The 70101-nt window shown below is 51.4% G+C and overlaps 5 protein-coding genes and 1 pseudogene across 6 annotated transcripts; 4 read left to right on the forward strand and 2 right to left on the reverse strand.

The window, feature by feature from the left end:
- Positions 1 to 12968: 12968 nt before the first annotated feature.
- LOC310890549 (olfactory receptor 14C36-like) lies at positions 12969 to 15046 on the reverse strand (the record flags this gene model as incomplete). The annotated part of the gene is made up of 1 exon (XM_083852876.1): positions 12969 to 15046. Exon 1 carries the CDS (start codon positions 13902 to 13904, stop codon positions 12969 to 12971), a length of 936 nt encoding a protein of 311 aa, XP_083709002.1. The 5' UTR covers positions 13905 to 15046.
- Positions 15047 to 22330: 7284 nt separating this feature from the next.
- On the forward strand, positions 22331 to 23360 carry LOC310890550 (olfactory receptor 14C36-like; the record flags this gene model as incomplete). The annotated part of the gene is made up of 1 exon (XM_083852877.1): positions 22331 to 23360. Exon 1 carries the CDS (start codon positions 22431 to 22433, stop codon positions 23358 to 23360), a length of 930 nt encoding a protein of 309 aa, XP_083709003.1. The 5' UTR covers positions 22331 to 22430.
- Positions 23361 to 29764: 6404 nt separating this feature from the next.
- Positions 29765 to 31391, reverse strand: LOC310890667 (olfactory receptor 14J1-like). Its single transcript, XM_083852978.1, has one exon. The coding sequence runs from the start codon at positions 31015 to 31017 to the stop codon at positions 30103 to 30105; it is 915 nt and encodes a 304-aa protein (XP_083709104.1). The 5' UTR covers positions 31018 to 31391; the 3' UTR covers positions 29765 to 30102.
- A 13480-nt stretch (positions 31392 to 44871) lies between these two features.
- LOC310890551 (olfactory receptor 14C36-like) lies at positions 44872 to 46259 on the forward strand (annotated as a pseudogene). The gene has a single exon. The product of its transcript is annotated as an olfactory receptor 14C36-like (transcript).
- A 5018-nt stretch (positions 46260 to 51277) lies between these two features.
- LOC310890552 (olfactory receptor 14C36-like) lies at positions 51278 to 52252 on the forward strand (the record flags this gene model as incomplete). Its single annotated transcript, XM_083852878.1, has 1 exon — positions 51278 to 52252. The coding sequence occupies exon 1, from the start codon at positions 51290 to 51292 to the stop codon at positions 52250 to 52252; it is 963 nt and encodes a 320-aa protein (XP_083709004.1). The 5' UTR covers positions 51278 to 51289.
- A 13338-nt stretch (positions 52253 to 65590) lies between these two features.
- On the forward strand, positions 65591 to 66435 carry LOC310890553 (olfactory receptor 14C36-like; the record flags this gene model as incomplete). Its single annotated transcript, XM_083852879.1, has 1 exon — positions 65591 to 66435. A coding segment is annotated over one exon (705 nt), but the record flags the coding sequence as incomplete, so codon positions are not given.
- Positions 66436 to 70101: the final 3666 nt, after the last annotated feature.

Consider the following 70101-nt stretch of genomic DNA (forward strand, 5'->3'; position numbering starts at 1 on the left):
GCTGAAGCAGATAAATATTTGAGGATGGGTCATGGGCCACCAGGATGTAACCATAAAGGCAAACTACGGCACTACACCGCCCTCTATGGCGGAGGTCTACAGTACTACAGGTCAGATTGCAAATTCATATACATCAATGTAACCCAACCGGGGGATCAAAGATGGACCCTGGGACAACGTTGGGGAATCAGGTTTTATGAATCTGGAGCTGATAGGGGAGGGATAATGTATATAAAGAAGGAAGAGGCTAAGAATGCCCAACGGGTGGGACCAAACCAAGAACTGTCAGGGAGTATTTTAAGGATTCAACCTACACAAGCCTTTAAAATACGAACTTCTAATAGCCCGAAACCACTGAAGGTTATTAATAAATCAGTGGGTCAAAAATACGAGATTAAAAGTGAAAGGATGACTGAGAATAACATGTGGAGAATCATGAATGCTAGTTATTACTTATTGAATCACACAAATCCAAACGTACCTAGACCTTGCTGGTTATGTCTTGATATAAGGCCTCCATATTACGACACCACTGGGGATCTGGGAGAGGCCACCCATTCACGTAACCCCAACCCTCCACAATGCACTTGGGGAAAGGATGTAGGAATAATGTTGACGGAAGTAACCGGGAATGGCAGGTGTGTAGGTACGATCCCTAGTGTGAAGCTCCATCTATGCGGTATTATGGAGAAGATTACACTGGGAGGTGACGAAAAATGGTTAATACCCGACTTTCTTCGTACTGCCGGAGTTGTGTAGCCACTTCATCCACTGTGGGTTCCTCATTCTCTTTCCAGGCTATTATTGCCAATGAGCTGGCATATGATGACGGTGCACTCCGTACAAACTTCCGCCACATGGGTCGTGTACACTGGACTTCATCTGGATCTGTGGATGTTTGTGCGTCGTCTAGGTCTTTATAAATTACTTCCCGTATGGCTAATTCCCTCAGGTACTGAATTCCCTTCTCCATGGTGGTCCACTTGCCTGGTAGACATACAAGTTTTTCCTTGAAGGGATACCTTTCCTGCACAGCTGACAGGAGACGCCTCCAGAGGCTGCGAGATCGTGCTCCATCTCCAATTGCTTTGTCAATGCCTGCATCTCTAGCAAGGGATCCCAGCCGCCTGGCTTCCTTGCCCTCTAATTCCACACAAATGGCTCCGGTGTCCCAGCACCGGAGCAGCCAGGTGACAAGCTGCTCGCCTATACAGCGACCAAAATCTTTTCGCACATCTCGTAGCTCACGCTGGTATAGGGTTTGGGTAGTTACTGTTGATTTTTCGACATCCTCATCCTCATCTTCATCCTCCTGCACATTTGATGGCCCAGCCTCGTCTTCTCTATGCCCAGACCCAGCAGAAGACTGTCTGCGTTCCAAAAGACCCAAGTCTCTATACTGTTTTTTCACCTTGTTTACAGGGGCAACTTGCACTGCTACAGCTTGTTTCTCTGACCCAGACACAGGGTCTGCCACAGGGGTTGGAATACCCTCTGCGGGGTCAACTTGCACTGCTACAGCTCGTTTCTCTGACCCAGACACAGGAGTGGGAGCAGCTGCAGGAGCTGGAGCTGGAGCTATAGTAGCATCAATTGCAGCTCGATAGGCACAAGCCAGACCCCAGCACGCTACAGTGATTTGTGTCACTTTGGAACTGCCAGAGTCATGACACCTTTTTTTCAAGAATTCTGCCAGCTTTTTAGGATTTTGCAGTTGTTCAGGGGTGAATGTCCAAAACACTGGAGGTGACCACTGCTCTAGAAACCTGCCCATATCCTCCCACACTCCCTGCCACTCGCAACTATCCCGCCTCAAGACAGATCTCCGGATGAGATTCCTAAGTAGTTGTTTAACCCTCAACAAAACCTGAAGGGTACTCAGGAGACATAACAACAAGAACATGCTGGTCTGAGTATCTCAAGGATATTCAACATCTTGGAGAACTACTGTAACTAGCTCGGGGGATAAGAGGGTGGTGAAGGAGAAAGGGAGAGTGAACAGGTAGGAAAAATTATCTTCCTCTGTCCCCTCCACAGATTGGCTCCCTGATGGAAAAAGGCAATAAGTGTAATTGCTAATAGTTTCCGAGATATGGTTTCCAAAGTATAGAGTCGACGTCAGTGCTGAGTACGAATACCAGGTTAGAGTCATGACCAGAAATCTCATCATTTCATAAGCCATTGTTACACCGCACAGTACCGTAACAATCTTAAACCAGGGCCCGGAAAGGATAAACAGTGCAACAGGGAGCACATACAGAAAGTAACGCGCTATAAAACTCAATCTGGAAAACAGGCACAGCAGACTGGAGATTAAGGCAATCAACATTGTGACTAGCAACTATTAAGCAGGTCCAATACTTATACCAATTTTAGTTTAACACACTCTGGTTAAATCTGTCGTTATCTCAACCCTTCGGGCCCCATGTTGGGTGCCAAAAGGACTGTTGTGGTTTAACCCGGCTGGCAGCTAAACACCACACAGCCGTTCGCTCACCCTCCCCCCTCCCTCTCTGGGATGGGGGAGAGAAATGGAAAAATGAAGCCTGTGAGTTAAGATAAAGACAGTTTATTAAGACAGGAATATAATAATAACAATAATAACAATAATAATAACGATAATAGAACTACTAATAATAATGTGTACGAAACAAGTGATGCACAATGCAATTGCTCACCACCCGCTGACCGATGCCCAGCCTATCCCCGAGCAGCTGGCTCCCCCCAGCCTGGCCAGCCACCCCTATATATTGTTTAGCATGACGCCAGATGGTATGGAATACCCCTTTGGCCAGTTTGGGTCAGCTGTCCTGGGTCTGTCCCCTCCCAGCTCCTGCTGCACCCCCAGCCTGCTCGCTGGCAGGACAGAGCAAGAAGCTGAAAAGTCCTTGGCCTGGTGTAAACACTGCTCTGCAACAATTAAAACATCAGCATGTTATCAGCGCTCTTCTCATCCTAATCCAAAACATAGCACCCTACCAGCTACTAGGAGGAAAATTAACTCTGTCCTAACTGAAACCAGGACAACTCACCAAAAAAACACGGTGTGAGACACAGCCTTGCAGTGCCAGGTACCAGGTCCAAAAATGCTGGCCCCAAACTGTGAGAAACAAATTAAAAATGTTACGTACAGAAGGAGAGAAGATGGATCCTAATGATACAGGGCTGCAGGCACCTGTGGGCAGTACGGACACTGACCTGTAGTCTCAAGGCTCCCTGGGTGGGGAATAGGAGAAAGAGGCCAGTGCCTGTCCTGTGCCACCTCCCCGCCAGCCGTGCCCTCCCACAGGTGGAGTATTTCTCCCTTACTGGTGCACCAGCAGCACTTTGACTCCTCCTCCTCCACAGGGAGATGAGCCACAGGTCTGGTGTGTGTGAGGGAGCAGCAGACCTGAGCAGAAAAAAAGCCAATTTCATGGCACTGGGGCATCTGAAGGGTCCAGCCCCTGTGGTTGTTTCTGTTCTCTGCAGCAAAGGGCTGTCACCAAGCCCCAGCTCTGTGGTTGCTCCTGCAGCTCTGAGGACCACTCCAAGGGCATCACAGTAACAATGCTCAGGACCTAGGAGGGTCAGCCCGCCCATGGATAGCAGCAGGAGGTTGGTAGGATTCCATAGTACACAAGGACACGGACCCCTCGTTGCTCTGTCTTCATGAACGTCTTTATTACAAATTGCTACAGATCCCTACCTGTAAAGCAACTACATGTTGCAAGAAACTTCTAAGTTACCACTAGGAAAGAAAATATGGGCTTGTGATGCTTTCCCTAAATCGGCACCAATAAATACTATTTGAGGTGCTACAGGTACCACACTCATGAATCCGCTTGGTGGAGGGCACAAGGCAGGGCACCTTCCCCTTCTTTCTTTGGGGCCAGTCATGATAGCTCGTGAGTACCGTGAACATCATTGGGTAACCCTAACGACATGCCTCCAGACTGTGTTTCTGGCTTGTTCCAAGGGTAAACAACTAAGCAAAAGGGCACCAGAAGGCTGTTGGCATAACTGCCTTGAATAGAGAGAACGTCAAATAGTTGTCTACCTTGCCTGGTCTCGCACAGGACCCTTCTGTTGTGGCGTTGCTGAGAGCCGAAGCAGAGCAGGTGCCGATGGCTGCCACAACGGTGCACCGGGAGCAATAGCGCACTGACCTCCAAGTCCTCCAAGCTCAAGAGCTGTGTATTCCTGTGAGCAAAAAGTCAGGCAAAGGGGGCAGGAGACCTGCTTGGATGATCAAGGAGATCCTGGGGTGACTGAAATGGAAGAAGGAAGCATACATAATGTGGAAAAGGGGACAAGCCACTTGGGAAGAATATAGGGACATTGTCCGAGGATGCAGGGAAGCGACAGGGAAGTCCAAGGCCCATTTGGAGTTAAATCTTGCAAGGGGTGTCAAGGACAACAAAAAGGGCTGTTTCAAACTCATCAGTTGCAGAAGGAAGACGAAGGAAAATGTGGGCCCACTGCTTAATGAGGTGGGTGCCCTGGTGACAAAGGACAAAGGGAAGGCAGAATTACTGAATGCCTCCTTTGCTTCAGCCTTCACTGCTAAGACCAGCCCTCTGGAATCTCTAACCTTAGAGACAAGGGAGGAACTCTGGAGAAACGAGGACTTTCCCTTGGTTGAAGAGGATCAGCTCAGAGATCTCTTAGGCAAACTTGACACCCACAAGTCCTTGGACCCTGATGGGATACATCCATGAGTGCTGAGGGAGCTGGCGGATGTTACTGCTGGCCCACTCTCCATCATCTTTGAAAGGTCATGGAGAACAGGAGAGGTGCCTGAAGACTGGAAGAAAGCTCATGTCATGCTGGTCTTCAAAAAGGGCAAGAAGGAGGCCCCAGGCAACTACAGGCCGGTCAGCCTCACCTCCATCCCTGGAAAGGCGATGGAACAGCTCATCCTGGAGGTCATCTCCAGCATGTGGAGGAGAAGAAGGTGATTGGGAGCAGTCAGCATGGGTTCACCAAGGGAAACCGTGCTTCACCAACTTGATAACCTTCTGTGATGGAATGACTAGGTGAGTGGGTGAGGGAGAGCAGTGGATGTTTTGTACCTTGACTTCAGCAAAGCTTTCAACACTGTCTCCCACAACATCCTCACAGGCCAGCTCAGGAAGTGTGGGATGGATGAGTGGTCAGCGAGGTGGATTGTGAGCTGGCTGGATGGCAGAGTTCAGAGGGTTGTGCTTAGTGGAGCAGAGTCTAGTTGGAGGCCTGTAGCCAGCAGTGTCCCCCAGGGATCTACACTGAGTCCAGTCCTGGTCAACTTATTTGTCAATGACCTGGATGATGGAGCAGAGTGTACCCTCAGCAAGTGTAAAGATGTGCTGTGTTTCAGGTCAAAGTGCTGTGCTTCGAGTCAAAGGTCTCCTCAGGCTCTCCTCAAAGCTCAACTCAAGCTCTCCTGCCCAGATGCCTACCTCAGAGAAGTTGGGTTACTTGTGTTCAGTGTCTGTTTAGCATTTGGTTGCTTTGTTTTCATTGTGCTGTCCTACGTGCAGGTCTTCAGGGCTGTGCTGAGGATGCCCTCTGAGTAGGGATGGCACAAAGCCTTTTCCACGTGCCTCCCTCACCGGGCCGTGGTCTCCCTGCACAACATCACCGCCATGGTTGCCTGCCTGAAGCCTCCCTCCATCACCTCCCCATCGCTGGACCTGTTGGTTTCAGTTCTGTACTCAGTGTTGCCTCCAGCAGTGAAACCCTCATCTACAGCACGAGGAACAAGGAGCTACAGGAGGCACTGAGGATGTTATTCTAATATACAGCATTTCCCCATCAATGAGGTACCTGCACATCTTCCTCACATATACCCGGGCAAAGGCAGAAACACCTTTGTTCATGTATTTCAAAATTGCCTTTCAATCTTTGCAATATTATTCCAATTAAAGTATTTTTTCATCTCACTTCTATCTCACTTCTTCTACCTTTTATTTATTTATTTATTTATTTATTTTTAACCCAGAGACCTCATGTACAGGTGCTGATAAGCTCTTGGTAATTAAGGAAATAAAGGAACCAGCAGGTAGTCATTTTCAGTGACTCTTCCTTCTCATGATTTCTCTTCAGGTACAGCAGAGGTTGTGGGATTGAAGAGCCCAGCTGCAATGTGGAGGAAAAGCAGAGATTTGGCTGAGGGACTCCAAGTATTTTCTGTATTAGTCTGTACCAAAAAGTTCTCCTAGGCCTCTGAATTCAGTAAAAGAGATCAAGCATGAGAAGAGCACGTACTGAGAGGAGGGCCATGAAAAGCCACCAGGACAAGGGCCAGTTTCTGCCCCTGCAGGGGACTGAGCCTGGGCAAGGCCCAGCTTGGGAAGCAGCCCTGTCGGACGTTCTTGGTGGGCAGTGAGCTGGGCAGAAGACAGCCGTGTGCCCTGGCAGCACAGGAGGGAAGGCTGAGGGGCACCTCACCGCAGCCTGCCAGGAGCTGCAGGGACGTCAGGAAGAGCCCAGGGCCAGGCTCTGCCCCGTGGTGCACAGGGAGCCCTCCTCCTACCACGCAGTGTACGGTGGCTACAGCAGAGAGGACCCCCAGCCAGCCCCTGCATGGGGCTCTGCCACCCGCCTCGCCCCAGCCCTCTCCAGCGCCCTCCTTGCCGCTCTCTGATGCACGCCAGCACCTCCCCGTGCGTGCCGGCCAGCACATCTGCTGAGGGCCAGTGCGGCTGCTGCAGGGGCAGGGAGCTCAGCATGGTCCTTGCAGCCCCCTGCCCTGGGCCTGCCCCTCCCCTTGCCCTCGGCCCCGGCCTTGTCTCTGCTGGCAGGAGCGCTCTTGGCATGCGCTTCCTGGCCTCCCCTCGCCTGCGCACAGCTGCTGCCCACTCAGGCTGCTGGCACAAACGTGTCCTCACAAGCAGCACCACCCCTTGGGCTGCTTCTCCTGGCCTCCCCCAGCTCCTGCCTTGGCTCCTTGTCTCTGCTGGGCCCCACCTTCCACACCCAAATGCGTCCCTTGGCTGTCAGCTCCCTCTCCCATGCCCTGTGGGGTGACAGAGCCAGAGTGGGGTTTGTTACCTTTATTTGATATAGTTTTGTGTAATTTGCATTGAAGATGGCACAAAAAGACAGCTCCTTCACCAGTGATGTACATCTTTCTTCATGTTAGGGCACAACTCAACGTCCTTCACTCTGCTTTATCTCACAGATGAACTGGATTAGGTCTCCTTGATTACTCTGAGGCACAATGCAGTGCTTTTTGCCTTCTGACACTCCAGCACAGTATGTGTGACTTTCCCTTACTCTGCGCATTGACCTGACGGGTCCTTTCACATTTTTCACTTTCAAAACCTCAGTTGGACGGGAACTATTTCGAAAGTGGGGAAAGCTGATGGGTTCTGCCTCAGCCATTTGAAGCGTGCTATACTCCAGATTTTCAGCCTGAATTTCCTAAAGATGAATCAGGAAGGTAAATGGATGTTCAAGTGTCTCGTAGGAATAGGTGGTGTCATGGGTTAAGTAGGAATAAGAATATCATGAGTTTCCAAAGGCCATTTCAAATCTAGGTTAGTCCCAGGAACTCACAGAAGAAGGGGTTTGTCTTTGAAGGGGTTTCCTGTGCTGGGCTGGGCTGCAGTTAGAGGGACAAAGACCACTGCTGGCAGTGGAGGTGCCCTGGGAACTCCACCTGGGTCCACCTCATTTTCCCAAAGGGCTCCGGTCTCCTGCAGGTCTTTTCTGACATCTACCGGTCCAGGGAAGTGCCTCAAACACAACGGGGCCACAGGAGGTTTTCCCTGGTAATCCTTATGGTCAGACAGCAAAGCTCTGCCTCAATACCCCGTAATTTTTTTAGTACTTATCTAATAAAGCAACTACTCATCAGTCCAAATGATTCAATCCCTTCCGTTAAATGCCTCACGTGATGTATAATTTCTATCATGAAGAAATATGCATTTTTAGGATATATGTTCATTTCAGGAGAAGAAATACTGGTGTTCACCTGTACTTGCTTTGTCATCGCTTTGTCTATCATGGTGTGCTCCCTCATCTTCCAGGCACAAAACCCATCTTGATTACACAGACCCTGCTGAATGTCCCCTTTCCAGCTGCCTGTCTGGACCTATGCACTTCCCATGGTTCTCCTGCTTTGCCCTCCCTTTACTCTTTGATCATTCAGACCGCTCACACCAACCCAGTTGCTGCTTTGAGTTTCAGTAAGTTCCAGCTCGCCCATTTCTCAGCAGTCTGTCTAATGGTTTCCTTAGCAAGAAACTCATCGTTTCTCATTGAATTAGTATGACTTGGATTAATATTAACACAATTATTTTAAATTTCCTATTAATCAGTGTAAAATACATCATCTACAGTCATCCCTTTGGGAAGGTAAACTTCACTGGAGGGAAAAAAATGAGGAACTTGAACTTTGGTTTTTTTCATTTGTTTGTTTGTTTTGTTTTCTTTTGAAAATTGCAGCATGATTTCCTGGTTTTTTTTTTTTTTTTTTTTTTTTTTTACATAGGAAAAACCCTACTCTTCCAACCTAAGCAGGGCTTTAAAGGAGTAACCGTAGACCAATATCTATAAGAAAATGATGCTCTAAGCTGAAATGCAAAAATATTCAGCCTTTAAAATGAGGAAAGATTTCTATTAGATGCTCTTTGAAATCTTCCTCCTTAACTACACCATGGAAGCTCTCCTATTAGCTCTGCAAGTCTTGAAGACGTGAAGGAAACTGTGGGAGATGTATGGCTGCCTAGGACTTTCTCTGTTTTAATGAGTTCCATGGTGTATTTTGGTGCTGAGTCAATGAAGATCAGGTACTGAGAGGAGAATGATGCAACTGCTTGAGAAAGTAAAGTCAGGAGGAAAAGTTGAAGTGACTTGGAGTATTAATGGGCCCCACTGAGGGCTCGTACTAACAAAGCCTCCCCAGGGACTTGTTAGGGCAGATCATTGGAGGCCATGATTGCAGACAGGCAAAGTGCTGTGCTGAGAAAAGTCTTGGTTGGTTTTGGTGAAGCAGAAGGGCCAAGGCCTGACCCCAGCCACTGGGAGGGGAGATCCTGCACCCCCACATCTGGCTCAGGGCTCTTCTTGGGGTCTGTATGATGTGGTGGGCAGTGTGATGCCACGAGAAGAACTTCATTAGGACACCTCCCCACCCCTGCACAGGGTATCAAGGAAGCAGTGAGGCCCCATTGCAATGACTCTATCTCGTCTCCTCAGAAGCTCTACCCAAAGGGACAAAAAGGTCAGGGCTGTTGGGGCCCTCCATTCCTGCCAGCAGCCTCTGCCTTCTCCTCTGCAGGCTTTCCTATGCTGTCCCACACTTTGCCCTATTTCCTGGATGGCACTGTGAGGTGAGGCAGTCTGGCAGAAGCCCCTTGGAGTGTCATAACCCAGCTGGCCCTGGTCAGCCAAGAAACTGCAGGGGATGCAGACTGGATATTGGGACACCCCAGCTTGCAAATATCCAGCTCTGTCTGTGCTGCATCCTCCTGGTCTGCAGGCTGCTCGCCAGCAGGATGCAGCTCTCTCGTGGCATCCTTGTGTTATCCAGGTGCCCTAAGGAGGAGACACCTCCATGCTAAGGCCGTGTCCATGCTGCTGGATGGCTGTCTGTGGGCAGCTGGAGTGAGGCCTCTGCACCCCGGGTTAGGAGGGAGGAGCTGAGATCTTGCTCAAAACCCACAGACAAGGTGAGGATTCTGCCCAGCTGCACTTGGACTGGGGCTTCTCTGCTCTCAGCTGTCTCTAGTTTCTTCTCAGGCTGTTTCCTGTCTGCAGACACCCATCTCTGTCCACAACCTTGCTCTCATCCAGGACTTTCCATCATCTCACCCATGTCTCGTCAACCCTCATCAGCTGTTCCTTGAAACAGAAAGCCATGGTCTGATCATAGACTCTCTTTCAGTGACCTCTGTCACCACAGCATGACCCTCTGAGGGACATTTCTTCCTCCTTGTGGCCAGTGCCACCCTTCCAAGGTGCACTTTGTGGCAGTTTTTCTCTCCTGCTCTTTCCTACTACCAAAGAAAGCTCCATCAGGGTGGAAACCTCTCCTGAAGCAGGCATCCCAACCCATCAGGCTCCTTGCGGCCTGTCAGCCAAGCAGCCAGAAGTCACCTCACCAGCATCTCCCAAGGCCTGGGCCTGCTGCTGGTCTTGCAGCTTCTTGGCTAGACACAGCCAAGCCTTGTGCCTCCTGCTGTCCAGTCCTGGACTCAAGCAGAAGGGACAGGACAACCCCTGTGCGGGCCTTCTTTGTGTCTGGGTCGTCCTGGGGATGGAGGCAGAGGGGATCCCACAGGCAGCATGCCAAGCAAGGGCCTTCTGCTGGCCTAGCAGGGCCACTGGCAGATGTCAGCCCCAAAGTGCACATCCCAGGGAGAAGCCAAGGGTGACCTGCCACCTCCAGACACAAGGGACCTCACAGTCCCTTTGCGTGACACGTTCCTGCTGCTGCCCTATCAGCTGCAGAGACAGAAGTGACCTCCCAGTCCCTGCCCCAGTCCCATTCCTCCTGCTGGGGCAGGAGATCCTGAGGCAGAGCTGAGCTCGTCAGAGCATTCCCACCCATCTCCTCCTTGTGGCCCACAAGCTGATCAGATCCATGGCCCCTCACATCCATCTCTGAATGCCATGGGACTGCAGAGAAGTCTCACAGTTCCTGCCTTGCCCCAAGGGGCCAAGCACCTTAAGTTAAGGGTTAGGAGAGGGGCTGAAGGTGAGGAGGTTAATGCACAGGAACAGGGGCTTTATGTGTTAGATTTTCATGAATGGGATTAGGGGCTAGCTCTCATATTTCTGGGTTAGAGATTAAAAAAGATTTAGTGGGAGGGTTTGGTGTTCTTCTTGGGGTGTCATGCCTGTGGTTAGGGTATGGACTAGCCTTGTGATTTAGGATTTTGTTTAGTTCTTCCAAGAATCTAGGCTTAAATAGAGCATTTAAATCTAGTGTTAAGGGTAGGGATCAAGGTAAGCAAGAGAGTAAGGGTAAGGGAAAGAGGCTATGGGCTGAGTTTTGGCTTCAGTGCATACTTTGAGCTCAGGCATAAGAGTAGTGGATTCCTGTCAGGGTGTGGAGTAGCATTTAAATTTAGGAATTAAGTTTACTGGTTGAAGCCGGTGTAGGGCCTCATGTGACTATTTTAAGTCACAGTTACAACAGCATCAGCAAAAACCTGAACCTTCTGACCTCTACAAAATCCTTAATTTCTGCTGGTCAAGCCCATATTCCCTCCTCGAAATCTCACATCTCTCCTGTCCTAGGTTTCTCCTGACCTTCCCATATCAGTCATCTTCTTAGGGCCATGTTGATGATGGCTTTCATGATCTCAGCGTATCCATCACGCCTCTGTTGGCTACTCTATTTCTGAGAAAAGTGGCACTGAAGACACGATGGAAAAGGACACAAAAGTCCATCAGGGCACCCTGCACAATGTGCCCAGCAGCTCTGCACCTCCAGAAATGTGCTGTTCCTGCCTACAAGTTTTCTTTCCAGAATGGCTCCTATGGATCCAGGGTAACTTTTCCCAGGCCCTCACTTCCCCAGGCCACACCACTCTTCCCAAAGGCCCCACGTGTCTCTCCAACCCTCCCCTCTTCCCCTGCAGTAGTGGCACCTCGCCGCAGCAGGTTGGGGCATCTCCAGGCTCAGGGGTGTTTCCTGAGGGCCTGCCCCGTGTGGGGAGTGGCGCGGAGGAAGAGAGCAAGGTCAGCTCCTGGGGCATGGCTGAGCACAGCCCAGCCATCCCGCACCGCGGGCAGGCCCCTTCTCCCAGGCTGAGGCACACACGCAAGGTGGACACTTCTCCATCAGCCCAGCTTCGCGCAGGGCCCTTCAGCCCTGCCCCTGTCCTGGGACTCGCCTCCTCCTCCTCCACCCACAGACATACATTGCTTTCCATTTGGGGACCCAGGCAGGACTTTAAGGATCTGCTAAAGCCCTGAATTTCCATGTTTTTCATAGTCTTCACACAAGTCTTCCTCCTGCCATCCCCACTGCCTAGCCCTGCCTTCCAGGTGGAACTCAATAACGTGGTGCTCAGCAATAAATAAAGGGGTCATCTTTCCAAGAGAGGGGGGCAATTTCTCGGGGGGCAGGCAATTTCTCGGGGGCAGGCTGCAGAGATGAAGAAGTATTGCGTCTTCTTCAGGGCTTTAAATAAGGTCTCCTCAATTACTCTGCAGTCTTATGGGCCTTCACCTGCTGGCTCTTCACGGCCTCCCCTGGTGTTGCAGAGCCCTCCTTAGCCCCTGGACACCTCAGATTCGCTTTTCCCCCTAAAAGATTCTTCCTTGGATGGTCACTCATTTTAAGAGGTCCTAATCACTACCCACTGAGCACATTGTCCCTGCAGATCCCCTGACATCTACTGCCAGCTCCAGATTCCTCTCCAGGCTGGAATCTGCCATCAGCCCCACTGCAGGGGGCACAGTCCCATGCAGATGAGTCCAAGACTGGGTTTGCCCTGAGCAGCCCCTCTTGTTACCGTGCTGCTAGCAGGGAGGCCGGCTGTGACCCAGGGCTGCACAGTGCCTGCTGCTGCCTGCAGCCACAGGGATGTCACTGCAGAGAGAACAGGACTGTCACCAAGGTACATGAGACCTCAAGACTAACACAGATACAAGAGCACAGGAGGAACACACTGGAAGGCAAAAGAGAGCAGCCGTGAAAAGGCCAAGTCCTGTGGCTGGCCACGGCCATGGCTCCAGGGAAGTAGCAGGGTCCCTGAGCTCTTCCTGCATGCTGGAGCTGCTCCCCAAGCTCCAGAGGAGACAGGAGGAGACAGCAGCTGAGACCAATGCAGTTCTGATGTTTTTTTTATTGTGTTTATCTACATGGTAAGCCCACTTTTTTAGGTAGTTTTGATGATTGGGTCACTGTAGATCAAAAAAATATCACGTTGACAGGTTAAGGTTAAAATTATTTAAATCAAAACAACTTGGAGAAAATATTTATAAAGAAATATAATAACAAAACATTCTCCTCACGGTGTCTGAAATAACCAGGGAAATCAAAACCATTACTGATTCCGAAGAAGCAAGTATCCATAGAGTACCCTTACTGCAACCCTGAGCTCCTGGTTCCTCATGCTGTAGATGAGGGGGTTCACTGATGAAGGAACAATTGAGTAGAGAACTGCCACAATAAGATCCATTGATGGAGAGGAGATGGAGGGGGGCTTCAGGTAGGCAAACATGCCAGTGCTTATAAACAGGGAGACCACGGCCAGGTGAGGGAGGCACGTGGAAAAGGCCTTGTGTCGGCCCTGCTCAGAGGGCATCCTCAGCACGGCCTTAAAGATCTGAATATAGGAGAAAACAATGAAAACAAAACAGCCAAAAGCTGAAGAAACACTACACACAAGTGCCACAACTTCCCTGAGGTAGGCATCTGAGCAGGAAAGCTTGAGGATCTGGGGGATTTCACAGAAGAACTGGTCCACAGCATTGCCTTGGCAGAGGGGCAGGGAAAATGTAGTGGCCGTGTGCAGGACAGCATTGAGAAAGCCACTGCCCCAGGCAGCTGCTGCCATCTGGGCACAAGCTCTGCTGCCCACGAGGCTCCCGTAGTGCAAGGGTTTGCAGATGGCAACGTAGCGGTCATAGGACATGACAGTGAGAAGGGAATACTCTGCTCCAAGCAAGAAAGCAACGAAAAAGAGTTGGGCAGCACATCCTTTATAGGAGATGATCCTGTTGTCCCAGAGGACATTGGCCATGGCTTTGGGGAGAGTGGTGGAGATGCAGCCCAGGTCGAGGAGGGCGAGGTTGAGGAGGAAGAAGTACATGGGGGTGTGGAGGTGGTGGTCGCAGGCTACGGCGGTGAGGATGAGGCCGTTGCCCAGGAGGGCAGCCAGGTAGATGCCCAGGAAGAGCCCGAAGTGCAGGAGCTGCAGCTCCCGCGTGTCTGCGAATGCCAGCAGGAGGAACTCGGTGATGGAGCTGCTGTTGGACATCTGCTGTTTAGAGGCATCGGGTTCTGCTCAAAGAAGAGAAAGACATTCATAATGTAGAACTGACTTAGCAGAGGAAAACTCCTACCATTTCTCATTTAAACCTCCCCAAATGATTCTCCACATCCAGGCAGGCATATGGCAGGTCCCTTTCCTGAGTTTTACTTGGTCCTGCAAATGCCAGCAGCAGGAACTAGCTCACAGAGCTGATGTTGGGCATTTGATGTCTTTAGACATGCTTTTCTGTTAAAGAGGAAAAGGCAGAAGAAAGTTCAAACAGATTTCTCTGATGAAAACCTATTCTGTCTCTTAGAGGATACCCCAGCCTGAGCCTTTCTTTTTGCAGGAGAACCTTTCTGCAGCTCTCTTGCTTGAGCTGCAGCTGGTGCTGGCTGAGAGTGGCACTGGGAGCAGGGGCTGCTGTGGGCTCCAGAGGAGTCCTTCCTGCTGTGCAGCAGGAGGGAGGCAGGAACATGGGGGAAACTCAACTCCATTCGACTTGTCGGTTGTTGCAAACAAATCATCTGAACGCAGAGCTGAGCTGTAGGGATTTTGTTTGCTTTATTTTATCCCAGTAGGCCCTGTAATGCTTAGGATAGGTATTGGATGTTTGAATGCCCTCACATTCCCTGTACAGTCCTGCTGATATTTTATGGGAGTGTCCATTAGTGCAGACCGAGAAGAGCACTTCTGTCCACCAGTCCTGTTCTCAGCTGCCTTGTTTCACCCCTCTCTGAGCTGCACTGTCATCCCATTCAGGTGTTTCCCTGAGAAGAAACAGGAGAATGCTGCTGAGGAAGAAGGGCCACAGCAAGCCAGAGGGAGCTTGGGAGCTTCTCTTCTTTCCATGGCTGCAGGAGCCCCGGGGCAGCTGGCAGAGAGCCCGGCCTGGCCAGGCAGGGCAGGGTGTTCTGGGCTGACCGGGGGCACCTGGCTTAGGGCACTCCGAGGGGCTTCGGCCAGACTTTCTCACCTCGCAGTGCCATCCAGCAGGACTCCCAAAGCCTACTGCACTGCCCACTGCCCTCCCAGAAGCAAGACTCAGCAGGAGACCCTTCCAGGACGTGCAGCTGCATGGCCCTGCTGCCAGAGACGTACCTTGTCAAGGGCTGTGCAGATTTCTCCTGCAGGCAGCTCTCAGCATCCTCCCACTGCCAACTGCCTCCAAGCCCTCTCTCCTTCTCTCCTGTCCCCGTGCCAGCTGCGGTCAGAGCCCCCAGCCCTGCTGCGCTGTGCACAGGAGCTGCTCCTGGGCAGAGCTGTCTCTCTGCATCAGGGCCCTCTTGCCACGAGCTCTCTCTGTCCCACGAGCCCGGCCCAGCTCAGCACCAGACGCCCAGCCCAAGGCATTGGAATCCCCCCTCGGGGGGCTTTGGGGAGGAGCCCACGAACCTCAGGCACTGAGAGACAATTGAAGACATCTCTCAACAAGTCCAAGTCAGAGGCAAGTTTCCTGCAGTGTCCCCCTGAGGGCCAGCACTGACACAGCCTCCCTTGAAGCTCGTTAGAGCAGAGCATTGGAGGCAGGGAGGACAAGGAGCCAAAGGCACTGTGAAGGTGACCCTGATGTGTAGGAAAACTGGATGTGTTTCACGAATGAAAAGGGCCAGGCCTTGACTCCCCATCCCTGGGAAGGGAGATCCTTTCCCTTCACACACTGCTCAGGGCTCTTTCTGGGGTAGGAGGAGATGGAGATGTGCATGGCCAAGCGCAGGAGAATGGTACGAGCCCTGCCTGGTTCATGGGTGGCTGCGAGGAGGCAATGAGGCCCTGGTGCTTTACCGATAAGCTGTCTCCTCCTCGGCCTCAGTGGCAGAGACAACAGCCAGAGCCATGGACACAAAGCCCTGGGTCCTGTTGGGACTCTCAGCCTTGTCACAGCCCTTGCTGCTCTCCACAACAGGCTAACCTAGGCACTCTCAAAGCTGCACATCTTTCCCTGATGGATGTAGACATTTGTCCCTCTGGTGTCTCACCAGATCTGAGCTGAGTCTGATAACTCAGATCTTCTTGGTGGCCACGCTCCTCGTAAGGCAGCTCTGTAGGAAGCTGGCCAGGTTCCTGGTGAGCAGCACCACTGCTCGTATGGCATCCCTCGTGGTGCCCAGGCCCTCCTCCTCCTGGGCACTGCTCACTCAGCAGGGTCCCAGTCTGCCCTGATGTGTGGGGTTGCTCTTTCTCCATTGCACGACTTCACTCCTCCTGTGAGTGTCAAGAGGTTTCTCTAGGCAAATTCATGCAGTTTCTCAATTTGCCCCTAGGCAGATGCTCCATTCTGTCAGCTGTTAATGTCTGTGTGCAGATGACTCACCGTCATTGCGCTATATTTGACAAGACAGCGGCATCAGGAGCTGCAGGGAAGTTTGGATAATACAGGAGTAACCACCTGAATGGAACTGCAGCACAGAGTCACAGAAGGGCAGGGGACAGAAGGCTGCCAGGTTCCACCTCTTCTGTGCTTCCTTCTCAGACATGCTCTCATTTTGCCTGGAGCGGTGTCCTAAATGTTGTGAGGCTGTGCAAGGCAAAGTTAGAAGGGCTAAAGCTCTACTCTAGCTCAGTCTGGCTATTAGTTTCTAAGACAGTAAAAAAGTTTTTATTAATAAATAAAAAAATTAAAAGGAAGATTAAGAAGTGTCTTCGACCTTTATTGGATGTGGGAGGAAGCCTACTGAGAAGTGATGAGGAAAAGGCTGAGTTACTTAATGACTTCTTTGCCTCAGTCTTTACCAGCTGGACCATTTGTTCCCCTGGTACTCAGCCCCCAGAGCTGGTAGATAAGGACACCGAGAGGGCAATGGGGGGACACTTTTGCCCACTTCTTCACTCTCCCGTTCTACTTCACCTCCTCCTTCTCCTCCAGGATAATTACACTAGCTCTTCAAAGCTTTGAATATCCTTGGGATGGTCAAACCAGCATGTTCCTATTGTGATGCCTCCTGAATGTGTTTCAGGATTTGTTTAACATTAACCAACTTATTAATAATGCCCTCCAGAGATCTGCCCCATGGCAGGAGAGTTAAGGGTTGCAGGGATTGTGGGAGGATACGAGCAGGCACCTTGATCAGTGGGCACCTCCAGTGCTTTGGAACTTCACTCCTGAACAAGTGCAGAATTCTAGAAAAAATGGTGAAATGCTTGAAAGAGGTTTGTCATCAGCCTGGCAATTCCAAAGAGACACAAATCACTGCAATGTGCAACTTGGCCTGTGCTTACTGAGCTGCAGTCAGCGCCACTCCAACCCTTGTGACAGGCCCCACAGCCGCTGCAACTCCTCTTAATGGCCTTGCAGCCACAGCAACTCCTACAATGGGCCGTGCAACCACTCCAAACCCCTGCAACAGGCCATGCAGCCTGAACAAGTCCTGTGATGGGCCCTGCAGCCCCAGCAACTCCTGCAATAGGCCCGGCAGCCACTCCAACGGCTGTGATGGGCTTCAGGGCTGGGCCAGAGAACCAACCTGTGTCACTATTGGTTACTCCTATATGCAAGAGAAAACAATGTATGTGAAAGTCAGGGTTTTTAAAAAGGAAAGAAACTCCTACCCAGACAAGAAAGGAGGAAGAAGACGTGGAATGTTACGGTAAAGTTGGGCCATCGTGGAAGCAGGAGGGCAAAGAGGAAGAGATCATAACAACATCAGTAACCACAGCATCTCTATTCCAGGGTGAGCTAGGAGATTTGTGGAAAGATTTCAGCCACCATCTAAGTGAGCACATTGCCACCTGGCTGCTGGGAGAAAGGGGCCAATAGCCTGGAATTAGAGGGCAGGGATGCAAAGCAGCTGGGATCCCCCTCTAGGGAAGGGGTGACTGACAAACAATTGGAAAATGGGCAGAAGGAACATACTCCTGTCAGGTGTGAAGGAAAGGTATCCCCTGAAGGAAGATCTTGTATGTCAACCAGGCAAGTGGACGACAGTGGAGTTGGGTATCTGGTGCCCGATGGAATTAGTCATGCTGGAGGTGATATATAAAAACCTAGCCAATGAACAATTATCCAAAGATCCTGATGAAGTAAAGTGTACATGATCTATGTGGTGGAAGTTTGTATAGAGTGGTGCACCATGTGCATCCATGCACCATGGATCATCATATGCCATCTCATTGGCAGAAATGACCTGGAAAGGCCAAGAGAAACCCAGAGTGGATGAATCAGCTAGCCAACACTGGCAGTATGAAGGAAGTCTCTCTTCTTCCTCATGGGCCTGCATTTTAGCTGTGGATAAACTTTCTCAAGAGGTCCAGGAAGAACAAGAGAATGCATCTTTCTCCCTACCTGTAGAAACCAATATGTAAGCTGCCAGGTGTACGTAAAAGAACGTTGCTCAAGAAAGAGAAATGAGTGGGTACACACCATGTGCCAACATGTGGTTCTGCCATGGGGAGGACATGAGAAAATGGGATGGAAAATCTACCTCCATCCTAGAGGCACGGATCCATGAATTGCAAGGAAATGCAATCACAAAAAGGGGTTCTTCTGAGAAAATTGCTGCTCCAGTTTCTATCAGGCAGTCCTCCAGACAGAGTAGTCATAAAATCATAGAATGGTTTGTGTTGGAAGGGACCTCAAAGATCTTCTAATTTCAAACCCCCTGTCATAGGCAGGGTCACCACCCACTGGATCCGGTTGCTCAGGGCCTCATCTAACCTGATGAATGAATACTATGAGCAGGACTAGAGGCACCTGGCCTCCAGCCACAGGGAGGGTAGGGACAATTGGGCTTATTGGACTTTGAGGATTCCATGGCCTGGCACATGAGACCAACAGAAGATATAAGGCTCTAGTGGGCACCGGTGCACAGCATACCTGCTCCACTGTGGTACACCATAGGCTGTCGGCCTGCTTCATCATGGACCTCACCACAGGCCACAGGGAACTTCTGCTCCGGCTCCTGGAGCACCTCTCCCCCTCCTTCTTCACTGGCCTTGGTGTCTGCAAGGCTGTTTCTCACTCCTCTCTCTCTCCCAGATGCTATTCCACAGCAGTTTTGCCCCTTTTTTAAATATGCTCTCACAGAGGCGCAAACAACATCACTTATTGGCTCAGGTCTGGCCAGTGTCGGGGCCCTTATCTGACATGGGGCAGCTTCTGGATTCTTCTCGCAGAAGCCACCCCTATGGCTCCCCCGCTACCAAAACCTTGCCACGTAAACCCACTACAGGCCCAGAACAATGACAATCCTTTGAACAAATTCAATGGAAGATAGTTCCTGCCGTAGCTCTGGGGCCAGTCGGAGCAGGACAGGATGTAAAACTTGTGCTCTACACGGCACCTCAGGAGAATCGCCCTGCCTGGAGCCTCTGGCACAAAGTACCAGGGGAGATGCGAGGTTGACCCCTAGGGTTGTGGAGTCAGGGACAGTGAGGATGCAAGGCCCACTATACTTTGCCTGAAAAGTGATGTTGGCAACATATGAAGGGGTTGGGTCTGCTTTGGAATTGGTTCATACTGAAGCACAGCTCCTCTTGGCACCCTGACGGCTGGCGCTGGGTTGGAAGTTCCAAGGGAGGGCCCCTTCTACACATCATGCACCTTATGCTCCACAGAGTGAGCGGGTTGCACTGATTACACAGCAGGCTCCGACAGGAAACCCCAGTCTTGGAGTCTTGGAAGTGATCATGGACTGTCCAGAGGACAGGGACTTGGAAATGTTGCCAGAAGAGGAGGTGACTAATGTTGAAGAGGCCTCTCTGTCTCACCCTCCCAGAAGATGAGAAGGACAATATCCTGCTCACTGATGGCTCTGCTCAAATAGTGGAAAAACCATCCCTCTAAAATGTCTGTTGAGTTCAGTCAGTCCATGAATTTGGGCTCCATCTGTCATCACAGTCCTTCACAACAAAAGAGGCGGTGTGTGGTGTTGCATTGTTGTATGCTGAGGCCAGCTCTGGTTCCATCACTGCTGCGCTTCTCGGGTGCTGTCACCACTGCCCCTTACCTGGTTTTCCTTCTCTGGGCCCTTCTGCTTGGTGAAACACATCCGGTTTCCCTACACATCACTGTCACATTCACATTTCCTTTGTCTCCTTGTCCTCACTGCCTCCAGTGTTCTGCTCCAACGAGCTCCAACAAAGGCTATGTCAGTGCTGGCCCAGGAGAAGCAGGGCACCACGAGGGATGCCATACGATCAGTGGTGCTGCTCAGCAGGAACCAGGCCAAGTTCCACCAGGGCTGCCTTACGAGGAGCATGGCCACCAAGAAGATCTGAGGTATCAGACTCAGCTCAGATCCGGTGAGACACCACACGGACAAGGGACTAGAGCCAGCAGAGAAAGAGGTACAGGTGTGGGAGTCCCTAGGACAGCCTGGTGTGGAGAGGAGCAAGGGATGTAGGAAGGCTGAAAGTCCCAACAGGACCCAGGTTTGTGTCCATGGCTCTGGCTGTTGTCTCTGCCCCTGAGGCCTAGGAGGAGACAGCTTATCGGTAAAGCACCAGGGCCTCATTGCATCCTCGCCCCCACCCATGAACCAGGCAGGGCTCGTACCATTCTCCTGCACTTGGCCATGCACATCCCCATCTCCTCCTGGCCCAGGAAGAGCCCTGAGCAGTGTGTGAAGGGAAAGGATCTCCCTTCCCAGGGGCTGGGGGTCAAGGCCTGGCCCTTCTGCTTGGTGAAACACATCCAGTTTTCCTACATATCAGTGCCACCTTCACATTGCCTTTGTCTGCTTGTCCTCCCTGCCTCCAATGCTGTGCTCTAACGAGCTCCAAGGGAGGCTGTGTCAGGGCTGGCCCTCAGGGGGACACTGCAGGAAACTTGCCTCTGACTTGGACTTGTTGAGAGATGTCTTCAATTGTCTCTCAGTGCCTGAGGTTCGTGGGCTCCTCAGCAAAGCCCCCCGAGGGGGGATTCCAATGCCTTGGGCTGGGCGTCTGGTGCTGAGCTGGGCCGGGCTCCTGGGACAGAGAGAGCTCGTGGCAAGAGGGCCCTGGTGCAGAGAGACAGCTGTGCCCAGGAGCAGCTCCTGTGCACAGCGTAGCAGGGCTGGGGGCTCTGACCGCAGGTGGCACGGGGAGAGGAGAGAAGGAGAGAGGGCTTGGAGGCAGTTGGCAGTGAGAGGATGCTGAGAGCTGCCTGCAGGAGAAATCTGCACAGCCCTTGACAAGGTACGTCTCTGGCTGCAGGGCCATGCGGCTACAGTTGCCAGAGGGGTCTTCTACAGCTGGCACATCTGATTCCTGATAGCATCTGTCGGGATGGGTCTCTGTTTCTCCAGCAAAGTGTAGAAGAAGCTGTAGAGAATGGCATTTATAAGAGGAAATTTTGAAGGGAAGACAGAGGCTTGGTTTATCTGAAGGGAAAGGCTTTTTTGGATTCTCTGCTTTCAGATTCCTGCAGTGGAGGGGAATCTGAGTAAATCTGAGTACACAGCTTGTGGGATGGATTCTGTGAGTGTAGACGGAGGAGACGTGGGGACACAGAAGCGGCTCCCAGCAGGGACACGGGCAGGCAGCAGGGACATGGGCAGGCGGTGAGAGGGAGCTGCTGCCAGAAATGCTGTGCGAGGGAGGGCTCAGGCACCTCCCAGCCATCCCCTGCAGGGCAGGCGCCTTCCCTGGGACACCCCCTGCTCTCCTCTGCCACCAGCACAGCCTCTGCCCTCAAGCCCCCGCTGTCCCCAGCAGGAGCTGCCTCCTCTGCTGGCAGAGCTGCAGCACAGGAGGGTGTGCTGAGTGTCCGTCTGTCCCTCCCTGGCCTTGCCTCCCCTGGCAGCAGCACGCTGCCATTCCTCCTGGCTTCTCCACCTGGCCGTGCTGCTGCTGCTCTTGTTCCCAGGCTGCCTGGGGATGGGGGTTTCACCTGCCCATGGAGTGAGCCCTCGGGGTGCTTGGGGGAAGGGGAGTACGGGGACAGGGTGAGGGGTCTGGAGATGGGCACTTGGAGCCTGGATTCCTCTGCTCTCAGCAGCGTCCAGGTTTTTTTGAGTTGCACTTCTGAGTGCAACTCTCTTGTAGATCAAAGAAATGCCAGCAGAGGTCAGCTGATAGCAGGACCGATGGACTTAGGGTCTTAACACTCTAAAGGACTCTGGGCTGTACAGTCCCTTTGTCTCTGAGGATCCAGAGGGTCTTACTTGGAGTGCAGGAGAGATGCCTGGACTTCTGACTTAAAAGCAGCCTTCAGGTGTCTTGGGGCAGCTAGAATAAAAAATACAACAACAACAAAAAAATCCCAACAGCACTCCTCAGCAGTTGGTTTGAATGTGAGCCAAACTGGGGCAAAAGTCTTTGGTATTAGGAGTAAAGTAAAGCTGAGATGACACCAAATTCCTCTTTGTGTCTGGCTGTAGGACAGGACTGTCTCTTCCATTGCCCACAGCAAAGTCTCCTGCTCCCAGGGACACCATAAGACAGGACCAAGTAGAACTCAGGAAAGGGACCTGCCATATGCCTGCCTGGATGTGGAGAATCATTTGGGGAGGTTTAAATGAGAAACGGTAGGAGTTTTCCTCTGATAAGTCGGTTGTACGTTATTAATGTCTTTCTATTCTTTGAGCAGAACCCAATGCCTCTAAACAGCAGATGCCCAACAGCAGCTCCATCACCGAGTTCTTCCTGCTGGCATTTGCAGACACGCGGGAGCTGCAGCTCCTGCACTTCGGGCTCTTCCTGGGCATCTACCTGGCTGCCCTCCTGGGCAACGGCCTCATCCTCACTGCCGTAGCCTGCGACCACCGCCTCCACACCCCCATGTACTTCTTCCTCCTCAACCTCGCCCTCCTCGACCTGGGCTCCATCTCCACCACTCTGCCCAAAGCCATGGCTAATGCCCTCTGGGACACCAGGGCCATCTCCTATCAAGGGTGTGCTGCACAGGTCTTCCTTTTATTCTTCTTCGTTGGAGCAGAGTACTTCCTTCTCACCCTCATGGCCTACGACCGCTACGTTGCCATCTGCAAGCCCCTGCACTACGGGAGCCTCGTGGGCAGCAGAGCTTGTGCCCAGATGGCAGCAGCTGCCTGGGGCAGTGGCTTTCTCCATGCTGTCCTGCACACGGCCACTACATTTTCCCTGCCCTTGTGCCTAGGCAATGCTGTGGACCAATTCTTCTGTGAAATCCCCCAGATCCTCAAGCTCTCCTGCTCAGATGCCTACCTCAGCGAGGCTGGGGCACTTGTGCTTAGTGTTTGTTTAGTATTTGGCTGTTTTGTTTTCATTGTGCTGTCCTATGTGCAGATCTTCAGGGCAGTGCTGAGGATGCCCTCTGAGCAGGGCCGGCACAAAGCCTTTTCCACGTGCCTCCCTCACCTGGCCGTGCTCTCCCTGTTTGTCAGCACTGCCATGTTTGCCTACCTGAAGCACCCCTCCATCTCCTCCCCATCCTTGAACCTGCTGCTGGCAGTTTTATATGTGGTAGTACCTCCAGCAGTGAACCCCCTCATCTACAGCATGAGGAACCAGGACCTGAAAGCCACAGTGAAGAAACTGATTCTAGTGGTAATATTTACTTAGCAATTAATTGGCTATCTCTCTTTTCTAGTTTTACTCAAGTTAATCTCAGGCAATTTTTGACCTTTAGGTGCTTATTTTTAAAATTCTCTTTGCAGATAAATATTTCCTTTCATTCCTCTTTTCCAGATGACCAACCCTCTGTGTGACTCAGAGGCTTGCTCTGAATGTGTTTATTCCTAAATGACACCTGGCCTCTGTTGTGGCATCTTGTTAATAAAAGTGAAGTTGCTCAGTGCTCAGGGCTCTTCTTCCCAAACTGGAGTGCAGAAGACACTCAGGGAATGCCAGACTCAAGGCCTCACACTTGTGCTTGGGTGCCACCTGGACACAGGGGCAGGAGGGCACGGGGTGCTGGGTGAGGGAGCCAGGGCTGGACTGAGTCATCACTGGTGGATGCCCAGTGCCCCTGGAGGCCCTGACTGGTCAAGAAGCATCTTCCTGGGATTGAAACGTGACAGGGCTGGTGGCATCAGGGAGGTATCGGGAGCCACCAGGATACCCTAAGGGTTCTCCTGGGATGCCGTGTGCCTTGTGTTGGGTGGGCAGCGAGTGGGTCTTCACAGTAAAGCTAAGCCAAAGGATGCACGGGCTGATGGGAGCTCTGCAATGCCAGGACACACAGCGAGGCCACAGCACAGAGGTCTCAGAGGCCTTCAGTGAACAAGCGGAAAGGGACAAGACTGGGTGACCAGGCAAGGGCAGGGGGATGGGGAGAGGTGGGCAGGGTCTGGGCTGGGCTGGGCAGTGCCCGGCAGAGGGCACCAGCAGCGTCAGGGAGCGGTGGCAGCATGCAGGGGAGGGCTCCCAGCAGGGCTTGGTGCTGCAGAGCCAGGGCTGGGGAAGGGAGCCCCGAGCTGCAGGGGCAGGGGACACGAGGCCGCTCGGGGCCCTTGCTGGCCTGGGCAGAGCAGGAAGGGGGCCCAGGGCATTCGTCCCCTCACCGCAGCCTGCCACGACCTGCACGGCGCTCACGGAGCGTCCAGGGCCAGGCTCTGCCCCGTGGTGCGCAGGGAGAGGGCAAAGCCTCTCTGAAAAAGAGGCTGAAACTGAAAAAGGTCCCTCCGCTGCCCCGTGGTGTGACAGGGCCAGGGTGGGACAGGTTACCTTTATTTGATGTAGTTCTTGTGTAATTTGCATTGGTGATGGCACAAAAAGAGAGCTCCTTCAGCAGTTATGTACGTCCTTCATGTTAGGACACCACTCAGCATCCTTCACTCTGCTTTATCTCACAGATGAACTGGATTAGGTCTCCTTGATTACCCTGAGGCACAGTGCAGTGCTTTTTGCCTTCTGACACTCCAGCACAATATGTGTGACTTTCCCTTCATCTGCGCATTGACCTGACGGGTCCTTTCACACTTTTCACTTTCATATCCCTAGTTGGAAGGGGATGATTCCCCAAAGTGGGGCAAGCTGATGGGTTCTGCCTCAGCCATTTGAAGCACGCTATACTGGAGTTTTTCAGCCTGAATTTGGTAGAGATGACCCAGGAACGTAAATGGATATTCATGTGTCTAGTAGGAATAAGGGAAATATCTCAGGTTCCCAATGGCAATTTCAAATCTAGGTCAATCCCAGGAACCCACTGAACTAGGGTGTTGTCTTTGAAGGGGTTTCCTGTGCTGGGCTGGGCTGCAGTTACAGGGACAAAGACCACTGCTGGCAGTGGAGGTGCCCTGGGAACTCCACCTGGCTCCACCGGATTTCCCCAAAGGGCTCCGGTCTCCTGCAGGTCTTTTCTGACATCTGCTGGTCCAGGGAAGTGCCTCAAACACAACGGGGCCACAGGAGGTTTTCCCTGGTTATGCTTATGGTCAGACAGCAAAGCTCTGCCTGAATACCCAGTAATTTTTTTACTACTTAACTAATAAAGCGACTACTCATTACCTCAAATGATTCAATCCCTTCCGTAAAAAGTCTCACGTGAAGTGGAATTTCTATCATGAGGAAATGCTAATTTCCATGATCTATATTCAGCACTGGAGAAGAAATCCTGGTGTTCACCTGTACTTGCATTGTCATCGCTTTGTCTATAATGGTGTACTCCCTCATTTTACAGGTACAAAACCTGACTTGATTACACAGACCCTGCTGAATGTCCCCTTTCCAGCTGCCTGTCTGGACCCATGCACTTTCCATGGTTCTCCTGCTTTGCCCTCCCCTTACTCTTGGATCATTCAGACCGCTCTCACCAACCCAGTTGCTGCTTTGAGTTTCAGTGAGTTCCAGCTCGCCCATCTCTCAGCAGTCTGTTTAATGGTTTCCTTAGCAAGAAACTCATCATTTATCATTGAATTAGTATGATATGGATTAATATTAACACTACTATTAAAAATTTCCTATTAATCAGTGTAAAATACATCATGTACAGTCATCCTTTTGGGAAGGTAAACTTCACTGGAGGCAACAAAATGAGGAACTTGAACTTTATTTTTTTTTTTGGTTTGAAAACTGCAGCATCGTTTCCTATTCTTTGTTTTTAAATAGGAAAAACCCTGCTTTTCCTACCCTAAGCAGGGCTCCAAAGGAGAAACCCTAGAACAGTGTCTATAGGAGAATGATGCTCTAAACTGAAATGGTACAAAATTCAGCCTTTAAAATGAGGAAAGATTTCTATTAGTTGCTCTTTGAAATAATCCTCCTTAACTACACCATGAAAGTTCTCCAATTAGCTCTACAAGTCTTAAAGACGTGAAGAAAACTGTGGGAGAGATATGGCTGCTTAGGACTTTCTCTGTTTTAATGAGTTCCATGGTGTATTTTGGTGCTCAGTCTATGAAGCTCAGGTACTGAGAGGAGAATGATGCAACTGCTTGAGAAAGTAAAGTCAGAAGGAAAAGTTGAAGTGACTTGGAGTATTAATGGGCCCCACTGAGGGCTGTTCCTAACAAAGCCTCCCCAGGGACTTGTTAGGGCACATAATTGGAGGCCATGATTGCAGACAGGCAAAGCGCTGTGCTGAGAAAAGTCTTGGTTGGTTTTGGTGAAGCAGAAGGGCCAAGGCCTGACCCCAGCCACTGGGAGGGGAGATCCTGCACCCCCACGTCTGGCTCAGGGCTCTTCTTGGGGTCTGTATGATGTGGTGGGCAGTGTGATGCCACAAGAAGAACTTCATTAGGACACCTCCCCACCCCTGCACAGGGTATCAAGGAAGCAGTGAGGCCCCTTTGCAATGACTATATCTCGTCTCCTCAGAAGCTCTAGCCAAAGGGACAAAAACATCAGGGCTGTTGGGGCCTTCCATTCTTGCCAGCACCCTCTGCCTTCTCCTCTGCAGGCTTTCCTGTGCTGTCCCACACTTTATCCTATTTCCTTGAAGTCTGCAGACACCCATCTCTGTCCACCACCTTGCTCTCATCCCAGCATTTCCATCATTTCACCCATGTCTCGTCAAACTTAATCAGCTGTTCCTTAAAACTTAAAGTCATGGTGTGATCAAAGACACTCTTTGGGTGACCTCTGTCACTACAGCACTGCCCTTTGAGGGACATTTCTTCCTCCTCATGTCCCATGCCAACATTCCAAGGTGCACTTTGTGGCAGTTTTTGTCTCCTGCTCTTTCCTACTACCAAAGAAAGATCCATCAGGGTGGCAACCAGTCCTGAAGCAGGCATCCCAACCCATCAGGCTCCTTGTGGCCTGTCAGCCAAGCAGACAGAAGTCACCTCACCAGCATCTCCCAAGGCCTGGGCCTGCTGCTGGCCTTGCAGCTTCTTGGCTAGACACAGCCAAGCCTTGTGCCTCCTGCTGTGCAGTCCTGGCCTCAAGCAGAAGGGACAGGACAACCCCTGTGCGGGCCTTCTTTGTGTCTGGGTCCTCCTGGGGATGGAGGCAGAGGGGATCCCACAGGCAGCATGCCAAGCAGGGGCCTTCTGCTGGCCTAGCAGGGCCACTGGCAGATGTCAGCCCCAAAGTGCACATCCCAGGGAGAAGCCAAGGGTGACCTGCCACCTCCAGACACAAGGCACCTCACAGTCCCTTTGCGTGACACGTTCCTGCTGCTGCCCTATCAGCTGCAGAGACAGAAGTGACCTCCCAGTCACTGCCCCAGTCACATTCCTCCTGCTGGGGCAGGAGATCCTGAGGCAGAGCTGAGCTAGGGGAGACGTAGCTGGCCTAAAGTGCCCCCTCGGTACCTGTTTTTCACGTTCTGGGTTGAAGATTAAGCAAATATTGAGTGGGAGTGCTTGGTGTTCTGCTTGTGGTATCAGGTCTGCGGTTAAGTTATGGACAAGCTCTGTAGTTTACGGGTGTTTTAGGTCTGCCAAGATGTCTACGGTTAAAGAGAAGATTTTAATGTTAGTGTTAACGAAAGACATAAGGGTTAGCAAGAGAGAAAATGGATTCCTCTCAGAGTGTTGGAGTAGCATTTAGGTTGAGGGATTAAAATTCCTGGTTCAAGTAAGGTAAGGGCCATACATGACTGTTTTAAGTCAGTGTTACCACAGCATCTACATTACATGAACCCTCTTAGGTCTACCAAATCATAAGTTTCTGCTGGGCAAGCTCTTCTTCCCACCCCAAAATCTCACATCTCTCTTGTCCAGGCTGCTCCTGACCTCCCCATATCTTACTGGGGTCAACTTTCTGATGACTTTCTTGATCCCAGAGTATCTGTCTCACCTCTTTTGTCTACTTTATTCCTGAGAAGGAGTGGTGCTGTTTCCAGGAACAAAAAGGACACAAAGGTCTTTAGGATCATCCTGAACAATGGGCCCATCAGCTCTGCACCTCCACAGAATCACACTTCCTACATAAAACTTTTGTTTCCCAAATGGCTTCTATGGATCCAGGGTTCCTTTTCCCTGGCCCTCATGCATGCTTCAGTTTTGGATGTGCATAGATGGAATAATGAAAGCCAAGGCGCAGATGGAACTGTGCTTGTCAAGGGATGAACGGAATAACAGGAAGGGATTCTGTAGATGCTTTGCTCAGAAAAGAAAGGCCAAGGAGAGTGTTCCCCCTCTGATGGATGAGAAGGGTGAACTGGTAATGACAGACATGGAGAAGGCTGAGGGACTCAGCAACGTCTTCTCCTCAGTCTTCCCTGCCTGTCGGGCTTCCCAAGTCTTTCATTTCCCTGAACCCAGAGATGGAGGCTGGGGGTCAAAATCCCACCCGCTGGAAGTGAAGAGCAGGTTCGAGACCACCTGATGAAACTAAACAAGTACAAGTCTATGGGGCCTGATGACTTGCATCCCAGGGTCCTGAGGGAACTGGCTGATGTAGTTGCCAAGCCTCTCTCCATCCTATTTGAAGAGTCCTGGCAGTTGGGTGAAGTCCCTGGTGACTGGAAAAAGGGAAACATCACTCCCCTTTTGATGAAGGGTAGAAAGGAGGACCCAGGGAACTACAGAATGGTGAGCCTCACCTCAGTGCCTGGCAAGATCATGGAAAAGATCCTCCTGGAATCAATGTCAGGCACATGCAAGACAAAGAGGTGATCAGAGACAGCCAGCATGGCTTCACCAAAGGGTAGGTTGTGCTGGACCAATCTGGTGGCTTTCTACAATGGAGTGACCACATCAGACGACAAGCGAAGACCGACCGACGTCATCTACTTGGACTTCTGTAAGACCTTTGACATGGTCCCACACGACATCCTGGTCTCCAAATTAGAGACATACACATTTGATGGTGGAGCATTGAGTGGATAAGGAGTGGGCTTGAAGGTCACACCCAGAGAGCGATGGTCTACGGCTCTATGTCCAAGTGGAGGCTGGTGATGAGTGGTGTCCATCAGGGGCCTATCCTGGGACCGGTACTGTTTAATATCTTTATCAATGACACAGACAGTGGGGTAGAGTGCACCCTCAGCAAGTGTGCAGATGACACCAAGCTGAGAGGTGTAGTTTATTGCAACAGAGGCCATCCAAAGGGTCCTGGACAAGCTTGAAATTTGGGCCCATGTTAACATAAGGAGGGTCAACAAGTCCAAGTGCAAGGTGCTGCACGTGGGCTGGGGAAATCCCAGACATGGGGATAGGCTGGGAGAAGGACTCATTGAGAGCAGCCCTGCAGAGAAGGACTTGGGGGTTCTGCTGCATGAAATGCTCAACATGAGCCAGCAGTGTGCGCTTGTAGCCCAGAAGGCCAAGTGCATCCTGGGCTGCATCAAGAGAGGAGTGGGCAGCAGGTGGAGGCAGGTGATTGTCCCCCTCTGCTCTGCCCTTGTGAGGCCCCACTTGGAGTCCTGCGTCCAGGTTGGGGCCCCCAGCACAAGAAGGTTGTGGGCTGTTAGAGCTCGTCTAGAGGAAGGCCACAAAGAGGACAAAGGGGCTGGAGCACCTCTCCTATGAAGAAAGGCTGAGAGAGCTGGCGCTGTTCAGCCTACCAGAAGAGAAGGCTCCGGGGTGATGTCACTGCAGACTTTCAGTCCTTAAAGGGGTCTTATAAAAGGGATGGAGAAGGACTCTTTACTCAGGTAGATAATGATAGGACAATGATCTTTCAGGTCTTTTCCAGCCCAGGTCATTCTATGCTTACACGATTCTATGCCTGATTAAAAATAATTTTAAAACCTGGTATGCAGGAGGACAAGAATAACATTACTTCTATCAATATAAAATTTTGTGAAATTATTAATAAAATATACTTAAAGAAATCAGTCTATCAGTTTCCCAAATAACCAGGTAGTCTTTTTAGGATTATTTCTCATATTACATTTCGATAATAAGTTTAATGAAAAAATGGTATTGTAATAATCACAATAATGAAGTCATTATTGATGAGGAAGAAGGATTTATAGAAATATTTTCCTCACTGCATCTTTGAGCTCCTTGTTCCTCATGCTGTAGATGAGGGGGTTCAGTGTTGGAGGCACCACCGAGTACAGAACTGCCACCACCAGGTCCAGGGATGGGGAAGAAATGGAGGGGGGCTTCAGGTAGGCAAACATGGCAGTGCTAACAGTCATAGAGACCACGGCCAGGTGAGGGAGGCACGTGGAGAAGGCTTTGTGCCGGCCCTGCTCAGAGGGGATCCTCAGCACAGCCCTGAAGATCTGCACATAGGACAGCACAATGAAGACAAAACAACCAACACCTAAACAGAAGGTGATTGCAGTAAGCCCAACTTCCCTGAGGTAGGCATCTGAGCAGGAGAGCTTGAGGATCTGGGGGATCTCACAGAAGAACTGGTCCACAGCATTGCCTTGGCAGAGGGGCAGGGAAAATGTAGTGGCCGTGTGCAGGAGAGCATGGAGAAAGCCACTGCCCCAGGCAGCTGCTGCCATCTGGGCACAAGCTCTGCTGCCCACAAGGCTCCTGTAGTGCAGGGGCTTGCAGATGGCAACGTAGCGGTCATAGGACAAGACAGTAAGAGTATAATATTCTGCTGATATGAAGAAGAGAAAGAAAAAGACCTGTGCGGCACATCCCTGATAGGAGATGGCCCTGGTGTCCCAGAGGGCATTGGCCGTGGCTTTGGGGAGAGTGGTGGAGATGCAGCCCAGGTCGAGGAGGGCGAGGTTGAGGAGGAAGAAGTACATGGGGGTGTGGAGGCGGTGGTCGCAGGCTACGGCGGTGAGGATGAGGCCGTTGCCCAGGAGGGCAGCCAGGTAGATGCCCAGGAAGAGCCCGAAGTGCAGGAGCTGCAGCTCCCGCGTGTCTGCGAATGCCAGCAGGAGGAACTCGCTCACAGAGCTGATGTTGGCCATTTCCTGCCCTTCATCAGGGAGACTGAAAAGAAGAAAAAATATAGACTGTAGGGGAAATTTCTTTTAGCTATACTCATATCAGTCCTCATAAAAGCCTCCATATTGCCTTTCTTTCCAGGTGACCTTTGTCTCTCTCCCAGGCTGAAGCCCTGCTGTGTGCTTGCTGAGTGTCCTGTACACAGCAGCCACCTCTGCCCTTCAGCTCCCCATGGGCCACCTCTTCTCCACTGCAGTGCTACCTGTTGTTGAGTTTGCAAGACTCAGCCAGAGGTCACATCCAGGAGGGCTGCTCTGTCCATCCCCTGGTGCCCAGCTGCTGGCTGCTTGCAGCACTCAGCTGGGGGATGGCTCTCAGAGGTTGTGCTGAAAAATCACCTGGGATGTGCTGGGAGGAGAGGGCACAAGCTCCAAGTGCAGGTGGAAATGCCTCCCTTTCAGCCCAGCAATGCAAAATTCAAGAACAAGTACATGGCAAGGATGCTGATTCACAGGGAGAGATCAAGGGACCTCCCGTATAACAAGGACTCTAACGTATGCTCTGCAGCAGCTCCCTCCCACTGCCTGCCCATGTCCCTGCTGCCTGCAGCTGTCCCTGCCAGCAGCTCTTTCTCTGTCCCCACGTCTCCTCCCGTCCATGCTCACAGACCCCATCCCACCTGCTGTGTGCCCAGCTCTGCCTTGCAGACACCTCCCGGGGATGGGGACAGCTCTGGGGACATCTCCCTGTCTGCAGGTCCTAAAGACCAGCTCAGAAAAGCCCTGGTGCAGTCTGTAAGCAGGGAGAAGGGAAGGGGTATTCTCAGGTTCCTCACTAACCTGTTTATGTCTCGATTCAATGCAGTAGGAAGTTCCATTGTCTGTGCAATCCCTACAACTCTGTTAACACAGAGCCTGCACAAGAATCAGCAGGAAAATGCAGGCAGAAACTGCAGAAAGTGCCTTCTCTTTGCAGGCAGCCCCTGCCCTCCTCTTCCTCTGCCCAGGGCTGCCCTGCAGCACCTTCTCCTCCACACCGCACAAGCCGTGAGAGACATCCTGGCAGCTCCTGGCCAGGCAGAGACGTCCCAGACCCAGGAGCCCCTTCCAGGAACCTCCCCTGCACTGTCCTGCAGCCAGAGACTTACCATGGGCAGAGCTGTGAAGGTTTCTCCTGCACTGAGCTCTTCTCTGCCCGCACCCTGCAGGCTGCCTGGAATCCCTTTCTGCCTGGGTGCCTGCGGTCAGAGCCCCCAGCCCTGCTGCGCTGTGCACAGGAGCTGCTCCTGGGCACAGCTGTCTCTCTGCACCAGGGCCCTCTTGCCACGACCTCTCCCTGTCCCACGAGCCCGGCCCAGCTCAGCACCAGACGCCCAGCCCAAGGCATTGGAATCCCCCCTCGGGGGGCTCTGCTGAGGAGCCCACGAACCTCAGGCACTGAGAGACAATTGAAGACATCTCTCAACAAGTCCAAGTCAGAGGCAAGTTTCCTGCAGTGTCCCCCTGAGGGCCAGCACTGACACAGCCTCCCTTGGAGCTCGTTGGAGCAGAGCATTGGAGGCAGTGAGGACAAGGAGACAAAGGCAATGTGAAAGTGACCCTGATGTGTAGGAAAACTGGATGTGTTTCACCAAGCACAAGGGCCAGGCCTTGACCCCGAGACCCTGGGAAGGGCGATCCTTTCCCTTCACACACTGCTCAGGGCTCTTTGTGGGGCAGGAGGAGATGGGGATGTGCATGGGCAAGTGCAGGAGAATGGTACGAGCCCTGCCTGGTTCATGGGTGGGGGCGAGGAGGCAATGAGGCCCTGGTGCTTTACCGATAAGCTGTCTCCTCCTAGGCCTCAGTGGCAGAGACAACAGCCAGAGCCATGGACACAAAGACCTGGGTCCTGTTGGGACTCTCAGCCTTGTCAGAGGCCTCTGTCCTCTCCACACCAGGCTATCTGAGGGACTCCCAGACCTGCACCTCTTTCTCTGGTGGCTACAGACTTTTGTCCGTGCGGTGTCACACTGGATCTGAGCTGAGTCTGATACCTCAGATCTTCTTGGTGGCCATGCTCCTCGTAAGGCAGCTCTGTAGGAAGCTGGCCTGGTTCCTGGTGAGCAGCACCACTGCTCGTATGGCATCCCTCGTGGTGCCCAGGCGCTCCTCCTCCTGGGCACTGCTCACTCAGCAGGGTCCCAGTATGCCCTGATGTGTGGGGTTCCTCTTCCTCTGGTGCAGCACTGGCTCTTCTCCTAGTAGTAAACATCAAGATGTTCCTTCATGCAAAATCCTGCAGTTTCTTTAGGTTCAGCCACGGTGATGCTCTGTTCTGTCAGCTTTTCATGTCTGCAGGGAAACAGTTCAACCTTCCTGTGTTTGTGCTATCTCTGACAAGACAGCAGCATCAGGAGCTGCAGGAAAGTTTGGATAATACAGGAGTAACCAGCTGAATGGAATCGCAGCACAGAGTCACAGAAGGGCAGGGGATGGAAGGCTGCCAGGTTCCACCTCTTCTGTGCTTCCTTCTCATGCATGGTTTCATTCTGGCTGGGGCTGTGTTCTGAATGTTATGGGACTGTGCAAGTAAAAATTGGAAGGGCCAAAGCCCAGCTGGAGCTAAATCCGTCTATTATTGTCAAAGACAAACTGTTTACATAAATACTTTAATAAAGGAGGATTAAGGAGAATCATCATCCTTTCTTAGATGTGGTGGGAAACCTTTTGACAAGAGATGAGGTAAAGGCTGAGGCACTTAATGTCTTCTTTGCCTCAGTCTCTAGCAGCAAGACCAGTTGTTCCCCTGGACAGTTTTTCCACCTCATGGCCGGTGCCACTCTTCCAAGGTGCACCCTGTGGCAGTTTTTCTGTCCTGCTCTTTCCTACTACCAAAGAAAGCTCCATCAGAGTGGAATCCACTCCTGAAGTAGGCATCCCAACCCATCGGGCTCCTTGTGGCCTGTCAGCCAAGCAGACAGAAGTCACCTCACCAGCATCTTTAACTATATAATCTAAACGAATTAAACTATAAACAATTGGAGAGTGTCCAGAGGAGGGCAACGAAGATGGTGAAGGGCCTAGTGGGGAAGACATATGAGGAGCGGCTGAGGTCACTTGGCCTGTTCAGCCTGGAGAAGAGGAGGCTGAGGGGAGACCTCATCACAGTCTACAACTTCCTCACGAGGGGGAGTGGAGGGGCAGGTGACCTATTCACTGTTATCACCAGTGACAGGACCTGTGGGAACAGTGTCAAGCTGAGTCAGGGGAGGTTTAGGCTGGACATCAGGAAGAGGTTCTTCACCGAGAGGATGGTAGCACACTGGAACAGGCTCCCCAGTGAAGTAGTCACTGCACCAAGCCTGTCTGAATTTAAGAAGAGATTGGACTGTGCACTCAGTCACACGGTCCAAACATTTGGGCAGACCTGTATGGTGCCAGGAGTTGGACTTGATGATCCTTATGAGTCCCTTCCAACTCGGGATATTCTATGATTCTATGATTCTATGATTCTATGATCTTCCGAGCCATGGGCCTGCTGCTGGCCTTGCAGCTTCTTGGCTAGACACAGCCAAGCCTTGTGCCTCCTGAGTCCAGTCCTGGCCTCAAGCAGAAGGGACAGGACAACCCCTGTGCGGGCCTTCTTTCTGTCTGGGTCCTCCTGGGGATGGAGGCAGAGGGGATCCCACAGGCAGCATGCCAAGCAGGGGCCTTCTGCTGGCCTAGCAGGGCCACTGGCAGATGTCAGCCCCAAAGTGCACATCCCAGGGAGAAGCCAAGGCTGACCTGCCACCTCCAGACTCAAGGGACCTCACAGTCCCTTTGCGTGACACGTTCCTGCTGCTGCCCTATCAGCTGCAGAGACAGAAGTGACCTCCCAGTCACTGCCCCAGTCCCCTTCCTCCTGCTGGGGCAGGAGATCCTGAGGCAGAGCTGACCACTTTCTTGTCCCCACGGGAATAGGGCTCACCTTTGTGGGTCAGAGAGTAAACAAAGGTTTAATGGGAAGGTTTGGTCTTCTTCTGTGGTTAGGGTACAGGAAAGCCCTGTGGTTTAGGGTCTTTGTAGGTCTGCCAAGAAGTTGCCTAGGCCTCAATATAGCATTTTAATGCTAGTGTCAAGGGAAGGGATTAGTGTGAGCAAGAGAGTAATGGGAAGGGAAAGGGGCTATGGGTGAGTTTTACTTCAAGGGATACTTTGAGTTCAAGCATTAGAGTAGGGGATTCCTGTCAGAGTCTTGGAGTAGCATTTAGCTTTAGGGAATAAAACTACAGGTTAAAATAAGGTAAGGGCCACACATGACTGTTTTAAGTCACTGTTTCCACAGCTTCGACATTACATGAACCCTCTTATTTCAGCTGGCCATGCTCCTCTTCCCACCCCAAAATTTCCCATCTCTCGTGTCCAGGCTACTCCTGACCTCCCCATATCTTACTGGGATCAGCTTTCTGATGACATTCCTGACCTCAGAGTATCTGTCTCACCTGTGTTGGCTACTCCATTCCTGAGAAGGAAGTGGCGTTGTAGTCAGGAGGGAAAAGGACACAAAGGTCTTTAGGAGCATCCTGCACAATGGGCCCATCAGCTCTGCACCTCCACAGAATCACACTTCCTACCTATAAATTTGTTTCCCAAATGGCTTCTATGGATCCAGGGTTACTTTTTTCTCGTGCATGTTTCAGTGTTGGATGTGCAGGGATGGAATAAGGAAAGCCAAGGCACAGATGGAACTGAGTTTATCAAGTGAAGCAAGGAATAACAGGAATAGATTTTGTAGATACATTGCTCAGAAAAGAAAGGGCAAGGAGAGTGTTCCCCCTCTGATGGATGAGAAGGGTGAACTGGTAATGACAGACATGGAGAAGGCTGAGGGACTCAGCAATGTCTTCTCCTCAGTCTTCCCTGCCAGTCAGGCTTCCCAAGTCTTTCATTTCCCTGGACCCACAGATGGAGGCTGGGGGGCAAAGTCCCACCTGCTGTAAGTGAAGAGGAGGTTTGGGAACACCTGATGAAACTCAACAAGTACAAGTCTATGGGGCACAATGACTTGCATCTCAGGGTCCTAAGGGAACTGGCTGATACAGTTGCCAAGCCTCTCTCCATCATATTTGAAGAGTCCTGGCAGTCGGGTGAAGTCCCTGGTGACTGGAAAAAGGGAAACATCACTCCCATTTCTAAAAAGGGTAGAAAGGATGACCCAAGGAACTCCAGAACAGTGAGCCTCACCTCAGTGCCTGGCAAGATCATGGAAAAGATCCTCCTGGAATCAATGTCAGGCACATGCAAGAGAAAGAGGTGATCCAAGAGAGCCAGCTTGGCTTCACCAAAGGGTAAGTTGTACTGGACCAACCTGGTGGCTTTCTACAATGGAGTGACCACATCTGATGACAATGGAAGACCGACCGATGTCATCTACTTGGATTTCTGTAAGACCTTTGACATGGTCCCACATGACATCGTGGTCTCCAAATTGGAGAGATACACATTTGATGGGTGGAGCATTGAGTGGATTAGGATTTGGCATGAAGGTCACACCCAGAGAGCGATGGTCTACGGCTCTATGTCCAAGTGGAGGCTGGTGATGAGTGGTGTCCATCAGGGGTCTATCCTGGGACCAGTACCATTTAATATCTTTATCAATGACAGGGGCAGTGGGGTCGAATGCACCCTCAGCAAGTGTGCAGATGACACCAATCTGAGTGGTGTAGTTTATTGCAACAGAGGAAGGGATGCCATCCAAAGGGTCCTGGACAGATTTGAGAAGTGGGCCCATGTGAACCTAAGGAGGGTCAACAAGTCCAAGTGCAAGGTGCTGCACTTGGGGCGGGGAAATCCCAGACATGGGGATAGGCTGGGAGAAGAACTCATTGAGAGTAGCCCTGCAGAGAAGGACTTGGGGGTTCTGCTGCATGAAATGCTCAACATGAGCCAGCAGTGTGCGCTTGTAGCCCAGAAGGCCAAGTGCATCCTGGGCTGCATCAAGAGAGGAGTGGGCAGCAGGTGGAGGCAGGTGATTGTCCCCCTCTGCTCTGCCCTTGTGAGGCCCCACTTGGAGTCCTGCATCCAGGTCTGGGGCCCCCAGCACAAGAAGGATGTGGGCTGTTAGAGTGGGTCCAAAGGGAGGCCACAAAGATGATCAAGGGGCTGGAGCACCTCTCCTATGAAGAAAGGCTGAGAGAGCTGGGGCTGTTCAGCCTGGAGAAGAGAAGGCTCCGGGGTGACGTCATTGCAGATTTTCAATACTTAGAGTGGTCTTATAAAGTGGATGCAGAAGGACTCTTTACTCAGGTAGATAATGATAGGACAAGGGGAAATGGTTTTAAATTAAAAGAAAGGGGAAATTCCTATTAGAGGTTACCAGGAAAGTTTTCACTCAGAGGATAGTGGGACACTGGAACAGGTTTTCCACAGAGGTATTGGATGCCCCATCCCTGCAGGTCTTCAAGAGCAAGTTAGATGAAGTCCTGAGCAACCATGATCTCCTGGGGGGTGTCACTGTCTTTGGTAGGGGAGTTGGAACTAGATGATCTTTGAGGTCCTTTCCAGCCCAGGCCATTCTGTGATTCCGCGATTCTATGACTGGTTAAAAATATTTTTAAAACTTGTTATGCAGAAGGATAAGAATAACATTATTTCTATCAATATAAAATGTTGTTGAATTATTAATAAAAATATACTTAAGGAAATCATTCTCTCAGTTTCCCACATAACCAGGTAGCCCTGTTAGGATTATTTCTAATACTACATTTTGATAATAAGTATAATGACAAAAATGATATGATAATGATCTCAATAATTTAGTCATTATTGATGATGAAGAAGCATGTATAGAAATATTTTTCTCACTCCACCTTTGATCTCCTAGTTCCTCATGCTGTAGATGAGGGGGTTCACTGCTGGAGGCACCACCGAGTACAGAACTGCCACCACCAGGTCCCTGGGTGGGGAAGAGATGGAGGGGGGCTTCAGGTAAGCAAACAGGACAGTGCTGACAAACAGGGAGAGCATGGCCAGGTGAGGGAGGCACGTGGAAAAGGCTTTGTGCCGGCCCTGCTCAGAGGGGATCCTCAGCACTGCCCTGAAGATCTGCACATAGGACAGCACAATAAAAAAAAAACAACCGACACGTAAACAGAAGGTGACTGCAGTAAGCCGAACTTCCCTGAGGTAGGCATCTGAGCAGGAGAGCTTGAGGATCTGGGGGATTTCACAGAAGAACTGGTCCACAGCATTGCCTTGGCAGAGGGGCAGGGAAAATGTAGTGGCCGTGTGCAGGACAGCATGGAGAAAGCCACTGCCCCAGGCAGCTGCTGCCATCTGGGCACAAGCTCTGCTGCCCACGAGGCTCCCGTAGTGCAGGGGCTTGCAGATGGCAGTGTAGCGGTCATAGGCTGTGACGGTGAGAAGGGAATACTCTGCTCCAATGAAGAAGACTAAAAAGAAGACCTGTGCGGCACACGCCTGATAGGAGATGACCTTGGTGTCCCAGAGGGCATTGGCCATGGCTTTGGGCAGAGTGGTGGAGATGCAGCCCAGGTCGAGGAGGGCGAGGTTGAGGAGGAAGAAGTACATGGGGGTGTGGAGGCGGTGGTCGCAGGCTACGGCGGTGAGGATGAGGCCGTTGCCCAGGAGGGCAGCCAGGTAGATGCCCAGGAAGAGCCCGAAGTGCAGGAGCTGCAGCTCACGCGTGTCTGCGAATGCCAGCAGGAGGAACTCGCTCGCAGAGCTGATATTGGGCATTTGCTAACATTAAACACAGCTGTCTGTTGAAGAGAAAGAATGCATAACAAAGTTAGAAGAGGCTTCAATGAGGAAAACCTATTCCATGTCTTAGAACACCTCCCAGACGATCCTCTCTCTTTGCAGGAGAACCTGTATGAATCTCATTGCTTCCATACCAATCTGTCAGTGCAATGCTCTGGGATTCTCAGTCTCCTGTGCAATCCTGAGAACACATTACCATCAAACTTGCCTGCCCTGCAATGCAGGAATCGAAAAGCACAGAATCAAAAAAAAGCCTTCTCCTTCAGATAAACCAAACCTCAGTTTTCTTCTGGAAATGACCCCTTCTAAATGCCATTCTCTACCACAAATTCTACTTCTCACTGGATAAACAGAGAGACCCATCCCGACAGATGCTATCAGCCATCGGATGTGCCAGCTGTAGAAGAGCTCTCTGGCAACCCCACCTGCATGGCCCTGCAGCCAGAGACTCACGGTGCCAAGAGCCTGCAGATCTGTCCTGCCACACGCTGCCCTCTGTTGCTGCGCTCCTCACTGCCTCCAAGCCCTCTCTCCTTCTCTCCTGTCCCCGTGCCAGCTGCGGTCAGAGCCCCCAGCCCTGCTGCGCTGTGCACAGGAGCTGCTCCTGGGCACAGCTGTCTCTCTGCACCACGGCCCTCTTGCCACGAGCTCTCTCTGTCCCACGAGCCCGGCCCAGCTCAGCACCAGACGCCCAGCCCAAGACATTGGAATCCCCCCTCGGGGGGCTTTGGGGAGGAGCCCACGAACCTCAGGCACTGAGAGACAATTGAAGACATCTCTCAACAAGTCCAAGTCAGAGGCAAGTTTCCTGCAGAGTCCCCCTGAGGGCCAGCACTGACACAGCCTCCCTTGGAGCTCGTTAGAGCAGAGCGTTGGAGGCAGTGAGGACAAGGAGAAAAAGGCAGTGTGAAGCTGGCACTGATGTGTAGGAAATCTGGATGTGTTTCACCAAGCACAAGGCCCCAGACAATAATGAATGATTTCAAATTTGGAAAGACACAAAAGTAAGATAAAATAGTAATAATAACAATAATAATAATAACAAGAAGAATAATAGTATGTGAAAAGCAAGTGATGCACCACGCAATTGCTGAGAAGCCCCTCACCGATGCTCAACCTGTCCCTGAGCATTGGTCCCCCTGACTCTGGCCAGCCTGCAGCAGGATCTCTTGTGCACGTCCCTTGACCTTCATTTCTTTCAGTGCAAAATCAGCTTGCAGAGGAATTTGGATTATTTTCTTCCCTTTCTCAAACACTTCCTCTGCTCTGTCACCCCACACAACGATGCCATCGATGTACTGCAGGTGTTCAGGAGCTTCCTCCTCTTCCAGGGCCATCTGGATCAGTCCATGGCAAATGGTAGGGCTGAGTTTCCTGCCCTGGGGCAGTCGATGCCAGGTTGAAAGCAAGCTGTGGCCTTCACACTGCTGGCAAACGGATGGAGAAAAATGCATTAGCGATATCAGTTGTGGCAAAACGCTTGGGTGCCTTTGATCCCAGTGTGCATGGAAGCTCTACCGTGTCCGGCATGGCAGCACTCAGCACTGCACGACTTCCTTCAGGCCACGACAATCCTCTGTCAGCGGACTCCCTTGGTGCTCTACTGACTGAGGTGCACGGCTGTGGCAGTGATTGGCACCAGCTGTCCTTCAGCCCTCATCAACCCCACAACAGAAGGGTCCTGTGAGAGACCAAGGCAAGGTAGACAACAGCATCATGTCCTCCGCATCCAAGGCAGCTGTGCCAAAAGCCCACCCATACCCTTTTGGGTCCCTGAAATATCTCTCCTCTCCTGAAGCAGTCTCTTCCAAGGATGCACAGAGTCCGGGGCCAGTCCCAGTGGGGTGCTTTTGCCACTCCTTCCCACTTAGACTCACTTCAGCCTCCAGTACAGGTCAGTGTTGGCATCCCCCTGTCACTCCAGACATACAAATGGGTTCACCCCTCCACAGCTTGATGGCACTAGGGTACGCTGTGCAGTGGTGTCCACTGGAGCCTCAGACTTCTGTGGGCCTGATGTGCAAGGCCATCGAATCCACACAGCCCAATACAGCCGATCGTCCCCTTCCTCCCCCTGGCTGGAGGCAGGGCCCCTCTAGTCCTGCCCATAGTATTCCTTACTGTGTCTGCAGGACTGCCCGCTGGAAAGTGGAGCAGCAGTTCTCTAAGAACCCCTTTTTGTGACTGTTTTTCCTTGCCACTCACATACCCGTGCCTCTAGAGTTGAGGCAGATTTTCCATCCCACTTTCTCATGCCCTCTCCATGGTCACACAGGTGAAACCACAGGGTGACACATCGTGTGTACCCACCATCTCTCCTTTCCTGCCCTCTGAGTCCAGGGAGGGGCCCCGTTTCTCCCAGCACCAGAGCAGCACAGGGATAGGGATCAAGTGATTACTGATGCCCTTAGGACCTCTTCCTCTTGGTCCTCCTGCTCACATGATGGTCCAGCTTTCCTGAAGCCTGCCTCATCTTCTTTCTCCTCCTTTCTTGTCTGGGTAGGAGTTTCTTTCCTTTCTTAAAAAAAAGAAAAAAAAAAAAAAAAAGAGACTTCTATATCCATTGTTTTTTCTTCCATATAGGAGCAACTGATACAGACACAGGTTGCTTCTCTGGCCCAGACACAGGGCCCATAAAAGGAGCTGGAGTTGCTGCAGGGCATTTTGCAGATGCTGTAGTGGCTGCAGGGTCTGTCAGAGGGGTTGGAGTGGCTGCAGGGCTTGTCACAGAGGTTGGAGTGGCATTGATTGTGGCTCTGTAAGCATAGGCTGAGACCCAGCACACTGCAGTGGTATGTGTCTCTTTGGAAATGCCAGGGTGATAACACCACTTTTTCAAGCATTTCACAGTTTTTTAGGATTCTGCACTTTCTCAGGGATGAAGTTCCAAAGCACTGGAGGTGCCCCCTGCTCTAGGTGCCTGCCCAGATCCTCCCACACTCCCTGCCACTCCTCACTCTCCTGCCTCTGGACAGATCTCTGGATGGCATGCTTAAGTGGTTGTTTGACATTAAACAAAAGCTGAAACACATTCAGGAGACATAACAATAGGAACATGCTGGTTTGACCACCCCACAGATACTCAAACCTTTGAAAAGCTATTGTAATTAGGCTGGAGGAGAAGGGGGAGGTGAAGGAGAAAGGGAGAGTGAACCAGCGGGGAAAAGTGTCCTCCCCTTGTCTCCCCCATGCCTTGGTTTCCTGAGGAGAAAAGGTCAAGAGTGTAATTCTTAATAGTTTCTGAGAGATGGCTCCCAAGGTATGGAGGTAATGGCAATGCTGAGTACAAGGACCAGATTAGTTTCATGACCAGGAATTTTATCATATCATAAGCCAGTGTTACACCATACAACAAAAGAATAATCTAGAAGGAGCCATCAGAAAAGCTAAAGAGCATGATGGGGAGACATACAGGAAGTCATGTGCTATACAACACAGTTCTGAAATTGAGCACAACAGACCTGAGGTTAAAAAAAATAATAATAAATAAACTTTTTTATCAGCAAATATTAAAATTATCTAATGGTTGTAATAGCTTCCTATTATTTTATTATTATTATTATTATTTATTTAACATGCTGTGGTGAGATCTGTCATTGGCTCAAAGTTTGTGCTCCATGTTGGGCACCAAAAAGAGCGTGGTTTAACCCGGCAGGCAGCTCAGCACCACACAGCCATTCCCTCACACACACACCCTGCTACACCCCGAGCGGATACAGGAGAGAATGAGGAGGGGGAAAAAAATAAATAAGAATAATCATGGGTTGAGATAAAGACAGTTTAATAGGCCATAAAGGGAAGACAAATAATACGAACAATGATGATGATGATCATGATGGTGATTGCCTGTCCCGCAGCAGTGGTACCCCCTACCCTGGCCAGCCACCCCATATTGATGGTTCAGCATGACGGCTGCGGTATGGAACATCCCTTTGGCCACTTGGGGTCAGCTGTCCTGCTTCTGTCCTCCCCAGCTTCTCAGGCACCCTCAGCCCTCCACTGCTGGGCAACAACTAAGCCATCATTGTGTGATCATCATTCTTCTCATGCTAAATGCAAAACACAGCATCATACCAGCTACTAGGAGGAAAATTAACTTGATTCTGCCAACACCAGGACACCCACAGACTAAGGGCGTGTTATCTGTTTGTGTATAACAAAAGAGAAAAGGTGGTGGTGATTAATTAGAAAGTACTGGAGCTGAGCACGATGCAGATGGTGTGGAATATGGGGTGGATATTGTCCTCGTTTTGGCTGGGATAGACTCAATTTTCTTCCTATTAACTGGTATGGTGCAGTGTTTGTATATAGGAAACAGTTCCAGACAAAATAACAGCATGCATGACAAGGAAGAACAAAAAGTGTGGAATTTGGCAGCCTTCTATCCTGTACCCTTATATGAGTTTGTGATGCAATTCCATTCAACTAGTTACTGCTGTATTGTCCAAACTGTTCTGCAAACTCCTGCTGCTGTTATCGTGTGAGAGATGGCATAATCGGGATGAGCCATCTGCCTGCAGATATTAACAGCTGACAAAATGGAGCATCTGTCCAGAAGAATCTTGAGAAACTGCAGGATTTTGCCTACAGAAACCTCTTGACCTTTACAAGGAGAAGAGCCCAGTCCTGCAGCAGAGGAAGAGGAACGCCACACATCAGGGCAGACTGGGACCCTGCTGAGTGAGCAGTGCCCAGGAGGAGGAGGGCCTGGGCACCACGACGGATAACATACGAGCAGTGGTGCTGCTCCCCAGGAACCAGGCCAGCTTCCTACAAAGCTGCCTTACGAGGAGCATGGCCACCAAGAAGATCTGAGTTATCAGACTCAGCTCAGATCCGGTGTGACACCACATGGACAAGGGTCTAGAGCCAGCAGGAAAAGAGGTGCAGGTCTGGGAGTCCCTAGGACAGCCTGGTGTGGAGAGCAGCAAGGGCTGTGGCAAGGCTGAGAGTCCCAACAGGACCCAGGGCTTTGTGTCCATGGCTCTGGCTGTTGTCTCTGCCACTGAGGCCTAGGAGGAGACAGCTTATCGGTAAAGCACCAGGGCCTCATTGCCTCCTCGCCCCCACCCATGAACCAGGCAGGGCTCGTACCACTCTCCTGCACTTGGCCATGCACATCCCCACCCCCTCCTGCCCCAGGAAGAGCCCTGAGCAGTGTGGGAAAGGAAAGGATCTGCCTTCACAGGGTCTGGGGGTCAAAGCCTGGCCCTTGTGCTTGGTCAAAAACATCCAGTTTCCCTACAAATCAGGGTCACCTTCACAGTGCCTTTGTCTCCTTGTCCTCACTGCCTCCAATGTTCTGTTCTAACGAGCTCCAAGGGAGGCTGTGTCAGTGCTGGCCCTCAGGGGGACACTGCAGGAAACTTGCCTCTGACTTGGACTTGTTGAGAGATGTCTTCAATTGTCTCTCAGTGCCTGAGGTTGGTGGGCTCCTCAGCAAAGCCCGCCGAGGGCGGATTCCAATGCCTTGGGCTGGGCGTGTGGTGCTGAGCTGGGCCGGGCTCGTGGGACAGAGAGAGCTCGTGGCAAGAGGGCCGTGGTGCAGAGAGACAGCTGTGCCCAGGAGCAGCTCCTGTGCACAGCGCAGCAGGGCTGGGGGCTCTGACCGCAGCTGGCACGGGGACAGGAGAGAAGGAGAGAGGGCTTGGAGGCAGTTGGCAGTGGGAGGATGCTGAGAGCTGCCTGCAGGAGAAATCTGCACAGCCCTTGACAAGGTACGTCTCTGGCTGCAGGGCCATGCAGCTGCACGTCCTGGAAGGGTCTCCTGCTGGGTCTTGTTTCTGGGAGGGCAGTGGGCAATGCAGTAGGCTTTGGGAGTCCTGCTGGATGGCACTGCGAGGTGAGGAAGTCTGGCAGAAGCCCCTCGGAGTGCCCTAAGCCAGGTGCCCCCGGTCAGACCAGAACACCCTGCCCTGGCTGGCCAGGCCGGGCTCTCTGCCAGCTGCCCCGGAGCTCCTGCAGCCATGGAAAGAAGAGAAGCTCCCAAGCTCCATCTGGCTTGCTGTGGCCCTTCTTCCTCAGCAGCATTCTCCTGTTCCTTCTTCGGGAAACACCTGAATGGGATGACAGTGCAGCTCAGAGAGGGGTGACACAAGCCAGCTGAGAACAGGACTGGTGGACAGAAGGGCTCTCCTCGGTCTTCATAATGGACACTCCCATAAAATATCAGCAGGAGTGTACAGGAAATGTGAGGGCATTCAACCATCCAATACCTATCCTAAGCATTACGGGGGCTACTGAGATAAAATGAAGCAAAATGAACAGCTCAGGTCTGCGTTCAGATGAGTTGTTTGCAACAACCGACAAGTCGAATGGAGTTGAGTTTCCCCCATGTTCCTGCTTCCCTCCTGCTGCACAGCAGGAAGGACTCCTCTGGAGCCCACAGCAGCCCCTGCTCCCAGTGCCACTCTCAGCCAGCACCCGCTGCAGCTAAAGCAGGAGAGTTGCAGAAAGCTTCTCCTGCAGAGATAGAGGCTCAGCCTGGGGAGTACTCCAAAGCTGACAACAGGTTTTCCTCAGGGAAGCCTCTTCTAACATTGTTCTGCCTTCTTTCTCCAACAGAAAGCTGTGTCCAAAGACAGCAAATGCCCAACAGCAGCTCTGTGAGCGAGTTCCTCCTGCTGGCATTCGCAGACACGCGCGAGCTGCAGCTCCTGCACTTCGCGCTCTTGCTGGGCATCTACCTGGCTGCCCTCCTGGGCAACGGCCTCATCCTCACCGCCGTAGACTGCGACCACCGCCTCCACACCCCCATGTACTTCTTCCTCCTCAACCTCGCCCTCCTCGACCTGGGCTGCATCTCCACCACTCTCCCCAAAGCCATGGCCAATGCCCTCTGGGACACCAGGGCCATCTCCTATCAAGGGTGTGCTGCACAGGTCTTTTTCTTTCTCTTCTTTGTATCAGCAGAATTTTATGTTCTCACCATCATGTCTTACGACCGCTACGCTGCCATCTGCAAGCCCCTGCACTACGGGAGCCTCGTGGGCAGCAGAGCTTGTGCCCAGATGGCAGCAGCTGCCTAGGGCAGTGGCTTTCTCAATGCTGTCCTGCACACGGCCACTACATTTTCCCTGCCCCTCTGCCAAGGCAATGCTGTGGACCAGTTCTTCTGTGAAATCCCCCAGATCCTCAAGCTCTCCTGCTCAGGTTCAGACTACCTAAAGGAACTTAGACTTCTGGTGGTTAGTGCATGTTTAGCATTGTGCTGTTTTGTTTTCATTGTGGTGTTCTATGTGCAGATCTTCAGGGCCGTGCTGAGGATACCCTCTGAGCAGGGCCGGCACAAAGCCTTTTCCACGTGCCTCCCTCACCTGGCTGTGGTCTCCCTGTTTGTCAGAACTGCCATGTTTGGCTACCTAAAGCCCCCCTCCATCTCCTCCCCATCCTTGGACCTGGTGTTTGCATTTTTGTACTCGGTGGTGCCTCCAGCAGTGAACCCCCTCATCTACAGCATGAGGAACCAGGAGCTGAAAGCCACACTGAAGAAACTGATTCTAGTTGTAGTATTTACTTAGTCAGGAACTGTCTATCTCTCTTTTCTAGTTTAACTCAAGTTAATCTCAGGCAAGTTGTGACCTTTAGGTGTAGCATTTGTCCTGGTTTCAGTTAGGACAGAGTTAATTTTCCTCCTAGTAGCTGGTATAAAATCATAGAATCATAGAATATCCTGAGTTGGAAGGGACCCTTAAGGATCATCAATTCCAACTCTTGATACCGCACAGGTCTACCCAAAAGTTCAGACCATGTGACTAAGTGCACAGTCCAATCTCTTCTTAAATTCAGACAGGCTCGGTGCAGTGACCACTTCCCTGGGGAGCCTGTTCCAGTGTGCAACCACCCTCTCTGTGAAGAACCCCCTCCTGATGTCGAGCCTAAATTTCCCCTGCCTCAGCTTAATCCCGTTCCCGCGGGTCCTGTCACTGGTGTTAATGGAGAAAAGGTCTCCTGCCTCCCGACACCCCCTTACGAGGAAGTTGTAGACTGTGATGAGGTCTCCCCTCAGCCTCCTCTTCTCCAGGCTGAACAGGCCCAGTGACCTCAGCCGTTCCTCGTACGTCTTCCCCTCCAGGCCTTTCACCATCTTCGTAGCCCTCCTCTGTACACTCTCCAACAGTTTCATGTCCTTTTTATACTGTGGTGCCCAGAACTGCACACAGTACTCGAGGTGAGGCCGCACCAGCGCAGAGTAGAGCAGGACAATCACCTCCCTTGACCTACTAGCGATGCCGTGCTTGATGCACCCCAGGACATGGTTGGCCCTCCTGGCCGCCAGGGCACACTGCTGGCTCATATTCAACTTGCTGTCAACCACGACCCCCAGATCCCTCTCTTCTAGGCTGCTCTCTAGCGTCTCATCGCCCAGTCTGTACGTGCAGCCAGGGTTTCCCCGTCCCAGGTGCAGGACCCGGCACTTGCTCTTATTGAACTTCATGCGGTTGATGATCGCCCAGCTCTCCAAGCTATCCAGATCCCTCTGCAAGGCCTTTCCACCCTCATTCGAGTCCACAACTCCTCCAAGTTTGGTGTCATCAGCAAACTTGCTCAAAATACCTTCTATTCCTACATCCAGATCGTTTATAAAAATATTGAAAAGTACCGGCCCTAAAATGGAGCCTTGAGGGACCCCACTGGTGACCGCCCGCCAGCCTGACGCAGCCCCATTTACCATAACCCTTTGGGCCCTGCCCGTTAGCCAATTGCTCACCCATCGTATGATGTTTTTATTTAGCTGTATGGTGGACATTTTGTCCAGTAGGATCCTATGGGAAACCGTGTCAAAAGCCTTGCTGAAGTCCAAAAAAATCACATCAGCTGGTTTCCCTTGGTCCATCATACGGGTGATCTTATCATAAAAGGAAATCAGGTTAGTTAGGCAGGACCTGCCCTTCACAAACCCATGCTGGCTGGGACCAATGACTGCTTTGTCCCTCAGGTGAGCCTCAATAAGTTCGAGAACCATCTTCTCCATGATTTTACCAGGCACTGACGTGAGACTGACAGGCCTGTAATTGCTAGGGTCTTCTTTCTGACCCTTCTTGTAAATCGGCACAACATTTGCCAGCTTCCAGTCTACCGGGACCTCTCCAAATTCCCAGGATCGTTGAAAAATAATTGAGAGAGGTTCCGCGATGACGTCCGCCAGCTCTTTCAGTACCCGGGGATGAATCCCATCCGGACCCATGGACTTGTAGGGATCCAGGTGGAGTAGCAAATCCCGCACACGTTCAGGGTCGGTTGGGAGTTTGTCATCCCCACCGTCCCAGTCCTCTAGCTCAGGGTACCCTGGGTCCTGAAGCCCATCATCGGCATTGAAGACAGAGGCAAAGAAGGCGTTAAGCGTCTCTGCTTTGCCTATGTCATTGTCTGTGAGGAGACCTTCCCTATCAAGGAGCGGCCCTATGTATTCTTTAGTTCTCCTTTTTCCATTCACATATCTGAAAAAGCCCTTTTTATTTTCTCTCACAGACACAGCCAGCTTCAACTCTAGGTGTGCTTTGGCCACACGAATTTTCTGCCTACAAACACGAACGGCATCCCTGTATTCTTTCCATGACACCTGGCCCTCCTTCCAGTAGCGAAACACTCTCTGTTTCCGCCTAATCTCCATTAGAATGTTCCTGGTCAGCCACGCCGGCCTCCTGCCCCGCCTGCCTGACTTGCGATATTTAGGAATTGCTTGATCTTGTGCTTCTAGGAGGCATCGTTTAAAGAATGACCAGCACTGGTGGACATCGAGGCCTTCAAGAGCAGTTTCCCAGGGGACCTTGCTGACTAGTTCCCTGAGCAGCCTGAAGTCCGCTTTCCCCATATCTAGGGATGAGGTTTTGGTGGCACTTTTCTTTCTGTCACCGTAAATTTTGAACTCAACCACTTCATGGTCGCTTTGACCAAGGCGGCCACCAATCACCACATCTCCCACCAGACCCTCTCTGTTTTCTAGCAACAGGTCGAGGAGGGCACCTTTCCTAGTTGGCTCCGTTAGCACCTGCACCAAGAAGTTATCATCTAGGTGCTTCATGAACCTCCTGGACTTGCTCGTGTCAGCCGTGTGGCGCTCCCAGTTAACGTCTGGCAAGTTGAAGTCCCCCATAAGGACAAGGGGAGTTAATCTCGAGGCCTCTCTTAGTTCTGTAAAGAATAATTTATCGGCGCTATCGTCCTGGCCAGGCGGTCTGTAATAGACTCCCACAACGACATCCCCTTTATTCGTTCGTCCCTTGATCCTTACCCAGAGGCTCTCAACTTTGCCATCTCCGACCTGAAGTTCCACACAGTCCAGCCCCTGCTTCACATACATCGCCACCCCACCACCTCGCCTACCCTGCCTGTCCCTCCTGAAGAGCCTGTAACCATCTATCGCAACACCCCAGTCACAGGACTCATCCCACCAGGTTTCGCTTATGCCGATGATATCGTAGTTGCAGGACTGGGCCAGGACTTCTAGCTCATCCATTTTATTCCTCATACTGCGTGCGTTCGTGTAGAAGCACTTCAGGTGCGTCTCCTTACACTCAGCACCTTGTGGATCTGCCCGAAGGACCTCACTGGCACCCAGCCCCTCTGATTCTAGCGTACCTTCCCTTAGGTCTTCACCGGCGTGCCTGGTTTTAGCCCCTTCCCCCTTCGACTCTAGTTTAAAGCCCTATCTATCAGCCCTGCCAACTCCTGACCAAAGATCCTTACCCCTCTCCGAGAGAGGCCCATCCCATCCGGTGCCATCAGGCCCTGTGTAGCATAGACCTTCCCGTGATCAAAGAACCCAAAGTTCTGCCGGTCACACCAGTCTCGAAGCCACGAGTTTATGTGAACAGCACGCCTTTCAGCTTCGATCCCCCCTATCGGAAGGACAGAGGCAAACACAACCTGCGCCCCTGATCCTCTAAGTAGTCGCCCCAAATCCCTAAAGTCTCTTTTGATCGCCTTCGGACTTCTCGTTGCTACTTCATCGCTACCAGCCTGAAAGACCAGTAGCGGGTAGTAGTCAGTGGGCCGTACCAGGCGCTGGACTTTCTTGGCGAAGTCTCTCACCCGAGCCCCAGGGAGGCAACAGACTTCTCTGCGGGTTGGGTCCGGTCGGCATATCGGTCCCTCTGTCCCTTTCAGAAGGGAGCCCCCCATAACAATAGCCCTTCTTTCTTTTTTGAAGGATGATGTGGCAATGCGGTGTGTAGGTCGCCTTGTCTTAGGCGCCCCCTCCAGCTGGGACGGGTTTTTATCTACTTTATCGTTCGGATTGTCTTGTTCTAGTCCTTCATATCGATTATTTAAGGGTAGATGAGAAGGTGAGGTGGGCAGAGAGAGGGCTCGCCTACCACCCCGAATAGGCACCTGCCTCCATTCCCCCCCTTGATCTAGGTCTCCTCCCGCTGCCTGGCAGGAGGAGGGAACCTCCGTCTTCTGCATAACAGGAGACGCCTGTGCTGTGGCAGGCTCATGAACCTGCCTCAGAGAGGGTAGAGTGCACCTCCACCAGTCAATTTCCATCTCCGATTCCCTGATGCTTCTGAGCCTGTTCACCTCCTCCCAGAGCACCGCTACCTGGCTGAGCAGTTCTTCAACCTGGGCACACCTCCCACAGGCATACCCACCACTGCTGTCGGAGACCGACAGAAGGCTGGGGCACACTCTGCAGCCCAGGACCTGGATGGCTGCGTGTTTCCCGGGTCCCTCCGTCTGAGTAGCCACCGTGGTGACCGTGGCTGGAGATGCCGCACGAGATGCGGAGGCCACGGTTTTCTGCCTGGTTGATACCATGGTCAGGTTCTACGCAAGCAGGTTACAAGCCCGGAAGGGAGAGGTAGCTGCAACAGAGTGACGATGGGTCCCCGCCCTTCCTGCCCGCCCTTCCTGCCCGCGCTCACTGCCTCGCTAACTGCCGCGTCACTCCCCCGCGTCACTCCCTGTTTGCCGGCCCTGTTTGCCACGCTCCTGGTCGCTCGCGCTCCCTAAGGGCTGCCTTTGAACGGCCGGGGGGAGGAGCTGTCGCTGACGCTGCTGGCTCCGCCTATGCCTCGTCAGCCTCCCTCACGAGGGCTGCCGGTGCCTGGCGGCTCCCTCACGTAGGCTCGATGCCCGAAAAATAGCCCTGCCTGTCCCGATCCCGCGCTCCGCTGCAGCACGCGTCTGCCCCGGAGCCGGTCGCCTCGGCAAGGCGATATATATAAAAATATATTTTTTATATATAAAAATAAAAATCCCAAGAGCACTCCTGAGCAGTTGGTTTGAATGTGAGCCAAACTGGGGCAAAAGTCTTTGATATTAGCTGTAAAGTAAAGCTGAGATGACACCAAATTCCCCTCTATGTCTGCCTGTAGGACAGGACTGACTCTTCCATTGCCCACAGCAAAGTCTCCTGCTCCCAGGGACACCCTAAGGCAGGACCAAGTAGAACTCAGGAAAGGGACGTGCCATATGCCTCCCTGGATGTGGAATCATTTGGGGAGATTTAAATGAGAAATAGTGGGAGTTTTCCTCTGCTAAGTAGGATGTACATTATTAATGTCTTTCTATTCTTTGAGCAGAACCCAATGCGACTAAACAGGAGATGGCCAACAAAAGCTCCATCACCGAGTTCTTCCTGCTGGCATTCGCAGACACGCGCGAGCTGCAGCTCCTGCACTTCGGGCTCTTGCTGGGCATCTACCTGGCTGCCCTCCTGGGCAACGGCCTCATCCTCACCGCCGTAGCCTGCGACCACCGCCTCCACACCCCCATGTACTTCTTCCTCCTCAACCTCGCCCTCCTCGACCTGGGCTGCATCTCCACCACTCTCCCCAAAGCCATGGCCAATGCCCTCTGGGACACCAGGGCCATCTCCTATCAAGGGTGTGTTGCACAGGTCTTCTTTTTTGTCTTCTTCATTGGAGCAGAGTATTCCCTTCTCACCATCATGTCCTACGACCGCTACGTTGCCATCTGCAAGCCCCTGCACTACGGGAGCCTCGTGGGCAGCAGAGCTTGTGCCCAGATGGCAGCAGCTGCCTGGGGCAGTGGCTTTCTCCATGCTGTCCTGCACACGGCCACTACATTTTCCCTGCCCCTCTGCCAAGGCAATGCTGTGGACCAGTTCTTCTGTGAAGTCCCCCAGATCCTCAAGCTCTCCTGCTCAGATGCCTACCTCAGGGAAGTTGGGGCACTTGTGTGTAGTGTTTCTTTAGCTTCTGGCTGTTTTGTTTTCATTGTTTTGTCCTATGTGCAGATCTTCAGGGCAGTGCTGAGGATGCCCTCTGAGCAGCGCCGGCACAAAGCCTTTTCAATGTGCCTCCCTCACCTGGCCGTGGTCTCCCTGTTTGTCAGCACTGCCACATTTGCCTACCTGAAGCCCCCCTCCATCTCTTCCCCATCCCTGGACCTGCTGGTGGCAGTTCTGTATTCAGTGGTGCCTCCAGCCTTGAACCCCCTCATGTACAGCATGAGGAACAAGGAGCTCAATCATGTGCTCTGGAAATTGATGACTAGATGTGTTTCGGAAGCAATAAATTTCCATTCTACCTCTGCAGATGACTAATAATGTCAATGACTACAAGAACAACTAATATTATAGATATGATTATTTTTGTGTGTGTTTGTATATTTATGAGTGTTTTCGTTACAGGATTTTCTTTGGTTTAATACGGCTAAAGTTGCCCATTAAAATGCTATGATTCATCTCATTTCTTTTACAGTATGTACCTGTCGAGTATAGCTCAGAGATGCTGTATGTGAGGAGCCAGGCCCTCTGTGAATTGAAATAAAAGAAAGGAGCCTGCACTGCCTTCCTTGTGTGACGTCCTTCCTCTGAGAGCTGCTCGGGCTCTGCAGGGGCAGTGCCATGCGCAGGGCTGCAGAGGAAAAGAGTCCCATCCCAGCAGCACGGCCAGGGAGCACCAGCGCTTGGGGCATGCCGAGCTGCTCTCTTGCCACTCCCCCCCTCTGGTGCCGAGCCCTGCTGGTGGGGTCAGGCCCGGCTGCTCCTGTAGCTTGGTGCCAGTGCTGCTGTGGGGCTGTGCTGGGACTGCAGCCAGGGACAGGCAGTGGGCACGGCAGTGGCACAGCCGGCCTGCGCTGCAGCACTTCCCTCCTAAGGGGGGATCTCCTCCAAGGTGGACTGACCACAGCTCAAGGGCTCAATCTGCTGTGAGCAGGCAGAGGAGAGCTCTGCAGCCCCAGGGCACGCAGCAGCCCCAGCCAAGGAGTCTGGCGAGTGATTTGACTGCAAGGTCCCTCCTGCCTTAGCACCTCCCAGAACTGGCACGGCACTGGCTCCTGTGTGTCAGAGAGGCTGGGAGCCCAGGAGGTGTGCCATGGGCTGGAAGGATCACAACCAGATCACTTCTACCTGGGCAGATTCTGGGCCAAAAAGGGGGTGTGTTGTAGGTGTGGTATTATGAGCTCAGTGTTGCCTCAGAAGCTCCAAGTCCAGTAGGAAGCTAATGGCTGTTAAGGGGCCGGTGAGGTGACTTCTTTCTGAAGCAGCTGACAGGTCATCCCTTGGCTCCCGGCTGGGATCTGTGCCTTTAGGCTCACATCTGCTGGTCTCCTTGATAGGCCAGCAGATGCGTCTGCTCTGCACACAGTTTGTGAGATCCTCTCTTCCTAATTAGATGGTAGCCCCCATAGTTGAAGAGGTCGTGAATAGGGGTTGTCATGTCAGAGGTTTCAGCATTTGCCTGAACTCATCTTTCAGGGCTGCTTTTGTGGTGGGGCAGAGCTGCTGGGCACATTGTGCAGGGTGCTCCTACAGCCTTTGTGTGCTTCTCCATGCTGGCTTGGAAGCTGATTCTTTCTCAGGAGCAGAGTAGCCAACAGAGGGAAGACAGATACTCACGTATCTGTTCATGAAAGCCATCAGAAAGCTGCCCCTGAGAAGATGACTGATATGGGGAAGTCAGGAGAAGCCTGGCCAGGAGATGTGAGATTTGGGGGAGGGAAGAAGAGCTTGGCCAGCAGAAGCTAATGATTTTGGAGAGGTAAGGATGCTCAGGTAATGTCGATCCCACCATAATGCAGACTTAAAGCAGTCATGTGAGGCCCTTAACCTATTTTAACCTGTAATATTAATTCCTAAATCTAAATGCCACTCCAAACCCTGACAGGAATCCACTGCTCTAATTTTTGACCACAATATCCATTGAAGCCAAAATTAGTCCATAACGTCATTTACATTACCTTTACTCTATTGCTCACCCTGATCCCTGCCCTTAACACTAGCATTTAAATGCTCTAATAAACTCTAGTATTCCTGCAGACCTAAATAAAACACTAAACCAAAGAGCTTGCCCATACCCTAACCACAGACCTGACACCCCAAGCCCAACACCAAACCCTCCCACTCAATATTTGCTTAACCTCTCACCCGGAAAGGTTCGTGGTAGTCCCTAATGCCATACATGAACAGCTAACATCCGAAGCCTGTCCTCCTGTACATTAACATCGTCACCTTCAACCCCTCTCCAAACCCTTAACTTAAGGTGCTTGTCCCCTTGGAGCAGGGCAGGAACAGTGAGGTTGCTGTGCAGTCCCATGGCATTCAGAAATGAGTGTGAGGGGCCATGGATCTGATCAGCTTGTGGGCCACAAGGAGGAGATGGGTGGGAATGCTCTGCTGAGCTCAGCTCTGCCTTAGGATCTCCTGCCCCAGCAGGAGTGTTAGAGTAGCAACCACATAACCACCAAGTGATTATATGAAGGTGCTTTATTCAGCACTGGAAGCCGGGGCAGGTGCCCAAATCTGGCTTCAAGTCCCGTTACTTCCCAGCCATTATTTATACATTCAACATTACGTAAGGCATACATATTCATTACAGGTTGCAACATCAGCCTCGCATTCCATTCTAATTAGCTCTCCTCCCATTTGCACATGCGTGGTGCTCTCTGGTGGTCGTCCAGGTGGTCGTCCAGATGAAGTAAGGAGTCTTCCTCTCTGCTAAACTTTTCACCTTTCTCACTCGACGCATGCTCCCTCCGCTCCTTGGTTCTGCTTCAACTCATTTCAGCACTTCCAGGCCCTTATGCAAGGTCAGGTTGTACCTGTTCCCTCCCAGGGTTCCCCTTCAAAGATTCATTTGACTGTTCAGTATACTCCCTAAGTTTCCCAGTATTTGATAATATACTCCCTAAACTTCCCAGTATACATAAATTAATTGATAATGTAAGTACATTTGGAAATGCTTAATTATACTGTATGACCCATCACCTAAGAGTCATTAATAAAACATCCATTCGATTCTCCCCAACACTAACAGGAGGAATGTGACTGGGGCAGGGACTGGGAGGTCACTTCTGTCTCTGCAGCTGATAGGGCAGCAGCAGGAACGTGTCACGCAAAGGGACTGTGAGGTCCCTTGTGTCTGGAGGTGGCAGGTCAGCCTTGGCTTCTCCCTGGGATGTGCACTTTGGGGCTGACATCTGCCAGTGGCCCTGCTAGGCCAGCAGAAGGCCCCTGCTTGGCATGCTGCCTGTGGGATCCCCTCTGCCTCCATCCCCAGGAGGACCCAGACAGAAAGAAGGCCCGCAGAGGGCTTGTCCTGTCCCTTCTGCTTGAGGCCAGGACTGGACAGCAGGAGGCACAAGGCTTGGCTGTGTCTAGCCAAGAAGCTGCAAGGCCAGCAGCAGGCCCAGGCCTTGGAAGATGCTGGTGAGGTGACTTCTGTCTGCTTGGCTGACAGGCCGCAAGGAGCCTGATGGGTTGGGATGCCTGCTTCAGGAGTGGTTTCCACCCTGATGGAGCTTTCCTTGGTAGTAGGAAAGAGCAGGAGAGAAAAAAGTGCCACAGAATTCACTTTGGAATGTTGGCACTCACCATGAGGAGGAGGAAAAGTCCAGGGGAGCAACTGGTCTTGCTGCTAGAGCCTGAGGCAAAGAAGACATTAAGTGCCTCAGCCTTTACCTCGTCTCTTGTCACCAGGTTTACACCCACATCCATTAAAGGATGATGAGTCTTCTTAATCCTCCTTTATTAAAGTGTTTATATAAACGGTTTTTATTGTCTTTGACAGTAGTAGACAGATTGAGCTCTGTTGTGGTTTAACCCGGCTGGCAGCTAAACACCACACAGCCGTTCGCTCACCCTCCCCCCTCCCTCTCTGGGATGGGGGAGAGAAACGGGAAAGTGAAGCCGGTGAGTTGAGATAAAGACAGTTTATTAAGACAGGAAAATAATAATAACAATAATAATAATAATAGTGATAATGGTAATAGTATTAACAATAATAATGTGTAAGAAACAAGTGATGCACAATGCAATTGCTCACCACCCGCTGACCGATGCCCTGCCTATCCCCGAGCAGCCGGCCCCCCCCACCCCGGCCAGCCACCCCTATATATTGTTTAGCATGACGCCAGATGGTATGGAATACCCCTGTGGCCAGTTTGGGTCAGCTGTCCTGGGTCTGTCCCCTCCCAGCTCCTGCTGCACCCCCAGCCTGCTCGCTGGCAGGACAGAGCGAGAAGCCGAAAAGTCCTTGGCCTGGTGTAAACACTGCTCTGCAACAATTAAAACATCAGCATGTTATCAGCGCTCTTCTCATCCTAATCCAACACATAGCACCCTACCAGCTACTAGGAGGAAAAATTAACTCTGTCCTAAATGGAACCAGGAGAAGCTCTACCAGCGCTTTGGCCCTTCTAACTTTGACCTGCACAGTCCCATAACATTCCGGACACAGCTCCAGACAAACTGACAGCATGCATGAGAAGGAAGCACAGAGGAGGTGGAACCTGGCAGCCTTCCATCCCCTGCCCTTCTCTGACTCTGTGCTGCGATTCCATTCAGCTGGTTACTCCTGTGTTATCCAAACCTTCCTGCAGCTCCTCATGCCGCTGTCTTGTCAGAGAAAGCACAATCACACGAAGGTTGAACTGTCTGCCTGCAGATGTTAACAGCTGACAGAATGCAGCATCCATGTGGGAGAACCTTGAGAAACTGCAGGATGTTGCCTACGGAAACATCGTGGCATTTACAAGGAGAAGAGCCCAGTCCTGCACCAGAAGAACAATAACCCCACACATCAGGGCAGACTGGGACCCTGCTGAGTGAGCAGTGCCCAGGAGGAGGAGGGCCTGGGCACCACGAGGGATGCCATACGAGCAGTGGTGCTGCTCACCAGGAACCAGGCCAGCTTCCTACAGAGCTGCCTTACGAGGAGCATGGCCACCAAGAAGATCTGAGTTATCAGACTCAGCTCAGATCCTGTGAGATACCACATGGACAAGGGTCTGCAGCCAGCAAGAAAACAGGTACAGGTCTGGAAGTCCCTAGGACAGCCTAGTGTGGAGAGCAGCAAGGGCTGTGACAAGGCTGAGAGTCCCAACAGGACCCAGGGCTTTGTGTCCATGGCTCTGGCTGTTGTCTCTGCCACTGAGGCCTAGGAGGAGACAGCTTCTCGGTAAAGCACCAGGGCCTCATTGCCTCCTCGCCCCCACCCATGAACCAGGTAGGGCTCGTACCATTCTCCTGCACTTGGCCATGCACATCCCCATCTCCTCCTGCCCCAGAAAGAGCCCTGAGCGGTGTGTGAAGGGAAAGGATCTCCCTTCTGTCCTGGTTCCAGGTAGGACAGAGTTAATTTTCCCTCATAGTAGCTGGTAGGGTGCTATGTGTTGGATTAGGATGAGAAGAGCGCTGATAACATGCTGATGTTTTAATTGTTGCAGAGCAGTGCTTACACCAGGCCAAGGACTTTTCGGCTTCTCGCTCTGTCCTGCCAGCGAGCAGGCTGGGGGTGCAGCAGGAGCTGGGAGGGGACAGACCCAGGACAGCTGACCCAAACTGGCCACAGGGGTATTCCATACCATCTGGCGTCATGCTAAACAATTAATATGGGGGTGGCTGGCTGGGGTGGGGGGCCGGCTGCTCGGGGATAGGCTGGGCATCAGTCAGCGGGTGGTGAGCAATTGCATTGTGCATCACTTGTTTTCTTACACATTATTATTGTTAATACTATTATCATTATCACTATTATTATTATTATTGTTATTATTATATTCCTTATATTCCTTATATTATTATATTCCTGTCTTAATAAACTGTCTTTATCTCAACTCACCGGCTTCACTTTCCCGTTTCTCTCCCCCATCCCAGAGAGGGAGGGGGGAGGGTGAGCGAACGGCTGTGTGGTGTTTAGCTGCCAGCCGGGTTAAACCACAACACCTTCCCAGGGGCCAGCGGTCAAGGCCTGGTCCTTTATGTTGGTGACACACATCCAGTTTTCCTACACATCAGGGTCACCTTCACACTGCCTTTGTCTCCTTGTCCTCACTGCCTCCAATGCTCTGCTCTAACGAGCTCCAAGGGAGGCTGTGTCAGGGCTGGCCCTCAGGGGGACACTGCAGGAAACTTGCCTCTGACTTGGACTTGTTGAGAGATGGCTTCAATTGTCTCTCAGTGCCTGAGGTTCGTGGGCTCCTCCCCAAAGCCCCCCGAGGGGGGATTCCAATGCCTTGGGCTGGGCGTCTGGTGCTGAGCTGGGCCAGGCTCGTGGGACAGAGAGAGCTTGTGGCAAGAGGGCCCTGGTGCAGAGAGACAGCTGTGCCCAGGAGCAGCTCCTGTGCACAGCGCAGCAGGGCTGGGGGCTCTGACCGCAGCTGGCACGGGGACAGGAGAGAAGGAGAGAGGGCTTGGAGGCAGTTGGCAGTGGGAGGATGCTGAGAGCTGCCTGCAGGAGAAATCTGCACAGCCCTCGACAAGGTATGTCTCTGGCTGCAGGGCCATGCAGGTGGGGTTGCCAGAGGGGTCTTCTGCAGCTGGCACATCCGATGCCTGACAGCATCTGTCGGGATAGTTGTCTCTCTCTTTCTCCAGCAAAGTGTAGAAGAAGCTGTAGAGAATGGCATTTATAAGAGGAAATTTCGAAGGGAAGACAGAGGCTTGGTTTATCTGAAGGGAAGAGATTTTTTGGACTCTGTGCTTTCAGATTCCTGCAGTGGAAGGGAATCTGAGTGAATCTGAGCACACAGCTTGTGGGATGGGTCTGTGAGCATGGACAGCTAGGAGACGTGGGGACACAGAAGCGGCTCCCAGCAGGGACACGGGCAGGCAGCAGGGACATGGGCAGGCGGTGAGAGGGAGCTGCTGCCAGAAATGCTGTGCGAGGGAGGGCTCAGGCACCTCCCTGCCAGCCCCTGCAGGGCGGGCGCCTTCCCTGGGACACCCCCTGCTCTCCTGTGCCACCAGCACAGCCTCTGCCCTCAAGCCCCCGCTGTTCCCAGCAGGAGCTGCCTCCTCTGCAGGCAGAGCTGCAGCACAGGAGGGTGTGCTGAGTGTCCGTCTGTCCCTCCCTGGCCTTGCCTCCCCTGGCAGCAGCACGCTGCCATTCCTCCTGGCTTCTCCACCTGGCCGTGCTGCTGCTGCTCTTGTTCCCAGGCTGCCTGGGGATGGGGGTTTCACCTGCCCATGGAGTGAGCCCTCGGGGTGCTTGGGGGAAGGGGAGTACGGGGACAGGGTGAGGGGTCTGGAGATGGGCACTTGGAGCCTGGCTTCTTCTGCTCTCAGCAGTACCCAGGTTCTTCTCAGGAGAACCTCCTTAGTGCAATTGTCCTGTAGCTCAAAGAGATGTCAGCACAGCTCAGACCAGCACTGATGGACAGACTGGCTGTCGTCTCTGTAGGACGCTCTGCACTAAAGGGACAGTCTCTTTGCCTCTGAGGATCCACAAGGTTTTACTTGGAGTGCAGCAGAACGCCCAGGATTTGTGCCTTAGAAACACTCCTCAGGTGTGGTGGGGCAGCTAAAACCAAAAATAGAAAACAAATAATTAAATAACTAAATCTCCACACCCTGCTCTGCAGTTGGGTGAACTGGGAGCAAAACTGGAGAAATCTCTTTGATATCAGCAGTAAAGTGAATCTGAGACTACCCCATGTTCCTACCATGTTACTACCATGTTACTACCTCTGGCTGTAGTGCAGGACTGATTCCTCCATTGCCCACAGATGAGTCCCCTGTTCCGAGAGACACTCTCAGGCAGAATCATTGAAAGAGACCTTCAAAATATCTGCCTGGAAATGGGCAATTTTTGGTGATTTTAAGTGAGAAAAAGGAAAGAGTTTTCCTCTGATATGCCTGTGGTACATTATCACTGCCTTTCTCCTCCTTGCACAGGACCTCATGACCAGAATTAGCAGATGTCCAACAGCAGCTCCATCACTGAGTTCCTCCTGCTGGCATTCGCAGACACGCGGGAGCTGCAGCTCCTGCACTTCGGGCTCTTCCTGGGCATCTACCTGGCTGCCCTCCTGGGCAACGGCCTCATCCTCACCGCCGTAGCCTGCGACCACCGCCTCCACACCCCCATGGACTTCTTCCTCCTCAACCTCGCCCTCCTCGACCTGGGCTGCATCTCCACCACTCTGCCCAAAGCCATGGCCAATGCCCTCTGGGACACCAGGGCCATCTCCTATCAAGGGTGTGCTGCACAGGTCTTTCTGTTTGTCTTCTTGATTGGAGCAGAATTTTATGTTCTCACGGTCATGGCCTACGACCGCTACATGGCCATCTGCAAGCCCCTGCACTACGGGAGCCTCGTGGGCAGCAGAGCTTGTGCCCAGATGGCAGCAGCTGCCTGGGGCAGTGGCTTTCTGCACGCTGTGCTGCACACTGCTACTATATTTTCACTACCTCTGTGCCATGGTAATGCCTTGGACCAGTTCTTCTGTGAAGTCCCCCAGATCCTCAAGCTCTCCTGCTCAGACTCAGACTACTTCAGGGAGGTTGGGTTCATTGCATTTAGCTTCTGTTTAGGTGTTGTTTGCTTTGTTTTCATTGTGCTGTCCTATGTGCAGATCTTCAGGGCGGTGCTGAGGATGCCCTCTGAGCAGGGCCAGCACAAAGCCTTTTCCACGTGCCTCCCTCACCTGGCCGTGGTCTCCCTCTCTATCAGCACTGCCACATTTGCCCACCTGAAGCCCCCCTCCCTCTACTCCGCACACCTGGACCTGGTGGTGTCAGTTCTGTACTCAGTGGTACCTCCAGCAGTGAACCCCCTCATCTACAGCATAAGGAACCAGGAGCTCAAGCACGCACTGAAGAAGCTATTTCAGTTGTCTTCCAGAAGCAGTTAGCTGCATCTGTGCTGTTAAAATGGGAATAAGTCACAAAAAAAATAATCACAGAATCATAGAATATCCTGAGTTGGAAGGGATGCATAAGGATCATCAAGTCCAGCTCCTGGCACCACAAAGGTCTACCCCAAAATTCAGACCATGGGACTAAGTGCACAGTCAAAATGCTTCTTATACTCCAAGAGGCTTGGTGCAGTAACTAGTTCCCTGGGGAGCCTGATCCAGTGGGCGACCATCCTCTCGGTGAAGAACCTCTTCCTGATGTGTAGCCTAAACCTCCCCTGACTCAGCTTGACACCATTCCCATGGGTCTTATCACTGGTGACTAAAGAGAATAGATCGGCGCCTGCCCCTCCACTCCCCACCGTGAGGAAGCTGTAGACTGCGATGAGGTCTCCCCTCAGCCTCCTCTTCTCCAGGCTGACCAGGCCAAGTGACCTCAGCCGCTCCTCATACGTCTTCCCCTCTAGGCCCTTCACCATCTTTGGAGCCCAGTATCTTACTGACTTGAAGAAAGAGGCTTTAATCTCTCCTGGTTTGTTTCCTAATGAAGGAGCACGAAAGAGACGCGTGTCCTTGTCTCTGAAGAGGAGGTGAAGGAACAGCTAGGGCAAGGGACACAAAAATCAGTTGCGCCAGACTAAACTGTGGTTGTATCTGAGCTTGGAGACTGCAACCCTCTTCAGACTTCCAGATCTAGAGGAACACTTTGGCTGCAACCTAAAAGCCACGTGTACATAAGCTCCCCCAAGCCAGCCAATCTCCTTCCCATGACCTGCCAGGAAACAGCAATGTAGGCATGTAACCAAATTAAAGCCCAAACCTTCAGCCCAGCCCTTGACCTGAATAGTGAGTGAGGATCCGGATCCTGGCATTTATACGTGAGAGTTTATACACAGTCAAAGTAAATACTGTAGTCAGAGGTCACGGGGCTAGATTTTGAAAAGTCCTACAGAAAGAAGAGATCTCAGAAAAGCAAATATAAATAACATTAACGTCAAGAAAAGTAATTCTGATTGCTATATTCTTTATCTGCCGTGACTAGGCAGAAGAAAATCTATGATAACAATTTTGCCTTTAAGGTCATTTTCTTTTTCCTTTTATTTCTTCTATTTATTTATAAATTGATTGATTGATTGATTGATTTTAACAGTCTCTGTACTAATTTTCCTCACAGAATGACTAAGAGAAATGTGACCCTTGTGCACCATTTGTAGTTAATTCATTAGGTCAACTCTAACCACTAAGCCCCTTCTCAGGCTATTTCTATTAGTGATAAGGAGCGATTGACCTTCAAAGACTGAAGCCAGGTAGATGAGCCTATTCCACAAGGTCTCTTGGCTCCACCCTTGTTAAGTGAAATCTGCCAGGTGTGGATCATTTGACCTTTGCTCTATAGGAAGCATGAGGAGTGGTGGGGAATTGCCTCCCCAGGGGAGTTGGAGGCTTGTGTTATTTAGGGTGTGTTTCTATTGTGGTGCAATGGACCCAGTGTTCCCCATAGTCTGCTTTTCCTTCATGTTTTCTACCATCTCTGTGAAATAGTTTTAGTGACTCTAGGAGCTAGCTATGTTGGTGGTGCCTTCTCAGTGCAGTAAAACCCTGGTGGTACGACTTCACTGTGAAGTAGTTGGGAAGTGACTCAAGCTCAGAAGCTGGCAGGTAAGTGTTCCTGGGTTCTACAGTTGTTTGATGTTGAGGAGTTTGAGTACTTCCTTCACCTTGTCTGTTTTCAGTTAAATTACTTTCGTGGGTTCTGAGCTCCCTTTCCAGCCCTTAAAAATAAAATAAAATAATAATAAAAAAGACAAACTCAGAAGCTCAAGTGTTTACAGGTCAGCCTGACTTTGAAGAATGTTCTTAAGTATTTGTTAAGATGGAACAACAGACTGTGTGAAAAAGGTGCCTTAATGTGAACTCAGATGATGTCTTGTGGTAAGTAGAAACAGATCTGGATAGATACTGGTGGCATTAGTGTTACTTTCACTAAGTGGAAATTGTGAGAATGTTCTGTTCCTACAGAAAATAATGTTCTCACTATAGGCAAGTCAAAAGCAGTGGGAAGGAAGCCTGTCCTCTTCCCTACAGGCCTGTGTCTCGGCTGTGGAGAAACTTTCGGAAGAGGTCCACCAACTTAAAGAGAACTGATCTTCCTCCCCACCTGTACAAACCAATGTCTCAGCTCTCAGGGTTAAGCGTTCTTCTGTGCTAAGAAGATGACAGAGTGTGTAGAGGCTACCCGAGAAACTCCCCTGAAGAACACTACTGCTGCCGAGAAGAACCTGCACCTTGTAGTTTGCCGCAACCGAACTGACAAGCGAGGCAGAGAGTGAAACGGTGGGGAACTGTGTGGCCAGGTAAGGAACTCCGGAAAATGAGCCCTAGCCACTTTTTGCGATACATAGTAATAGGTGTGATTGTTTTCACTGTTCCTGGGTCTGCGTACCCTCATAAACCTTTTACATGGAGCCTAATTAGATGGGAAGATCAAAATGTTGTGCAGCAGATAACTACTGCTGGGGGCTCTAGCTTTAAGGTCTCACTGTGTGACCTTGTGACATGGGGCAAAAACATAGCAAACGTGTTCTGGTCAATTAAGCTTCTATATGTGCCCAAGTTCTAACCTGGGAAAGCCATATTGTAATTATCCAAATGAATACTTTTGTGCTTATTGGGATTGTGAGACTATCGCCACAGACTGGAATCCTGGAGCTGGAGCAGATAAATAAGGTGGGGCACGGGCCACCATGAAGGTGGGGCACGGGCCACCAGGATGTAACTATAAGGGCGAACTACGGCACTACACCACCCTCCATGGCGGAGATCTACAGTACTCCAGGTCAGACTGCAAATTCACATACATCAATGTAACCCAACCGGGGGATCAAAGATGGACCTTGGGACTACGTTGGGGAATCAGGTTTCATGAATCTGGAGCTGATAGGGGAGGGATAATGTATATAAAGAAAGAAGAGGCTAAGAACCCCCAAAGGGTGGGACCAAACCAAGAATTGTCAGGGAGTATTTTAAGGATTCAACCTACACAAGCTTTTGAAATACAAACTGCTAATAGCCCAAAACCACTAAAGGCTATTAATAAATCAGTGGGTCAAAAATATGAAATTAAAAGTGAAGGGACGACTGAGAATAACATGTGGAGAATCATTGATGCTAGTTATTACTTATTGAATCAAACAAATCCAAAAGTACCTAGACCTTGCTGGTTATGTCTTGATATAAGGCTTCCATATTACAACGCTGTTGGGGATCTGGGAAAGGCCACCCATTCAAGTAACACCAACCCTCCACAATGCAGTTGGGGAAGGGATGTGGGAATAACATTGACGGAAGTAACTGGGAATGGCAGGTGTGTAGGTATGATCCCTAGTGAGAAGCTCCATCTATGCGGTATTATGGAGAAGATTACACCAGGAGGTAAAGAAAAATGGTTAATACCCGCAAATAACGCTAGATGGGTCTGCTCATCGATGGGTGTTACCCCTTGTTTATCACTTGAACTCTTTAATGTATCTCAAGATTTCTGTATACAGGTGATAATTGTACCAAGAATTCTATACCATTCTGAGGAGTATGTATATACACGGCACACGGTAGCAGAGTACCATCTAACAAAAAGAGAACCAATCACGGCTGTAACATTGGCAACGTTGATAATTCTGGGAGGTACCGGGGTGGGCACTGGAGTTGTCTCTCTGGTCAGACAAAGCCAGGAGTTCACCTCCCTACACGTGGCTGTAGGTGAAGACTTGAGTTGAACAGTCGATTACTGCCCTGGAAAAATTGGTACAGTCACTATCAGAAGTTGTTTTGCAAAATCGTAGAGGACTAGATCTGATGTTTTTACAACACGGTGGATTATGTGCCACATTGAAAGAAGAATGCTGTGTATATGCAGACCATGCTGGAGTAGTGAGGGATACAATGATGAAGCTCAGAGAAGGATTGGAAAAGAGGAAATGAGAAACCGAAGCCAGGCAGAATTGGTACGAATCTTGGTTTAATTATTCACCTTGGCTTACAGCTTTGCTGTCAACAATAGCAGGATCTTTGTTGTTATTAGTGTTAGGGCTAACCTTTGGACCATGTGTTTTTAACCGAGTAATCGCGATTGTAAAAAGCCATTTAGAGGCAGCGCATTTGATGCATATCTGTGCTAAATATGAACCCATAACTACGGATGAGGATGCTGAAACTGCTGAAACATTAATGCTCAGTAGTCAGGCATACCAGGAATTAATGAACAAAATAACTAACTAAAAGAAAAAGGAGGGATTGTGGTGTATGAAGCATGTTTGTTCATTATTTCCCATGGCTATATTAAGAAGGAACAAAGGGAGTCACCCAGGTGGCGGCAAGAACCTTGAGGCACCCTGCCTGTTGCTGTCTCGGACAGAAGATTGAGAGAACTTTGTGTAAACAATGTAATTGCAAAAACGATAACCCACTGCCCTATCTTAAGACAAACCAACATGACAAATTAAGGAGGGGAAAACACCACATACCAATACCAGAGGAAGACTACTGCCTTCATCCGTGCGACCACCAGAGGGACTGGAGACGACCCCCTAGCAACAGTCGACACAGTCGCAGTACCAGGAAGGGGGGCTACGTAACCCCGGAAGAACCTTGTGATAAAAGGGTACTACGAAAGGGGGGGGGGGGGGGGGGGCGCATGCTGTTTGGAGGAGCATGGACTCCCTGGCCGCCCAGCGCTGTTTTGCTTGCTGATCGCTTACTCAATAAACTAATTCTTTCTGGCTAAAGGAGTAATGTATAACAGGACTGCAGGACCATCTCCTATCAAGGGTGTGCCGCACAGGTCTTCTTTTTAGTCTTCTTCATTGGAGCAGAATGTTCCCTTCTCACCGTCCTGTCCTACGACCGCTACACTGCCATCTGCAAGCCCCTGCACTACGGGAGCGTCGTGGGCAGCAGAGCTTGTGCCCAGATGGCAGCAGCTGCCTGGGGCAGTGGCTTTCTCGATGCTGTCCTGCACACGGCCAATACCTTTTCCCTGCCCCTCTGCCAAGGCAATGCTGTGGACCAGTTCTTCTGTGAAATCCCCCAGATCCTCAAGCTCTCCTGCTCAGATGCCTACCTCAGGGAAGTCGAGGCACTTGTTTTTAGTGTTTCTTTAGTCTTTGGTTTTTTTGTTTTCATTGTGTTGTCCTATATTCAGATCTTCAGGGCGGTGCTGAGGATGCCCTCTGAGCAGGGCCTGCACAAAGCCTTTTCCACGTGCCTCCCTCACCTGGCCGTGGTCTCCCTGTTTATCAGCACTGCCATGTTTGCCTACCTGCAGCCCCCCTCCATCTCTTCCCCATCCCTGGACCTGCTGGTGGTGTCATTTCTGTACTCGCTGGTGCCTCCAGCAGTGAACCCCCTCATCTACAGCATGAGGAACCAGGAGATCAAGGATGCCCTGAGGAAATTGATGACTAGATGTTTTTTGGAAGCAATGAATTTCCATTCTACCTCTGGAGATGACTAATAATGTCAATGACTACAAAAACAACTAATATTATATATATATAATTTTTTGTGTGTGTGTTTGTGTATTTATGAATGTTTTCATTATAGGACATTGTTTAAATGCGGCTGAAGTTGCCCATTAAAATGATATGATTCATCTCATTTCTTCTACAGTATGTACCTGTCGAGTGTAGCTCAGATTCTGTACACGAGGAGAACCGTCTCTCTGTGAACATAAACAAAGTGAAGGAGCCTGCACTGCCTTCCTTGTGTGACGTCCTTCCTGTGAGAGCTGCTCTGGCTCTGCAGGGGCAGTGCCATGTGCAGGGCTGCAGAGGAAAAGAGTCCCATCCCAGCAGCACGGCCAGGGAGCACCAGCGCTTGGGGCATGCCGAGCTGCTCTCTTGCCACTGCCCCCCTCTGGTGCTGAGCCCTGCTGGTGGGGTCAGGCCCGGCTGCTCCTGTAGCTTGGTGCCAGTGCTGCTGTGGGGCTGTGCTGGGACTGCAGCCAGGGACAGGCAGTGGGCACGGCAGTGGCACAGCCGGCCTGCGCTGCAGCACTTCCCTCCTAAGGGGGGAGCTCCTCCAAGGTGGACTCACCACAGCTCAAGGGCTCAGTCTGCTATGAGCAGGCAGAGGAGAGCTCTGCAGCCCCAGGGCACTCAGCAGCCCCAGCCAAGGAGCCTGGCGAGTGATTTCACTGCAAGGTCCCTCCTGCCCTAGCACCTTCCTGAACTGGCACGGCACTGGCTCCTGTGTGTCAGAGAGGCTGGGAGCCCAGGAGCTGTGCCATGGGCTGGAAGGATCACAACCAGATCTCTTCTACATGGGCAGATTCTGGCCCAAAGAGGGGGTGTTTTGTAGGTGTGGTATTATGAGGGCAGTGGTGCCTTAGAAGCTCCAAGTCCAGTAGGAAGCTAATGGCTGTTAAATGGCCTGTGAGGTGACTTCTTTCTGAAGCAGCTGACAGGTCATCCCTTGACTCCTGGCTGGGATCTGTGCCTTTAGGCTCACATCTGCTGGTCTCCATGATGGGACACCAGATGCATCTGCTCTGCACACAGTTTGTGAGATCCTCTCTTCCTAAGTAGCTGGTAGGCCCCATAGGGGAAGAGGTCTTGAACAGGGGTTGTCATGTCAGAGGTTTCAGCATTTGCCCAACTCATCCTTCAGGGCTGCTTTCAGTATTTTACACAGAGGGGCCACTGACTCCCAGATGCCTGGGGGAAGATAAAGCCTGCAGGAGGGCCTGCAAAAACTTACCCTGTGTCCATAGGAACATTCTGGAACCAAAACTGAAGGTAGGAAGCACACTTTTGTGGTGTTGCAGTGCTGCTGGACACATTGTGAAGGGTGCCCCTACAGCCTTTGTGTCCTTCTCCATGCTGGCTTAGGAGCTGCTTCTTTCTCAGGAGCAGAGTAGCCAACAGAGGTGAGACAGATACTCTGAGTTCATGAAAGCCATCAGAAAGCTGCCCCTAAGAAGATGACTGACATGGGGAAGTCAGGAGAAGGCTGGCCAGGAGAGATGTGAGATTTGGGGGAGGGAAGAAGAGCTTGGCCAGCAGAAGCTAATGATTTTGGAGAGGTAAGAATGCTCAGGTAATGTTGATCCCAACATAACGCAGACTTAAAGCAGTCATGTGAGGCCCTTGCCCTATTTTAACCTGTAACATTAATACCTAAATCTAAATGCCACTCCACACCCTGACAGGAATCCACTGCTCTAAGTTTTGACCACAATATCCCTTGAGCCAAAATTAGTCCATAACACCTTTTCCATTACCTTTACACTATTACTCACCCTGATCCCTGCCCTTAAAACTAGCATTTTAATGCTCTAATAAACTCTAGTATTATTGCAGACCTAAACAAAATGCTAAAGCAAAGAGCTTGCACATACCCTAACCACAGACCTGACACCCCAAGCACAACACCAAACCCTCCCACTCAATATTTGCTTAAGCTCTCATCCACAAATGTTTGCCGTAGTCCCTAATGCCATACATGAACAACTAACATTCAAACCCTGTCATCTGAAAGCTGATCCCAATAAGATATGTGGAGGTCAGGAGCAGCCTGGACAAGAGAGATGTGAGATTTTGGGGTGGGAAGAAGAGCTTGGCCAGCAGAAATTAATGATTTCGTAGAGGTAAGAGGGTTCATGTAATGTTGATGCTGTGGTAACACTGACTTAAAACAGTCATGTATGGCCCTTACCATACTTGAACCAATAATTTTAATCCCTAAACCTAAATGCTACTCCAGCACTCTGACAGGAATCCATTTCTCTAATGCTTGAACTCAAAGTATCACTTACGGAAAACTCAGGCCATAAACCTTTCCCTTACGTTTACTCTCTTTTTCAACCTGATCCCTTCCCTTAATACCAGTATTAAAATGCTGTGATTAACCCTAGACTTTGTGGCACACCCAAAAATAACAACAACAACAACAACAAAAACATAAAAAACAGAGCTTACCTAACCACAGACCTGATACCCACAGGAGAACAACAAACCTCCCCAGTAAAGTTTTCTTCACTCTCTAACCCAGAAAGGTGACCCCTAGTTGCTTGGGAACCCTGCCTCTCTAACTTTGCTTAAACTCTAACCCAGAAATTGAAAACCAAGTCCCGGGGGGCTAGAGAGAGCTCAGCTCTGCCTCAGGATCTCCTGCCCCAGCAGGAGGGATGTGACTGGGGCAGTGACTGGGAGGTCACTTCTGTCTCTGCAGCTGATAGGGCAGCAGCAGGAACGTGTCACGCAAAGGGACTGTGAGGTCCCTTGTGTCTGGAGGTGGCAGGTCAGCCTTGGCTTCTCCCTGGGATGTGCACTTTGGGGCTGACATCTGCCAGTGGCCCTGCTAGGCCAGCAGAAGGCCCCTGCTTGGCATGCTGCCTGTGGGATCCCCTCTGCCTCCATCCCCAGGAGGACCCAGACAGAAAGAAGGCCCGCACAGGGGTTGTCCTGTCCCTTCCGCTTGAGGCCAGGACTGGACAGCAGAGGCACAAGGCTTGGCTGTGTCTAGCCAAGAAGCTGCAAGGCCAGCAGCAGGCCCAGGCCTTGGAAGATGCTGGTGATGTGACTTCTGTGTGCTTGGCTGACAGGCCGCAAGGAGCCTGATGGGTTGGGATGCCTGCTTCAGGAGTGGTTTCCACCCTGATGGAGCTTTCTTTGGTAGTAGGAAAGAGCAGGAGAGAAAAAAGTGCCACAAAGTGTACCTTGGAAGGGTGGCACTGGCCACAAGGAGGAAGAAATGTCCCTCAAAGGGTCGTGCTGTGGTGCCAGAGGTCACCCAAAGAGTGTCTATGATCAGACCCAGGCTTTGTGTTCATCAAGGAACAGCTGATGAGGGTTGACGAGACATGGGTGAGATGATGGAAAGTCCTGGATGAGAGCAAGGTGGTGGACAGAGATGGGTGTCTGCAGGCTTCAAGGAAATAGGGCAAAGTGTGGGACAGCATAGGAAAGCCTGCAGAGGAGAAGGCAGAGGGTGCTGTCACGAAGGGAAGGCCCCAACAGCCCTGACGTTTTTGTCCCTTTGGGTAGAGCTTCTGAGGAGACGAGATAGAGTCATTGTAATGGGGCCTCACTGCTTCCTTGATACCCTGTGCAGGGGTGGGGAGGTGTCCTAATGAAGTTCTTGTCGTGGCATCACACTGCCCACCACATCATACAGACCCCAAGAAGAGCCCTGAGCCAGACGGGGGGGTGCAGGATCTCCCCTCCCAGTGGCTGGGGTCAGGCCTTGGCCCTTCTGCTTCACCAAAACCAACCAAGACTTTTCTCAGCACAGCGCTTTGCCTGTCTGGAATCATGGCCT

The sequence above is a fragment of the Anser anser genome, assembly GCF_964211835.1.
Source record: "Anser anser genome assembly, contig: HAP1_SCAFFOLD_32, whole genome shotgun sequence".
In the NCBI taxonomy this organism is placed as follows: domain Eukaryota; kingdom Metazoa; phylum Chordata; class Aves; order Anseriformes; family Anatidae; genus Anser; species Anser anser.

Bases quoted from the DNA above. Each gene is read 5' to 3' on its own strand.
- LOC310890667 (XM_083852978.1), bottom strand. From the start codon at position 31,017: ATGGCCAACATCAGCTCTGTGAGCGAGTTCCTCCTGCTGGCATTCGCA.